At 39.2% G+C, this 61,455-nt stretch overlaps 3 protein-coding genes across 5 annotated transcripts; 1 reads left to right on the top strand and 2 right to left on the bottom strand.

The window, feature by feature from the left end:
• Positions 1 to 7,923: 7,923 nt before the first annotated feature.
• LOC105046573 (nudix hydrolase 20, chloroplastic) lies at positions 7,924 to 17,785 on the bottom strand. 3 transcript variants are annotated; one of them, XM_073251033.1, is made up of 9 exons: positions 17,406 to 17,785; positions 17,113 to 17,180; positions 15,536 to 15,716; positions 14,998 to 15,078; positions 14,289 to 14,414; positions 13,271 to 13,350; positions 10,979 to 11,094; positions 8,487 to 8,578; positions 7,924 to 8,226 (listed from the first exon to the last, which is right to left on the bottom strand). In XM_073251033.1, exons 1-9 carry the CDS (start codon positions 17,634 to 17,636, stop codon positions 8,212 to 8,214), a joined length of 990 nt encoding a protein of 329 aa, XP_073107134.1. In that variant the 5' UTR covers positions 17,637 to 17,785; the 3' UTR covers positions 7,924 to 8,211. The 3 variants fall into 3 exon arrangements, with proteins under 3 accessions (XP_073107134.1, XP_073107131.1, XP_073107132.1); XM_073251030.1 differs by having other exon boundaries at positions 8,458 to 8,578; positions 17,406 to 17,784; XM_073251031.1 differs by having other exon boundaries at positions 8,458 to 8,578; positions 17,113 to 17,177; positions 17,406 to 17,781.
• Positions 17,786 to 25,093: 7,308 nt separating this feature from the next.
• Positions 25,094 to 44,166, top strand: LOC105038079 (uncharacterized). The gene is made up of 15 exons (XM_010913798.4): positions 25,094 to 25,486; positions 25,580 to 25,657; positions 26,294 to 26,343; positions 26,455 to 26,508; positions 26,924 to 26,976; positions 27,340 to 27,412; positions 28,361 to 28,422; positions 35,818 to 35,886; positions 37,986 to 38,091; positions 38,450 to 38,520; positions 39,667 to 39,767; positions 41,274 to 41,369; positions 42,410 to 42,477; positions 43,789 to 43,834; positions 43,999 to 44,166. The coding sequence occupies exons 1-15, from the start codon at positions 25,298 to 25,300 to the stop codon at positions 44,077 to 44,079; spliced, it is 1,197 nt and encodes a 398-aa protein (XP_010912100.1). The 5' UTR covers positions 25,094 to 25,297; the 3' UTR covers positions 44,080 to 44,166.
• Positions 44,167 to 53,224: 9,058 nt separating this feature from the next.
• LOC105038000 (myricetin 3-O-glucosyl 1,2-rhamnoside 6'-O-caffeoyltransferase AT2) lies at positions 53,225 to 55,806 on the bottom strand. Its single transcript, XM_010913697.2, has 2 exons — positions 55,391 to 55,806; positions 53,225 to 54,419 (listed from the first exon to the last, which is right to left on the bottom strand). Exons 1-2 carry the CDS (start codon positions 55,796 to 55,798, stop codon positions 53,577 to 53,579), a joined length of 1,251 nt encoding a protein of 416 aa, XP_010911999.1. The 5' UTR covers positions 55,799 to 55,806; the 3' UTR covers positions 53,225 to 53,576.
• Positions 55,807 to 61,455: the final 5,649 nt, after the last annotated feature.

The raw sequence follows: 61,455 nt of genomic DNA, 5'->3' as shown, positions 1-61,455 counted from the left end.
ACGTCCGACTTAAGCCCTCGACCGTCGGGGGGCTGATCCAAAGTCAGGATTTGCTCTGCCTTCGTGGAGGCACGCATTACCGAACGTCCTAACTAATTTATCAGACTAGCGACTTATGTGTTCAAAAGCATTCCATGACACATGAAAGAAAAGAGATATACAAAGGAGAAAAGTTCAAGTCCAAAAGACTTTGACTTTGATTTCATTGAAGTTCGGGTCAAGTTTACAAAACTGGGCCGAAGCCCGAATACAAGTATGATAAGCAAAAGTAAAGGAAAAATGAAAAACCGACTAGTCCTCAGAGTCGGCCTCTTCCACCGGATGACGGCTGGGGACGGTCGGTGGACCCGCTCGGGCTTCGGGGGTCGGAGCCGCTCGACCTTCGGTGGGCTGCTCCGCATCTGCTTCGGCTTCCGCTATGGTGGTGCGACCTCCCGGCGATGGGTCGGCCATCTCCTCCGCTGCTAGGGCCTCCGACTCTGGCAGAACGATACTGTTAAGGTCGAGCTCCGGGTACAAGCTTCGGACGGCTTCCCGAGCATCTTCGTACCCCACTTGGTACGAGAGGAAGCCGCTCGCCAGAAGTTTCTCCCGGTACTCTTCCGAGTCACGGAAGTCTTCTATAGCCCGACCCATAGCTTCCTTCGCCGACTCCGCTTCCGCCCTCGCGACATCTGCGTCGGTCTGAGCGATGGACAGACTTTCCTCGGCCTTAGCGAGGTTCCCGAGACTTACTCGGAGCTGCTCGCATTCGGCCCTGAGCTCCTTATCGAAGCTGTCCCTCTCGTGATGCAGCCGACGGATGGTTTGGGACTTCTTCTTGGCGTCGTCCCGGGTCGACTGCAGTTCGGACTCCGAAGTCGCCAAGGTGCCCTTGAGTCGGGAGACCTCCTCTGTGAGTCAGGAGACCTCCCCCTCAAGCTGGCCCTCCCGGTCGACCGACTGCTGCAGCTGGTCGACCAGAATGACCCTGTCAGCTTCAGTGGCCGCGACCTTGTCTCTCCAAGCCGCGCGCAGATCACCGAATTTTCGATATCCAACCTCTAGCTCGGATATGTTGTAAACCAGCTGCACAAAACAAGACCGACCGTCATAAGACCGAACTCACAGAAACAATAATGAAAACAAAGAAGAGAGAGGCTCACCCGGATCATCATCGGGTAGAATGAAGACAGCATATCAGAGATCCGCTGATTCTTCATGACCTCAATGTCGGCCGGAAGAAGGAGCGCCTGGCACAGCTTTCTGGCCAAGTCATGGTTGGCCAGGTCCGACGCACCTTCGGGAAGTGGGAAGTCGATCGACCCCCCACCATCGGCCGACCTTCCTTCATCGTCGGATGCCATCGAGGCCTTCCCTCGACCGGACACCCAGGCCCTGATGTCGGAGAAGGACGGCAAGCTTGAGCCCGACCGAGTATCCCCCGAAGGCGCGGCAGCAGCAGGCGCGGGTTGCTCGGGCTCGCATGCCTCCTCCCGATCCTCCTCTGCCGGCTGAGCAGCCGGCGCACCATCGACCGATTCCTCGGCCGCCCTTCTCTCGGGCGAGGCTGCACCCTCGCCCGACGATCCCTCAGACGGGACTTCGACGAGCACCGTCGGCGCCGACAGTGCGATGACGGGCTCCACCTCCGACTAGTCGGCTCGCTTGGCGGAGCTACTTGGGGCCTCTTGGGAGGCCGCGACGGCCCGGCCCCTTGTGCCGGCCTCTTCCGTACGACGTACTGCCGTACATCGGCTGCCGTCAATCTCGACCTCGGTGGCATATCTGCAAACGATGACAGATGGTCAGCACCATGAAAGAAAGAAAAGAAGAAAAGAGAAGGAAGACGGAAAACTGACCTAAGCGTGGGATCGGGCTGAGACCGACGTCGTACAGGGCCTGCTCGGTGACGAGCTCCCTCTGCTTCGGCACCGAAATGTCTTTCAGACGGTGGAAGTCTTCCCGATCCTCGGCTTCCACCCGACTATTCTCGTTTGGTTGGGTTTGGGGGTCCCTCCAACGGGCAGGGAACCCCCAAGGAATAGAAGAAGATACAAAAAAGAACTGGTTCTTCCATCCATGAATAGACGACGGAAGATCGGTGATAAAAGAAAGCCCCTTCCGAGGATTAAAGTACCACCACCCTCGGGCTTTGGGGTGGGGTCGGAGGACGAAGAAGGCTCGAAAGAGAGAAATTCGAGGGTCAGTCGGCAAAAGCCGACACAGCAGAGCAAAACTGACTATTAGCCGAACCGAGTTCGGTGCGAGTTGCACCGGGCATAGCCCGTAATAGTCAAGTACGTTTCGGACGAACTCCGAGACCGAAAAGCGAAGACCGGCCCGGAGGTCCTCAACGTAGAAAGCCACCTGGCCCTCAGGCGGGCTATTGACCCGACCATTGGCACTAGGGGTGAACAGCCGAAATTGCTCCGGGATGCAATATTGCTCCCGGAGCCGATCGACGTTCAGCCCTGAAAGTGAAGAGGCCTCCACCTCCGGGGTCGACCGAGGGTCGTCGGTTGGATCTCCCGACCGACCTCCTCTTGAAGATGTTCTAGCCATGAACCAAAACAGAAGATAAGAAGAGCAAGAGGAGCAGAAAGTGTACTGTGAGAAGGCAAGGAAGAAGACGATGAAGACGATGAAGGCCCTCAGAAGAAAAAGAGAGAACTCCTAAGAAGAAGAAAAATGGAGATGAGTACCTGGAACAGGGGACTATGCGGGCAGAGTCTCGACGGCAAAATGGGGGGGGGGGGGTAGAAACCTGGATGCAGGCGACTTTGTATATATAGTACCCCCCGACGGTCGAGATGGAGGCACGACCAACGAGGGATTTTCAGATCGCGCCACGTGGCGTCATCCGGGCCGTCTGTCGGCCCGACGGTTCGACGCACCCATCCTCAGATCGAGCCACGTCACCTCCATCCGCTCGAGCAGACCCGGCCCAATAGCCACCTGCCACATGGCGAAGAGGCTGTGACATTTCGTATCCCCGAAGGGGCGACGAAAATGACGGTTTCTCTTCCCAACGAGACGGGACGTCTGGCGCCGATGGGACGGGACATCTGACACCGACAGGATATCTGACACCGACGGGACACTGACGGGATATTTAATAAAGGACGTCTGACGCCAGCGAATCGTCCGGCATTCATCAGATGTCTGACGCCATATCAGCCCATGGTACGATCGTCAGAATCGAAACTTAATACGGTGAGAATCCACTCCTTTCGCCCGACGCTACCGCCCAAACAAAGACATTGGCTAGCGCACCACCCGACTCAGGAGTGGAAGGGGGGCAACTGTTGGGGAATACCGACCGACCCCACTCACGCCGACTTATCGCCGGGCCTATATGACCAACGCCCGACTCTGCCGACCGATCGACGGCTGCCGTTACCAACCGATCGAGGATACGTCGGTCGGATAGACCTTCTCCTCTCTCCCGACCGGCTGCACTATGAAGTCTGACGCCCGACTCTGGCAACGCGCCCGACTGGCTGTCGGAGGGGCCCCGAGTTTCCACCCGACGTCCCTCAACCAGCCACCGACCTATAGTCGGTCGGCTCCTCCGGATGCCGTACGACTGTCGAAAACTGTCAGTCCTGACAACGGCATGCGGCACTGCCTCCTAGGGGCATTATCCCACCTAAGGCGTGGGTCAATCCTAGCGATTTGACAGCCCCACGGTGATTTGACACCCTTACGGCGACTTTGACAGTCCTCAGTGAGTTGATAATTTTTCAATTGTCCGCGCCATTAATGACGGCGCCATACCATGCTCCATTATATATATCGAAGAAGGCAACAGTGCTAGAGGTCCCTTCGAAACTTTTGGGCTTACTCCCTCTCTCTCTCTCTCTCTCACCCTCTCTCGTTGAGCTCCTTGTTTTCTTTTCACTGTTGCCTAGTCTCCTCTCTGACTTGACCGTCGGAGGGTCCCCACCGGAGCCACCTTCGATCAGTGCGGACTTTCTTTTGCAGGCGCTCGTTTCCGGCGACCAGGCGACGAGGGGATTGGCCGCAACAACAAAGATCTTGCCAACCTTGTTCTAGCCTCCACACATTATCGGTGGTCCTGAACAGTCCATATGATTAAAAAAAAAATCTTTAACCTATCGACGATCAGTTCAGTCGACTACTAAAGAAAAATTATCAAGTTGTACTTTCCATTGCTGTCATCATTAATCAATGCTAATCACTTCTATGCTCTAGCTTCCAAAAGGGTGCATTTTTCCCCAGGGGACAAATGTAATCTTCTGAAGTTTGCCATCAACTTCGCCCTATTTCCTAAGTGAGGAGTCTAAAGCCTGTGGATATATTGGCGAGGCTTCTAAAATAAGTAGGCTTGCATGGATTGCTTGAGGTATTGGATCTCATGTTGAATTAGGACATCAAATGTTTACAATTTGCAGATGATACCTTACTATTTTTTGTCGGTAAGGAGAGTATTACAATAGTCAAAGTAATTTTCCTTTTGAAGGAGCATCAGATTTGAAAGTTAATTTTCACAAAAGCTCTATTTTGTGTACGAATATGGATGATAATGAAGTATCAATGTTCGTATGCATGATGAACTGCAAAAGAGGTGATCTACTATTTATATATCTGAGACTTCTTGTTCACTGTAAGAAGCTTTCAAAGCAATGTTAGCTAAGAAAGTGAATGCTATATTGATATCTTGAAAAGAAAAACTCTTATTTAGGAGGGAGGAGATTGACCTTTATTAATGCAATTTTGAGTGCTTTGCCCACTTATTTCATGTCCATATTCTAACTTTCAAGATGAGTGATCAAGAGGATTGATAGATTATGAAGATCTTTTTTATGAAAAGGAAATAATTATATTTCACTATCTTGTGATTTGGGATTTAGAATGAAAGAATAGAGAGGGCTAGGAATCAAAAATATCGATCACATAAATCAAGCTTTATTAACAATGTGGGCATGGAAGTACCTTTATGGCACTAAAAATCTGTGGTGGAAGCAAATCCAATGTGCATACTACTGCAAGAAAGAAAATGGGAATGCGAATTAGGAAGTATTTGAAGGGCTTGTCTCTGGTTTGGAAGGATATAAGTTTAATGAAGGCTGCGTTTTAGAATTGTGTCCTTCAAAATGGGCACATGTGATAAAATCTAATTTTAGAAAGATGCTTGAGCAAATTCCACTCCTTTTTATTATCTCTTTGAGGATTTTTATGTGAAAGTTTCAAAAACTAATATTTCGATTGCTTCGCAATGAAGTTCCTATCACCTTGCTTAGAATATCAAGTGCAAGGCTTTTTGAATATCTAGGAAATGAATTATTTAGAGATGCTTAATGCTTTTTTTATCAATGTTAGTCCTTCAAAAATTTCTGATGTTCTAGTTTGGTGAAAATTTTAATGTGGACTTATTTTACAATTTCATAAACTTTGGGGGCTTTCGATGTTTATACTACAAAATTATTTGAAAATTAATAATTTCAGAGAATATGAAGGTGTTCTTGTGGTCGGCTTTATGGAATAAATTTTATAGTGATAATATGCTTACAAAGAAAGACTGATTTAAAAATTTTGATGGATTTTTTTATGGTGCTAGTAATAAGATCGTGAATTACTTATTTGTAAGATGCTCATTTTAGTACTTTGGCAAATTTTCTGGATGCGCAGAGAGGCCAAGGTGTCTCGAAGAACAGAACTCTCAGGCTTCATCCGCGAAGTTCACCATGGGCCATCGGTTCTATGCTAGGAACAGGAAGAGCACTCCCGAGAATTCCCAGTTGGAACAAGAAGCTTATTGTCCCCGCCATCCTCATCGTCCTCACCGCACACTTACTTCTAAACTTTGCCGAATGATTGATTATGCGCAAGTTTATAAATTTCTCGTTGCCAGTTGACTGGCTTGCCATGGTCCATCCCTCAGTTAACCACTGTAATCAGACCATCAGGCCAAACTCCCAAACAAGAGAATGTAAGCGTGTTTTTGAGGGCATTCAGTCTTCCCAATTGCCTCGTATGTTTGCATGCTGTTGTCTATGACCGCAACAATCTATGTGTCGATCATGAATTCCTCAGCTGAAGATGTGGCTCTCGGAGGCTTGTTTTCATGGAAGAGGAGAAAGCTCTCTCGGGCGCCTGGTGATATATCTGTTGTCGAAGGCCACAATGGACTGAGGGAGGAGGATAGACACACCAACGGCCACGAGCTGATTGGAACCATCCTCCTTGCCACGGAGCGGCGAGAACATGGAGCACGTCAGCATTCATCGATGATCTGCTTCAACCACCTTGTGGGAGGTGGAGAGATGGGAACTAGTCACCTGGAAGGCCCACTGGGATCCCACTTATCCCAGGAAGATACGTAATCTCAGAAAAAATCCTCATAAAATTGTACCATAAAACTTGGCGGCTACCCCAATTCTGAAATTTATAAATACTAACAAGTCGTAAAACTATCTTAATCCTTAGTTTAGCTCCTCTCCGTCTCCCCAACCTAATCCAGCACCATTTAGCCGCAACATGAAATTAGGATATTATTATAATAAACGAAAAATCTATGGATTTGCCATCTAATTTTGTTCTTTATGTCAAATCTCATTAGAGTTACAATAAAATAAATTTATGGTCATTATACACGAAAATAAAATTTGGATCTTAACATTATTAATGAGCTGTAAACGGAACTGTTAAGAAACTTTGTTTCCACTTTACTCTTTTGAAGCCAGAATAACATTTTGATTATTATATATGACACAACTTAGAAAAAAAAAATCTTATCTTCAATGTTTCGTATGGTAAAACCTAGAATGGTCTGTGATCATTACATGAAAACGTGGAATTTTGGTTTTTGGTAATCAACAGACTACCAAGCAACCTATTATCAACTTTCACTTCCATGTCAATATAGTGAGGACATAATAGCCATATAGAAACAATGCACAAAAAAAAAAAAAAAAAAAAAAAAAAATCAAATAGTATAACTATAATTTTGCTAAATTTTCATAAATAAAAATTATTATTTATATACATGTATATTTCCTGTAAATATTTTGATTATATTTCTCCTTCCTACAATGTAAGATGCTTCATTATCACATGTTTGAAATATCAAAACCGTCTCTCCAAATCCAAAAATAAAGATATGCACATTTAAACCTCTCAAAATCCAGCGGTCTTCATATTCCTCCCTGCATGATACGAATAATGGGTCTAACCATAATTTGCATCTAGCAGCCTTCCCACAGCCTTGTACAAGAACGGACTGAAGATGTGATGACACCATGCTACGAGCTACACATACAACCAACCACACTGCTAAGTTTTTTATATGGCTGCATGATACAACATGTGCTGCTTATGCCGTCCATATAGAACTCGGCCACCTATAATAATTAATTGCATATGGCGAGCACAAAACAGTTCGTCCATATATGGCTACATGCATGCAATAGCAGATGCAAATTTTGCACCCGCTTCTTCTGTCCTGTTTGTGATTTTAAAAAGAAGAAACTATCTGATGCGGACAAACCCAAAACAGTATGAAAGAACCACCAAGATTCACTAAAATGACCTGCTTTCTTTAGAGAATCCTTTCACCAGTCCATCCGGACCACAAGCCTGGTCGGTTGATTGTTCAATTGATTCAACCGGCCAGCCCAATCCAATTCTAAAAATGAAGGTTCATTCTTCCCTCTTCCAGTACAGGCATTGATGATACACTAGTAGATGAATCTTCATCTTGAAAAAGAAAATAGCAGGAAAGACATGCAAGCAATCCAAACTGTGGAGGGCCTCAGAAAGATTTTGCTAAACTTTCCGAGAAACTTCAACTTAAACTGGATGCACTACAAAACCAAATATAGAATGGGTGCTGCAACAAAGCCAAACACGTTCTTTGAATCCCTTTTGCAGCAATGGCAGTAAGCTTCAGATCTTGGCAATCATTCAAACAAAAGAATACAAGCAATCTAAAAATTAGCAACCACATATGCCCAAGGTAGTTATTCAAATATTTATGGTATAACTCTATTGTTTGCTGGTGGTCCAGGACTACAGATTCCCCGATGACTAATTTATGATTGTGCGTGCACAATCTTTTTTGAATGAAATGTATACATAATCAAACAAACACCACTAAGTGATAGACTCAAACATGGTAAATTCTAACTCATCTTGACAACAAAACAATTGGATCAGGACCAATCACCACTCCTTAAACTCTGCAGCAGCTCCAAATAACCATGATCATCAGGAGAAATGTACCTGAAGGAAGGGAACTTCAGAGGTTAAGAGATGAAATATTAAGCCAAGGACTGTTGGTTAAATTCTACAATGTGCATTTACAAAAGCTTATCTCGTCTACATGCATTATTTTTTGTGATAAAGAATCATATTTTACTTCTTTTGATAAGTCGATGTATTATAGCTTGAAAACATGAAATACAGACTGGAATTGCCCAGAAAAAAGTTAAGAAGAAAGAATAGTTCAAGTACCCATGACGAAAGAGAAAATCAATAATTACAATGGAGCAATTCGGCTTGAAGAATTCAGTCCTCCGAATAATATTTGCGACGTGACCTACAGGAACTAATCTGAAGCTATCTACTTCTCCATCTGCAAAGTAATTTTAAGATAAAGAGTGATTAAATCCACATAAGCATATGCATGATAATTAATAAGGTAATTAACCAGACACAGATAACATGTGAAGAAACAAAGCACAAAGCAGAAGTCATGAATTCTGCTGCAATGTAGCGTGGGTGGATGCATTGTCAATAAAAGAAGGCTCAGTTGAAAACTGGTAGAATCAATGGAGATTGGAAAGATAGGGTTTGCTTACTAGGAAATTATTGGATTAGATACCTGTGAAGCGAAGGACACTAATGTATTAACAAGATGGTCTGAAAATAAGTTGTGCCTAACTTTGATCCTGACCTGATATCAAGTAGTTTAGGAAGTAGACTTTTTAGTGTAAACTTTTCAGTTGAGGTCGAGGTTTGGCACAACAATAACGTTACTCCATTGTGACTTGGAGATTATGGATTCGAAACATGGAAATAGTCTCTCTGCATGCAGGTAAGACTGCATACATTTGACCCTACCCACACCCCACAATGGTGGGAGCCTCATGCACTAGGCCACCCTTTTCCTTAGATTTTTTAGTTAAGAAAACATGCTTCTCTCTCTCTCTCTCTCTCTCTCTCTCTCTCTCTCTCTCTCTCAACCTATCAAAGGGTAAAGTTTGTCATGAACTTCTACTCAATCCTTCAGGAGTATAAAGAAACAAAATTTTAGGGAAAAGTTGTCTCCCTCTCCATGATGGTTTTATCATCATAAATGGAATGCATATGGCACCAACCGAGTATGAAGTCTTCTTAGCCAATGAGGAGAAAGTTGATTAGCGAAAAATCTTCTTTTCTAATGTTTGGCAATAAAAAGAACATTGTGGCCAAAATACGAAAAAAAAATTGGCTATGTTTTTCTTTCAAAATGACTACATTATTTCACTCCATGTAGAATAACAAAACATAAGGAGGAGAGTACACTCATATCACAACTATTTTCATATATTATTCTCCATTTTTCTTTTGAAAGAAAGGAGGGGAACTCTTATGTTATTCTCAATTCAACCAATCAACGGAAAACATCTCATATTCTCATGTTTTTTCCTTTCATAATTTACATTTAATTGTTTTCCCTAATTTCATCCTCTTGGCAACAAAGAGATTTTTAGGCTGTGTTTGGATGGTGGTTAGTGGGTAAGGGAGAGATATTTGTTGAACTAGCCAAAAATTAACCAAAATGTGGTAGATAACTTTATTCAGTCAAAGACTTAAAATGGTATTTAACCTACGTAACTTTATTTTGGGTGAAGGGGGAGGGTTAAATAAAGTTAACCATCCAGAGTTCTCTCTCTTTATTTTTTAAAATTTTCCACAACTTTATCCCACTATCCTACTAGATATGGTAGCACCAACCAAATAGCAAATACCTTTATCCGCTGGTTAGCAGTTTAGAGGGCTGGGTGCACATGGTTAAATCTATTTAAGGGGTGGTTAGCAGTTCGGCATGCAAACACGGTCTTACAGTCGTTATGTGTCATGCAACTTTGATCGAAAAGACCATGCAAGGATAACTACCACCCAATCAAGAATTATTCTATAGGATAGCTTTATCAATACAGACTTTGGAACATGCACCATGCTTAAATGTTGCACTGAAATATTGGTTCGTGCATGTTTATACACAATAATGCCAATTCCTTGAGGTTTTTATAATCTGTAGAACCATTTTCCCACATTCCAGAAATATGTGATGACCCAAGGTTTGCAAACAGTCTGATAAATTGAACCCAAACCGAAATTGACATGAAACTTATCTAATTAAACAGTACCAGTCAGGTCATGTTTGAATACAAATTTAATCTTCATACTGTTATGCCATGGTTTTGCAATGGGAAACTGGAAAAAAAGCTTAACCTGAATCAAATAAAAACACCTCACCTAATTTGGAGAAAGAAAAGTTACAACAAACATTAAAAAAAAAAAAAAAAACAAAGTCTTCAGATGAAGTCACTCAAGCCCCAAAGTTCTTGATTCTCTATCCTGGCATAGGACATGTAGATCATGTCTAAATCCCAGTCAATTCATTTGTGATCATAAATAAAGCAAAGAAATTTATTGAAAAAAATTGCAGATTATGAGAGAATAGTCAAGACTCAACTGATAAATCCTTTTTGAATTTAGTCATGTAGAAAAGCTTTATAAATTACAAGTTCACCCATCAATCATATAATAATAAATTGGTAACTATATCTTTCAGGTGTCCAATAATTTCAAAGAACCTAATTCATCAATAGAAGTTTAGAATTTTGTACTAGCTACCCAAAATGGAGGCCACCCCAATACAGGTTTAATCTAAACTACAATAAAAGCTACCAACATCCAATTTGGGGAATAACTAGCACATGGGGAAAATTCCCATCGGCAAAACTTGTGCATTCAAAACACACACCTTCATTCTTGGGAATGAATCCTGCAGGGAGTTTTAGATCATAGCAGAAAAGAACATCCCTTTTGTACTTGTACTTGTCAATGTCTATGTAAGAGATTGCTCCAACTGAGATGGCACTGCATTAGCATTACATTTCTGCATAAGTAGCGTTAAAAATTCAGATATTCCTAATAATGACAACAAAAAAATACAGAAAAAAAAGGCTAAATTTGCTTTGAAAAACAAAAAGGAACTAAGCTTGACATAGTCAACGCCTTTCTCTTGAATGCAAATGGTTAACTAGGCAATGTAACAATTTTCTGATTCCAGCATTTGAGAAGTATATCATGCATAAGCAATCACACATTGGCAACACTAGAGATAAAAAAATCCAGCCGGTAATCTTCCAATTCTAGGGTAGATGCATCCATGTGGGCATAAAATGAGAGCAGCTTTTGTAGAACTACCACTCAGCAGATATCCATGTAAAAAGTTTGCAAATCCAGGTTTAGGCATTAGATTTCAAGTGACAGCCGAGAAACAACCTGATTAAAAGCTTCCCAGTGAACCCAGATTTAATTGTCTAGGAGTTTAGTAAGACAATTTTAGTTTGGAGTGCCGAATGTCTGGCAATGACATGACAGAGGACAACATAGATGAACCAGGTGCATGTCAGAACAATTAGAATGATGACAAATTACAGGAGTTATAGATATATAGTAACCAATAGTGCACAACACAACTGAGAAATTTTTTTAAAAAAAATGCAATGGAACAAACCATTCAAGTAGACAACCCAATTCCTATCAAAGATCATGGATGAATTTTTTGTAGAGTTAAAATGAAAGAAATAATTATTTCAAGGACTTGCTAAGAAGTTAGGACAAAGAGTATAGAACCAAAAAGGTAAAGAGGAATACCCTAGGAAGGCAGCGTTTACCACAATAATGACAATCAATCTTAGTGAGCTTATCCAGGTTGTGGAACTAAGGTTAATTGGGCAACTCGATATGCTCCTACTATCAGAACCATAGGGGGCCAGCCCCAGTAGTGGATATGCAAATAGTAGCATGGTTGACATGACTCCGGTCAAGAAAAGACAGAGAAGCATTAGGCACCTCAAGCAAAGGGAAATGACAAAAATCAGGAATAATGAGATTGCCAATGGTGGAAGAAGGGGGCAGGCAATGATTAAAGAATGTTGCAGAGAAGGTGCCCAGAAAACCATATAAAGCATAAGTGGTCATCAGTAAATTAATTAGAAATCTATAAAAACTCGACAAGGTACAGGAAAGGTCCATACCATATAGTGGAATAAGTGATGAAATGAGTTAGATATTGTATCATTCATAACAAAAAGGCTAACTCTTTCACAGGTGCGAAAGCATTCAAATTGCTAAAGCAAACAGATCTGCACAGCCAAGGTTTCACTACATACTAAATGACTAAGCCGACAACCGGACAACTCATTGAGCCTTGAGTTTCACAGATCAAAAGAGAAGGAATACTTACCAAAGAGATGGATCAAGGAGTACATCTCAATGAAGCAACATCTGCTGAAGTCTACATAAGCAGCCTCTTTATAATATGAAGAATAAAAATAATTGTGCATTGGCAATCTATAAATCGATGGATAGAAGTTTGTTCTTGGAAAGCCTAAAGGCTCCAAATATGAGAGATGGAAAAAAAATGCCGAAAGCATTAAAATAGGAAAAATGGTGCAAGAAACCATCCCAAGTAAATTCTTAACAAACAACTAAGCAGCAAGCTGAGACATGACAGGCACATAAAGAGTTACATGATGAAATGTGGTTGTATCAAATAGAGGCAGGAAGAGCTGGGGAAGATGTAGAGTTTGATGGTGATTGGAAGAATTTGATGAATTTAACTGAGAAACTTAGTTTCCAACAACGAATCAAAACAAAAAAAATAGTAACAAATGAACATGATTAGATGAGCAACTTCTCCAAGGTGAAATCATGGTTAGATAAGAATGCTGACAATGATTTTTCTGATACGTTATTTCCACCATTAGCAACTGCATGTGTAGATTTGTTCTTGTTCGCATAACTAATACTTTGGAACACAAAACATGGTTAACAGGAAGCCTATAGGAGGTATCAGAAGAGAAGCACCTTAGTCTGGATGACTTGGAAGAGAGGAAAACAAAACTGAATCCACTGTCATTGAGCAGATTTGCAGCAGCTTGTGCAATTAAGAAGAATAAATAAGCAGCAAAAGTAAAGAAAAACTAACATGTTTCTTTAAAACAAAATGTAATATATATTTGCAACTCATGGAAGGTCACCATACTTATTGGAAATAGATCTCGGAATCCCTGCTTCCTCTTCACATTCCTTCATAAGATTCTCTTTACACGTGATCCCATGCGGCTGAATTTTGAAAAAAAAAAGTTGAAAAGGATAACACTTGTCAAATCAAATTTATCCTAATTAAACTAAAATACAGTCACTCAAAATACAGACAGATTTGACTGCTGACCAGCATTATGATATAGTGGCACAGGGCACAAAATTCTCATTCCAGAATTTCATATCTTAGCACTATGACTAAATGAACCCGTTAATAACAGACATCCTATACAGGCTACAAAAACTCAGCATAAGTGCATGCATAAATACAATGTACATGCATAACTACAATAACTTTCCTGGCTCATGTATGGACAAACCTTTGACATGCAAATAGTGCAAATTATCATGGCAAGTTATAGATTAAAGCCCACTATCACAATTGCCAATACCAAGCAAAAATTCAATAACACAGAAAGAAATAATGCAATGATATCAATTACAAGAACACATAACATAAAGGTAGCTCTATACCAACGATGCCATGTCCAGAACAATAATCAATACCATATAGAAACCATTACAACTGAAACTATTCATTCCATTATATCAACATTCTAATAAGAGCGATGCAGAAATCATGACAACTGAAAGTCTTCATTCTATTATATCATGATTCATTCTGATAAGAGTGATGCACAAAAATAGTCTTCAAAAAATCTTCAAGAGTAATACAAATAATGGAGAGAAGTCATCAATAGATATTATAAAATAGTTGCTAGACAGCGTATCAACATCTAAGGCCTCAGGACTTTGATATCCAAAAGCACCTAAAAACAGCAAAAACAGAACAAAGCTGAAACTAGATGGCAATAAAAACCCTGACTTCCCCTCTAGTTGGATGAAATTGACAAACATAATAAAACCCAGCAAAAATTGAAAAGTCAGATCTATTGAATGCTTCAAAGAAGTATGTGTGTATGTATATATGTACTCGTGTTTGAGTATTAATTGCTTACCAGACCCCCGGCAACCAGATGATCAAGCATCCCAGGGAAGGTTGGCTTCATATTACTTCTCTTCCCTAACCAGAGAAATTGCTGCCCATCCCTCTCAACATAGCCATTCATGTGAACACCATAAGCCTGTCAACCACAGAAAACCAAAGACAACAGATACATGAATTAATTTTTCATTAAAAGGTTTTTTTTTTTCAAAAAAAAAAAAGGACAGCAAGACAAGCTCATCAGACATGAAAAACAAGAACCCCATAGTATGGGAATTTAAAAAGGAAAGAAAAAAGAAATAAGACCCTATTTATCCATGAAATTAAGTTGTGAAAGCGTGAGAAAGGCCAACAGGCACTGATATCAACCAGACTATTAATAAAGAACAAATTAATTAATTAATAATGTAGACTATCTACTCACAGATATGTAGCCTCACACTAAATTACCTGAACTGCTAATCCAAAAGGACAATCAAAACTTATTAACCATGTTATGAGAACTTTTACTTTGGAAGTTTGGGACAGTCCGACTCCTGGCATGTTTTTATTACTTACGAGACATGAATCACTCTGAAAATTACAACATACGAATCCCATTCATAAGGTTCTCTCATACAGAAATGTATCAACATATGCATTTGTTCTTTTGAGGAACTTTATAAATGCAATAACAAGACAATAAATTAGTGTGAATTCATATATCAGTTAAAATAACTAACCTTTATACCAAAATAAGGAGCAGCTGCACGCTCTAGAGAGAAGAATATAGGCATCCCAAATGATGATGTCACAGGGTACAGCTGGTTGGGATCAACACAGAGAAACGTCATTGAAGAAAGGCAACAACAAATAAGTAGCATAATAGATTTAAGCATCTTTTGGTATAGGAAGGAATCATCATCATGAAAAGCCAACATATGGCCAAACAAAAAGGCAGAGAATGGCCATTAAATGTTTTTGGACATCCATTTACACTTCATTTTGGCACACAGATGATGACCACAAGTCCCACTCTCCAGTGGATGCAACATCTTACACTATAATTCAGCTTGAAAAAAAATAAAATTTGCCATGACACAGGCTATGCCCTTCCTGAACCAGCATGAAATTTGGAGGTTGATTTAAGGTAGATTATCAAAAAACCAACAGTCCAGGTGAATGTATGGTCCTAAAATATAATAAAATATGACATGAAGTAACTGCTTCAACATGAGAATATACCAAATTACATAAAGCACCAAGATAACAAATAAGTACCTCATTGCGTATACCTGGAATCAGTTTCCCTATACATTTGATGACATGTCCAACTGCTCTTGTTCTGTCGTCTGGCTTCTTAAGTGATGAATGAAGACTGACACAGTCACCAATACCGCAGCCATTTTTGCCCGACACAACAGTGAAAACATCTTGAAACTTTCTTAGATGCTCAATGAAACTGAACCATGTTAAAATCCAAGTCAGTAGAAGATAGTTATATTTCTTTGGCTAGTAAGGACCGGTCAAGATGCCAGATTATTTTATCCACCGATAAGATCTGCTCCCAGCCCCTTGAAGAATTTTAGAGTGACAGACAACCACATGGAGGAAGTTATGATGATCGTCAATGGCCAACACAAAGTCCCAATCTCATTATTTTTGGATAAGTAATTCCCTTGAAAAGGTGCTTTATCTTATCACTAAATTTTAGGGACAAGGGATTTAGCAGAGTTCTGGGAATCTTAAAAAGATTCTAAACCAATTGTTTCTCCAGCTCCTGCAGGGTATGCAATATCGCCAGACAGTAGAATCCAGCATCGAAAGAGGCCCAAAGTTAATGTAATATAGAGTGTTTGTTATAAAAAGTAGTGTCGTCAACTACTTTTAGAGGAAAAATGAAATACATGATTAGGTCAAACAATCACCATCGCCTGGGCGGGATATTACATGGCATATATGTTTACATGAAAAACAAGTTGCATGATTCAATTAAAAATAGTGCACCACCGTAAATTTGGTTTCACAGTTCTACCGACTAATAATTCATTAAGCATTTTCACAGGATACTCATTTATTTAAAGAGATATGCTTAGCTGTGATCTGAGTGATCAAAGTTGCACAAATATGCTTGAAAACCAATATAATCAGCATTAATTACAGCATGAATGTAGTTGCAGCTGCAGGTCATGAATGATTTAACATGTAGACAATGGTTCAATCATCAAAAGCTATTCATGGAGATATATCATTCTGCATTTCTAAAAAATAAGAAGCTTTCAATATCTTTCATAAAGCGAATATCGTTCTGTACAATTTGAATTATGTCCTGTCACAGAGTGCAGTATCTAAGAATGCCACCATATGCCAAGACGATGATACCATAGCGGTCCTTAAAAAAATACAAAACAATTGTTTTGATCCTCTTTTAAAGCTGGAGTCACCTTTAAAGTGATGAACTAGAGTTACTTGTTTACTTCAAGCAAATTTACATCCATTGCTGTCTGGTTGTAGATAAGTCAAGAAATGTATCCGCACAAACAATTATTGCACAATGATCCCATCAAATGAAAAAAAGCAAAAGCTACAGAAGGCCATTTCTTGGGGAACGAACATCATAAATTCTAGAAGCTTCATAATTTAAGGTGTACCACTTAAGAAGATACAAAAGCTTGCTACAAAATCTTAGAATGCCTCACAAATTATAGACAACTATCCTAAAATAATCCTAAAATGCCTTCAAGAACTTCTTTGTATTCGCATCCAACAATCCAAAATTATAAACTTCGATCATTTTATGAAAAAAAATGAAAGGTGGAAAAAGAAAAGAAGAATCACCCAGAATCTTGAATTCTTACCCCTTATGTATGTATCCAACAATCTGATCCTCGACCAAGAAGGGGACAAACTCCGATTGCTTTTCCTGCTTAAATTTCCAGCAGAAAAAAAAAAGAACCATATCAACGTGAATTCTTTTCTTTTCTTGATATAACTTGAATTCAAATACATTAACGCGGAACTTTTTGAAGCTCAAAGGAAAACCAAATCAGATTCTTCCAGGTAGTGATCCCTAAACCCTGAATCCCAAGAAACCGACCAGATATCACCCAATGGAAGAAACAACCCCATGCATGAGAGATGGAGGGCCTACGGATCCACGATTGCATGCCCAAACTTTCTCGAAGTAGCCTCGGAGATCCGAAGGGTCGTCGTCTTCTTGATTGCCCTCGCCGACTCGAAGAACGTCGTCCCAGCCGAATCTTGCGCTCGACGCTGCCGAGAAGAGTCGCTTCGGGTGGGAGATCGAGGGTTTCTGAGCTCGGATTCGGTGGCGAGAGGCCCGGGGAGCGACGATGGTCGCCGGGAAGCGATAGCACGCCATGAAAGGCAAGAGAAAGCACGGAGACCGTCTTCTTGGGGATAGAGGGGATGGGAAAGAAAGGTGTCGGAGAAGGGAGAGCGACGGCGGGCGGGGAGAGGGGAGGCGAAATGCGGCCGTTATATACACAAGGAAACAGACGCATTAGAGCTGTTATGCGGGTTCCCGACTGTCTTAACCGCAAGAAGTCTACAGTATTAGAGGAACTTTTGCCGACTTCACGCTTGAGGCTTGCTCCTGTGCGAGAAAACACGCACATACAAGAATTATGCGGTTCCCGAATGGAGGCCAAGCGCATTGTTTTTTTTCTTTTAAATCAAAGCGAGGTTCCATCAATTTACATTTTGACCATAAATATTTAAAAAATTATAAATAAATTTTAATATTTTAAAATTATTATATAGAGATCCACCCATTTGTCCCCATTATACTGCTCCCATTGTAACAATTTTAAAGTTTTCAAATCTATTTATAATTTTTAAAAATTTTTAGAATCAAAATGTAAATAAATCAAACTTCAAAGACCATCCTCCCCCTCTCTCTCTCTCTCTCTCTCTATATATATATATATATATGATATAGTAAAAGAAGCACATCTTGAATAGGTTCCACATATCTATAAGTCAAAGATGACTATGCTATCAAGCCTCGTCTAGTTATCCATCTTATATGGAGAATATTCTGTCTGACCTTAATTCGTATCAATAAGAACTCAGATCGAAACAGCTAACCTAATTACTTCAGTTACTAACAATCTGAAGTTATGATCATGCCTGCCTATGATATTTAGCGAGAGTTATGTCCAAAATCTCTATCCATCCACTCCCTAGCTGATAAGGTGTTTGAAACTGACAAGTGGCCTAGACTGATTGTTGTTGCTTATTTCAGCCCCTTGCTAACCACATGCACGATCTTTGCGGGAACTGCCATTAGCCTCTTCTTATAAATGGAGAGAGGCAGAAGACCCTCAGATAAGTCTTAAGCTCCTCTCACTTTTTCTTTCTATATTCTCTGATCCTCAACTGACTCGAGTATTGGAGGGTCTCATTGGAAAAACTTTCAGTAAAAGACTTCTTTTATATGCATGTCCTTTTTTTCGAGGATCCTCAACCATTCTATCGACTTCAATTCACCTCGGTTGCACTAATCTCAGCTTCGATCTAAAGATCAATGACAACACCATCCAGTCATCATTGCCAAGCTGCCTTCCAAGAGGATATGGTCAACTTTTGAAATTAGCATTGCATATCGGAGTCCTTTCCAAACTCTTTTTAGTTCAGCTCATAAAATAGTGGTACCAAATAGATGTGTGCAACTAGCAACCACTAACTTAGAATATGGTCCTCTAATAAAAAAAGACACCCTTCCTTTAGTATCACAATTAGATATACTGCTATCAAAATTAAGCTTGAGGAAACTCAAGGATGGAGGCTTCCGGATGATATACACTATCTAGTGAACCGCAACTATTGACATAGAGTCCCAAGTGTTTTTAGATGTCGAGGATTCTCTAACATTAGGCAATTTTGTGACTTCATTAGCTTGCATAAGGGTTTTTTCCAACACAAATCTTGGCAACAAAGTATAATTTTCGAATATATGACAATTTCTAGCAATCCAAATATTATAAGTATTAGCATAAAGACCTTCCATTAACACTATTTTTATTAACTTTCAGTAGAGCAGAAAAGGCCTTAGCAGGAGATGGATCCATAATAAAAGCAATTGGCTTACCTTTCTAAGTCCAAACTCCCCTGGCTTTAATGCAATGGAATAGAACATGAGAAGACGTTTCCTCCTCATCCGGGCAATTGTCACATTCAGAAAATATATTCAACCCCTTTTCATGCAACACTCGTCAACATTAAAGCTGATTCTAAAGTGCCCAAATTCATGCAAATAAAATAAAATTGGGTGAAAGTGCAAACACCAAAATTTACATGGAAAATCCTCTCCATGTGGAGGGAAGATCTGCGGGGTGACTCCAAACAAAATTTACTATAAATAAAATAGTGATTACAATGGGATCCTCTTAAGTATTTTGTCCCAGATAAACTTGAGACATACGTTGATGGAAGACGAATATAGAAGTTACCTCACTAGATATCTTAATAGATGTCTCTCAAAATCAACTATATCTGCTCCCTAGGGCAATCAACAACGGTGAAATCAAGTAAGGATGAAGACTGAATTCCTCTCGGTGCGATTGCTAAGAAGACAACGGCCAAAGACAAGGTAGATTTAGAGAAATCCAGATAAATGTAGTGCTCTTAGGGTATAAGCTAAGCTCTAGAACCATGAAGGAAAAAGGAAGAAGAACCCCAAAAGAATAGGATGGCTCTTTTACAGCCGAAAATGGTTTCCTTCCTAACTGAGCTAATTCTCTTCTTTTCCTCCCTCTTTTTTAGACTGCACAGGTCCCACATGGGAATTGGGATGCACCTAATATGCCGCGGACACCAAGAGACCCCACACCAATTTCCACAAGAAGAGTGCCACTCTCAGGTGGCCTGCATATTTCCAAGCCCACACTGTGTCCATCCTTCTATCTGCTGCATCTTTCATTTGTTTATGGACATTCCAAGCTTTCATTTTCGAACCACATAACCCCCACATCATCCTATCCAGCATATCATGACGAGGAATAGCGATCGATAGAATTGTGTTGCCAGACAATCATTAAATTGGTGAGAAATGAGAGAAGAACTCCAGCATTTTTCACCTGGGATAGGGAGGTTACAACTTAACCTTCGTATTCTATAATGGTTCCTCGTTCACCATCAACAGCATAATGTAAGTGGGATATCTGACATCCAAGTATCATTCAAAATATTTATTGTTTGTTCACCATCATTGACTTCATGTAATATTTTCCTCAAAAAAGGGCGGCTTCACATTACTGTGCAATCCTTCCTCAATCCCCAAAAATATATTATGCGCAAACAATTTTATGCGCCCGCTTGGCCCATTTAATCCATGTAAATTAAGTTGGGGAATTCCTTCAATAATTAGCACTCGGTCCAGAAACTTATCGAGCTGGGTCAGACCAGGTCCAAAAATTATTTTTAGACTTCTGGCCAATATTAAGTCTAGAAAAAAATCACACATGACCCGACTTGAAGCTAACTCTAGCTTAGAGCAAGCCTGACTTACAACCTGTATAGGCTGGACCCAAGTCAGACTCGGGGTCTAATCACCCTAATGGCAAAGCAACGATGAGTAAATAGTAAATCAAATTAATAGTATGTTAATATGATTATATATTTTTCTCAAAAAATAATAAATATTATATAAAATTAAATAAAATTATAAATAAAATTAAATATTTATATACGGACCAGATGGTTGCCTATTTAGATCGATATCTATCTTCTTTAATAAATATAAATATAAATATAGATATTAATTCGATATTTAAACTTCAATCTAATTTAATTAGACTTGATATACGTAGATCTTCAATTATGAACTGATTAAAGCATTATGATCAACATTTAAATTTTAAATTTTAGATCATTTAAATTATTTACTTTAAAATATTATACTTCTATATTACAAATTTTTTAATTTAAAAATTTATTTAAAATTTCTATATTTATTTATTTTTTTGTCAAGTATACATTTTTCAATTTATAGATTCTTTTATTTAGGTGGTGTTTGGTATCATTGTGGTTTTTGGTTTTCTTTTTTTTTCTAAAAAAATAATAAACATGTTTGGTTGGGAGTAGCATTTTCCAATTAATGTAACATTAAAAAGAAAAAAAAACATGCTAGCTCTTTTCCTAAATGCTAAAAAGTGATTTTAGGTTTTTTTTTTTTACGCTTAAGGGCATCCTTTCTTCTTCCTCTCAAATACTTCTTTTTTTCCTTCCTCCCCGTACTCTCTCTCTCGCTCACACTCTTCTCGGAGAACACAGATTGGATTGGAATAGGATCAGGAGGAACATAGATATATTCTCTCTCTCTCTCTCGTTCTTTGTTTTTGCTTGAGTTATAGTGGCTGTTCATCTTTTTTTTATCTGCCACTCTTCTCATTATCTCTATTACTTTGTATCTATCTTATTACTATCAAAAATTGTTGCCGGTGCCAATTACCGCTAGTCCATAGTCATTAACAGTGTTGCCTGCGCTAATTGCCGATAGTCCATTCTCATGAAACTTCTATGTTTCTTATTCTTGCATCACTGTGGTTGTGGGTAGGATTAGTCACAAAGCACCCACGTTGTCTTCATCCACAAAAGAAAGGAGAAAGGAAACATGTAATACATAAACATATTAAAAAGGCAATAGAGAACCCCTTAGTCCAAATATTTATATTTATGTTAATTTGTGATAGAGTGCTACTATATTATATTTACTAGGTCCAAAAATTTTGTGATATTGAATATTGATTGTTTAAACTTTTTGGGTTTTGCAACTCCTTACTGCCTTCTTAGTTCTTACAAATCACCTGTGGCTCTCCTTCATTTTCTTATCAATAGGTTGATTTTATTTTTATATATAATTTGGATAGATGGCAATGGTAAGTCAAGAAGTTGATGTTAATGATGATGAAGTCCTTGAAGTTGATGAAGCTGGGGGAGTTTGGCCTAAACCATTGAATCATTTTTCATATGTTTGATGGAAGAGGAAGTTAAGAAACAAAATAGACAAACAACCACTTTTTCTAAAAATGCATAGAAAACTATTAAAGAGGAGTTAAAAAAGAAATTTAGAAAAGACTATACACATAACCAATTGAAGAATAAGTTTAATTCACTTTGGAGTAGATGGAAGGATTTTAATAAGCTATTGAGTGAAATGGAAATTGGATACAATCCAACAACTTTTCAAGTTACAGCTACCAAAGAAGTGTGGAAAAAGTTGTCTGAGGTATGCATTAACTTAATACTATATTCACTATATGTAATCTATTAGGTTTAGCTAGTTTACTATCTAAATTATTTTTTGTTATATTGTAGGTGCATAAGCAAGCAAGAAGATTTAGGAAGAAAGGATGCAAATATTATGATAAGTTGTGCACCATTTATGGTGATACTATTGCAACTGGAGCTAATACTCATACTTCTATCAAAAATTCTTCCATTACTGAGGAATTAGATAATAATGATGAAGAATTTAAGAATTCAAATGAAGATGAAGTAGATACCCATGCAAGTAAGAAAGCTAAGACATCAAATAGTTCCGGAACTACTCGTCAAAAATGAGAGATCAAGTTTAATTTGCAATGGCTAATGCTTTGACTCTAATAGGGGAGAACTCTTAGAAAAAATTGGAGTTATTGAAAAAAAGATGAATAGTTCTACATCTTTTACTTCAAATAATGAAAGTGGAGATATTTTTGGATCTAGGCAAAATCAAGAGAATATTGTTGTTTGCATGAATGCACTTAATGCACTCGAAGAAATAGATGGAGTGTCTTATGCAAAAGTAACCAAATATATACATGATGATCCTTTATGGAGAAGTATGTTCCTTCACATCCTAGAAGAAAGAAAGAAGGATTGGGTGCTCAATATTTGAGAATGCAAACTTTTTAGTTTGAGAATGTCTTTTTTATTATCTTTTATTGTGTAATTTTTAGAGTCTTTGTCTAATTGATCTTATATCTAATATCTTGAACGCATTTATTGGGATCTTATGTATTGGATATTTTTGTTATAATCTTTTATGAGAATATGAATTTTTGTTATTCTCATTATGCTTATTTTTATGATTATAAATTATTTTTTCTATTATATTTGTTTATAGGTTTAGTTTGAAGAGATTGAGATATGGATCTAGAAGAATTTTTATCAGATTTTGATGATAAAATTAAGCAATTGGTCACTATTTATGCTAGTGAAGAGTATAGCAGACTATGTAAGAAAACACTCCGACCACAAAGAATTTCTAAGTTAATGGGACGTGAGTGGATAGTTGAAGTATTAAATGGTCATCCTATGACATACAATCAATTATTTCGAATGGAACCACCATGTTTTATCCAAGTTTGTAAGGAGTTAAAGTGAAAAGGTAAGATAAAAGCTTCAAAATTTATTTCAACTCAAGAATAAGTGACAATTTTTCTATTCATTATCGCTCAAAATGAGCTATATCGAGTTGTTGGAGATCAATTTTAACATTATATTGAAACAACCTCCAAATATTTTAAGAGAGTTCTGTATGCCATCTGCTCACTTGCCAAGGATATCATTGTCTCTCTCTTATTTGATTAAACTCTTCCAAAAATAAGAAACAATCCAAAATACTATCCATTCTTCAAGGTATTTTTTTTTACTCACTCATTTAGATTATATCAAATTACTATTCTATAATAAAACTCAACTAATATTGTTATAATTTTTTTCAAATGATATAAATATATAGAGACTAGTGATGGCACTCATATTCCTGCACGTGTTCCGACTAATAAGCAAATTTCATATAGAGGAAAGAAGATTGCAACCACTCAAAACATAATGTGTACATGTTCATTTGATATGCGATTTATATTTGTTATGACTGGTTGGGAAGGAACTGCAAATGATTCTAAAATTTTTTTAGAAAACTATAACTAATCCAGAAAATAATTTTTCGATGCTTCCTCAAGAAAAATATTATGTGGTTGATTCTGGCTACACTAACATGCCTGGATTTTTTATACCATATCATGGAGAGCGCAATCACATACGTGATCACCCAGAAGGACAGAATCTACAAAATCTAGAGAAGATATTTAACTATAGATATTCATCATTGCATAATGTCATTGAACGGTATTTCGATGTGTTGAAAGCTCGTTTTGCTATTCTTGAAGCAATGCCTACATATGACTTAAAGAAACAAAAATATACAGCTCTTGCTTGTTGTGCTATTCATGACTTTATTAGGATGTATTAACGAAGAGATCCTTTGTTCATAGAGTATGCAAATAAAAATGTTGAGCTAGAAGGCAATCATGGGAATGATGGAGCAAGCACTTTTGACCAAGTTAGTGTTAATGTTAATCCAAGCCAACTTCGTCAAATGGCTAATGTTCGAGATCGCATCACAAAACAATTATGAGATAATTACAAGAGGCATTAATTTCATAGTTGTGCTCATACATTCATATTTTTTTGTATTTTTCTTGAATTCGATCGTACTCATGTTTTCTAGAATTTCATGGTTGAATTTAAATTCTAAACTAATATATTTTAAATTTTTTACATATTTATATTATGAACTTTATAATTCAAGATACATGTATTTTTATTTTATTCATTTTTAAAAAATAATAGTATTTGGTGTAGTTAGTTTTTAAATAGATTTTAAAAAATATGATGAAAAAAAAAAAAAAAAAAAAAAGAAGAAGGGAGGAACAGTTTTTATTTTTTTAAAAATTAAAAAATTAAAAATAGAAAATGATACCAAACGTCATCTCAATAATTCGTTTTATCCATTGCCGTTTTTGAACACTGCACGGAATCAGCGTCTTCGCAATCCGGCTAATACGGGTCTTTCTTTCTTTGCGGCGTTCCGCTGCCATACCAGGAAATCTTTAAAGCGTTGGTCTTTCCATCCCGGTTTGGACGGAACCCAGAACTCAATTCGCCGAAGCCGCTGCTCTCCGTTTTATATTCGCCTTTCCAACACGCTACCGCCAAAAGGAAAAGAAGGATCCGATAACGAGAGAGGGAGGGATGGTTCCCCTCTTCACACAGAGCCATCATCACTTCCTCGGGCGCTCCTTCCTTTCCCCAAGATCCCCCGGTGGGTCGCCGTCCCCTCGCCTTTTGCCTCGCCGCGTCTCGTGCCGGACGATGGCGTGCGAGCCCGCGGACGCGTTTCGAACGGTGAGGCCGGTCACCATCTCCTACCCCGAGCTGCAGGTCAGTCCGAACTCCGAGTCAATCGCCCTCTCAGACGAGGTTTTCTTGAGAGTTGAATGATGTGATTTTCTTGATGGGTTTTGATGCGATCAGGACAAGAAAAGGGATTTGTCGACCAAGATCGAACAAGGATTAGGACCCAATGGACTTGGAATCCTTGCAGTCTCTGATGTATGTAGTCGGTTCTTTCCTTTCTTTCTTTTCTTTTTAACTTTTGTTCTTCATTTGTCCTTCAAGAATAGTTTTTATTGATCGTTAATATCAGGCAGAAGCAATCCGGAAACGTCTCTAACGGTTTCCAAGATCGAATCTTGTTTTGGACTCGGAGCTGTATCGCATCTTTTTCTTGTTTTAATGATAAGATGTCTTGATTCTTAAAAGAATCATAGTTTTTATAATTTAGGATGGCCACAAGAAATGGTTGAAGCGAAAAACTTTGCTCATAGATGAGTAGATGAGTTTTTAATGTTCTTTGTCGTCTGTGGAATGAACATGAGCTTCACGTTAAGGAAAAAAGTTTGAATGCGAGGCATAACGGCGAGCAGAAAAACAAAATTTAATAAAGAATGAAGAAAATATTTGAGTGGAAGAATGTTTGCAAGCACGGATGACTCTTTATAGTAATGTTGTAAGGAGGACATTTGATAATTTTGACACAAATTGCATATGTTATTCTTTATGTGTATGTGTATAGTAGTGATTGTTTGCTGATGCAAGATTATTTCGTTGTAGATGGATTTGAACTCTGCAGTGTTTCTCCTTTCATTGGCTAATATATGCTGTTTAAACGTATTTATTTTATTATAGGTGCCCGGCTTTCCTCTGTTACGTCAAAATCTCCTACATCTTGCACCCAGGCATGCACTTTCAAATTGCACTATTAAATAGTTCGATTTCTAATGTTTTCCGGTTTAGAATTCTTGTGAGAAGAAGACTAGACTGCTTGCTCTATTGTTTTCTTTTGGCAGAGTCGCAAACCTACCTGATGATGTAAAGAAAGAGCTTGAAGACCCAGACAGCAGGTATGGTGTGTTAATATGGTCTCATCTAGAAACATGCTTTCAATTGTAAAGGTGTATGCATGCTGGGCATATCGAAAGGGACAAGCATTTTGTCTCAGAGCAACTGCATCACTTCGTTGTGATGAATAAGATAACTAAACAAGAGGGAAAGAAAATAAAAGGCATGATAGATTGACTTTATTAGTTAATCTACATGAACAGAAGGGCTTTATATCAACCTATGATGTGCATAGTTTGACAAAGGTGTACCGCCATAATATTTGAGCAATTACTTTCATTATCTTTCCCCTTCTGCACTTTTGTTTTCTTATCAACTTATAGATTGTGATGTTTTTATCATTGCCAGATCTTATTTTAATTTTAAAGTGCTGCTCAGGATAAATTATGCATGCACTATCTGTCTCTTGTCATATAGGTATAGTTTTGGATGGAGTCATGGGACAGAGAAGCTAGAATCTGGTAAATTTGGTACGTTTTTGCTTCTCTTTTAACTGCACCACTTTTTGGTGCATTCACTATTCGATGTGAGGTTTATGAGAGTAGTGTAGAAAGTGAATGATTTTTATCTTCCTAGATCTCCCAAAAATTTCCGTTGCATCTAAATTTTCTTTAGCTTTGCTGTTAAGGAAATTGCATGCCATAGCTTGATATTTTGTTCTAGAAACCTTATGTATAGAGAGATATGCTATCATGCAAGCAAGAAGGAAAGATTTGGAAGCTTTTCTATTACAATTCTGTCATGTAATATATCTATTTGGATGTTAGCCTGCCTATTAATCAAGATTTTTCCTTAAAGTCCCAGTTGACTCTTGTCCACTCCATTCCTTGCAGATACGTTTAAAGGATCATATTATGCCAATCCAATCTTAGACATACCTACGACGGATGGTGCTGTTTTATGCAGGTATAATAATTGGTAACAGTTGGTAACACATTTTGATCTTAGTTTATTATTTCTTACTACTGCTTAATTGCCGCAAAAAAACTCCATGTTAAAGTATGATAATATACTTTCATGTTAAAAGATGGTGATGCGCTTTCAGATTTGTGCTTGTGAAAGGACAGGGATAGTTCAGATCTCAACTTTCAATGTGTGGCTGTCAATGTTTTCCAGCCCCATGGATCACTTCCCACACTTCTATACTTGTACGCTGCTGAAAACTATGTATGATCATTTGGGACATAGTGGCTCCATACATACATAAAGGTGTGGAAACTTGGTGGGGCATTATGATGAGAAACAAAATACGAAATTGATATAAGAAACAAATGACCTAATAATTGTGCGTAACTTAATTCATCATACGGTATAAACAAATATGATAGTTTTGGGAGGGAAAAATTACAATGTAGCCATAGCCATGCTTCAGAAGAAGGAAAAGAAAAAGGCTTGTCAACTATGGATAACTAGATAATGGCCTTAAATTCGTAGTCAAGTAGAATATATACCAAGTCTTTATTGTGAACATTACAATTGGAAGTTACCAGCAATTCCTGATGAGAGCTGAACATCTACAACGATGTCGTTAATGTTATCTTGAATAATACTACTATAAGCTGTTTTCAGAGTGTTGTTATTGCAATCCTTAATAATATAGTAATACTCTATAGCCAAAAATTTTCAGCTTGTGTTTTGCTTCATATCATCTCCAACATGGCAATCATGATTATCATGAAGAACAGCTTTTCAAGCTGATTCATTACATTCGATGCTGCTGTGCCTTTTCCTTGATTGTTTTTTTTTTCAAGGAAATTCCTTTTTAGTACCATGACTTTATCTATAATCATCTGTTTATATGTGCTCTCTTATGTTTATTAATCACTTTAATTGGACTCTTACTCTATCATCTAGGTACCCATCATTTTGTCGACCCAATGTATGGCCTACCATTTCTTTGCCTAAGCTGGAACAAGGTATATTGGCATCTCTCCTCTGAATCCATATCTGTGAATAATACTGGAGAAGGTTCTTCACCTTGTTGTGCAAATTGTATATTAGCATCTTCACAAGATATTTAAGAGAAAGTTATATAGCACTGTGAAATATTTACTTTCTAATAGAGCCTTTTTTTTAACACCTCGCATATACTGTTTCCAATGTATTGTAGGGGCATGATCTATTTGCATCTTATAGTTCTAAATAATTCAATGTGGTTCTGAATTCGTTTTAGTGCTTCACAAGGAAATAATTATGAAGTTCTGGCATATAGCTAGAATTTTGGGAGCACTAACAAATTCACAAGTCCTGATAATATTCTTTAGAAAAGTTGATGTTCTCTCATTTTTTTCTAAACTTTCTCGTCACATCAGAGAGCATCTTTCAAATTGATGGAGAACCCTATAAAATTTCAGCTCTCTTCACATGAACTCTTATGGGTAATCATCATGCAGACTATTGTGTTACCATTTTCTTCAAAACAATTTGTATTGCTGAACATATCAGATGAATTTTTGGTTATTGTAGATTAACTGATTTTTGGTTAGGTATGTATCTTTTTTCACTTGCTATAGTTGAACTAAAATAAGATGTTAGTAAAAGCTCCACTGTTCCATCAAAAAAATTTGGAAGCTCTAATCTATATGCTATTTTATGAGTGATGTGATACAATTACCACGTGGCAAACATTCTGAAGGATATGGGTGCAAAATCATTTGAAAGATAATGCCAGTGAAATTTAATTTGGATGGAAGCAAATGTTATATAAGATTTGTGTCAACAAGAGATATAAAAAGTGATCTCTTTTTCATTATCTCAAGACCTTTCATTTTGAAGAAATGCCAGATGCAAGATATTGAAGTCTCTAGATTGTGGACCTTTGGTGAAACTTTCGAACAAAATTTACTAATTAAAATGCTGCATAGTTCAAAATTTTGGGCAATATCAGGGTGCAAATGTAAAGATGCACATAGATATGTCGATTGATGAGATAGATATGTAGTATAAAATTTAGGCTGATGATGCCTTGTGGATCTGAATGTTGAGTGATCCAAGGTCACATTTATACAGATGCATCAAGCATTGAATTATTAAGGTGGATATATGATAGAACTAGGAAAGAAAATGTTAGATAGAAGTACAATCAAAGTCTGTATTTTCATTAGGGTATTAGGTTGATGGATACGCAGCAATTTGTATGATGTGGTCATGTGCAGTCTAGACTATTGTTTAGGCCAGGGGCAGGGACTTGGATGGATATAGGGGTATAAACAAGTGGAACTCAAGCAAGTTGAGGCCAGGTTGAGCTTGCCTCAGTTTTCCATCAACCTATCTCAATCTTGGCTTAAGCTTGTAGCCTGATAGGCAACCTTAGCTCAAGCTCCTCTCGTTAGAATTCAAGCCAGCTCGAGATCGGTTCGCTTAGTTTGTCCGAGGGGTTCCCGTACCGATCTGAACCGGTCGGTATGGGGCGTACTGAATCGATTCGGGGGGGGGGGATCGGAGCGGTTCATTTCTCTTTTTTGGTAAATTACAAAAACCACATTGATCCGAGCCGGTTCGATGGGGTTTGCCTGCAAATCAAGAGAGATCGATCGGTTTCTCGATTCGGTATGACTCGAAATCGAGCCGTACCAACAAGCCATGTGGGGGGGGGGGGTGGGGGGGTTGCCTTTGTCTCCTTTGATTTTGACAGTCCGAGACTCTTAGAAATCCGAGAGCCTCTCAAAATTTGTGATTTTGATATGATTTCATTATATGTTGTAGATCATTAGATGATCTACATGATGACACTAAAATCATTAATTTTCGTTAAGTATTTTTTTTAAATATATATTTATATATTTTAAAAAAATATTAAAAAATAAATTCAAAAAAAAATAATATCAAAAAATTATTAAACTGTTGTATTTTGTTAAATTTGTAGAAATGAGTAAGAAGAAGGATGCAGAGTGTGACATTGGCTGGGAGCATGGTGAGATGCTCTCAGCTTGGCACCATTGGAGATGCAAATGGTGCGGCACAGGTTCAAAGGAGGGGTGACTATGTTGAAGCAGCATTTGGCTGGTGGTTATCAGGATGTGATCATGTGTCGAAAATACCTACATGTGGTCCGACAGCTTATGAAGAAACATTTTGCTGAGCAGAAAGTAGCGAAGGAGAGGGCGGGTGGACCGTCGAGTTGGACATCCACCTTCTTATTATTTCGAAGAGTCAGAGGAGGCTTCTGCTCCATATGACGAGGAGACAGAGATTGAGGCTGCCATTTAGACAAGTCTGGATGAGCAGTACAGGTTGGAGGAGATGGCTAGATATAGAGAGTGATTTGGACCGTTATTCTATGAGTCGGGATTCGACTCTGTGATTACTAGAGGAGAGTCTGAGTTCAGGAGGATCACCTCTATCAGGGAGTCAGTCAGTAGAGGGAGAAGGGGTATTTTATCGATGTTGGGGGCTTTTGGCAGTACGAGAAGATCCGACAGAGATATTCTAGCAGGAGCCACCATCCATGATTTGGATCTACATGCTTTTTCTAGCAAGAATTCAAAATAGTAAAGGATTGACACTATACTGAAGAAGGAGAAGAAGAAGGATATGTGGCGAACTATTGGATTATGATTTCATTTTAGCCATATTTTAGTAAATGCAGTGGGCAATACTTACTATCGGTCTATCATTTCAGCAATACAAGCTGCTGGTTCTAGTGTAGATCCTCCAGCACCCAGGGATATCATGGTCAGCTTCTTGACAGTAATAAAGAAGAGTTTGAGAGATGGATCGCTTCTTATAAGAGTAAATGACCCACATACGGACTGACGGTGATGTGTGATGATTGGATCGGTCCTACTAGATGGAGTATCATAAATTTTTTGACATATTATGATAAAAAAATATTTTTTTATAAATCAATTGATGCTTCAGATAGGGTACACGATGCCACATACATCATTGGATTGATGGAGGAGGTGCTTGATTCAGTTGGAGAGCAGAATATCGTCCAGATCGTCACGATAATAGACCATAATATAAGGCTGCTGACGAGTGGCTGATGGAGCGGCAATCGATGGAGCGGCAATCACATATTTACTGGACACCATGTGCTACACATTGCATTGACCTGATGTTGATGGATATTGAAAAGCTTCGTAGAGTGTAGTAGGTAGTGGATACGGTCCAGTCTATTACTAAATTTATCTACAATCATACATAAGTGCTGTCATTGATGCGAAAATATACTGAGGGAGAGATCTTGAGACCAGATGTCACACAGTTTACTACAAACTACATAGCACTTGATAGCCTTCTGCAGAAAAAAGCAGTCTTGCATCAGATGTTTATTAGTGCTGAATGACAGGAGAGTAGATATGCAAGGGCCGGCACTGTGGGAAGTCATGTGGAGAACTTAGTGACCAGTCAGTCATTTTAGCAATGGGTTGATAAAATAGTAAAGATTATCCAGCCATTATATGAGGTACTTCGCACCGTGGACAGCGAGAGATACCCCCAGATGGGCTTCATGTATCATATGATAGAGAGGGTAAAGTAACAGATCAATGAGATAGATCTAAAACATGTCCGAGAATACATCAACATCATCGATCATCGTTGGGACTATCAGATGGGTAGAGATTTGCATCTAGTGGGTAGCATGAATTCAAGAATGATCTGAATTTTTTTTAAATATTTTCTTTTTTTGACACTAAAAGTTTATTTAATCACTGTGGAATTTATTTTCAGTTTACTATTTGAATTCGAGTTTTCAGTACAGCATATCCGGGATTGATATGGATAATGAGCTTCTCACTGCTCTCCGTAATATTATATATAAGATGGTGTCCAATCCCAAAATCGCATCTGTGTCTGCAAGAGGTACGTTAGGTCAATTAATATGCGACTATTTAGCTTGATAATATATTTGTTACTAAAATGAATATATTTTTCATAAATGAAACAGTTTAGAGAGGAGACAGATAACTTTAGAGTCTCATTGGCTGTCGTAAGCAAAAAGAAAAAGAATCCAGATAAATTATATATAAAAAATGAGAACTTTATTCAAATTATATGCCTATTAATATCATAAAATCTGGTATATAATTTTGTTTAATTTTCTGACAGCTAAATGATGGATTTATTTTGGACAGTCCGCACCAAATTTGAAAAGTGTGGCCATCCGCATTCTTTCCCAAACAGTCTTCGTTAGTGGGTGTGAGCGCAATTGGTCGACTTTCACTCTTATCCACAGCAAATAGAGAAATCATCTGACACAGAAGCACCTTAACGATCTTGTTTATATGCACTATAATTTGAGATTGAGGCTAAAATGTGTGCATAATGAAGTACAGCTGAAGTATATGGATCCGAGGATATATAATTATGTCATTGATGATGAGGATTCGATGATTGGATGGCTTGCAGACCTGCAACAGGAGCCGAAATTTTATGAGCCGAGATTCTCTCCACGACCAGCCAGTGTGATAGTTAGAAAGATCAGGATGGATCCAGGGCAGTGGACAGAAAAAAATATTCTGCATAGAGTTTCAGTTGATCAGCCACAGCCTGAGGGATCACAGGAGAGTCATTCATCACGTGACTCCACGTTCGAAACACAGGGTCAGATGTTTGAGTGAGAAATACTGAGACGAGATTGGTTACAGAGGGGCACTGAGGGAGCTCGAAAAGACAAAGAAAAAGAAATGACAGTTGTAGCATCCTCGAGAGTACAGGAGTTAGTTGACTCAGATTCAGAGACTAGCGGCAGTAAGAGTGATGGTAGTAGTCATGGATCTGATGATCAGGAAGGGATTGGAGGATCTGATGATTATGGAGGGACTGGAGGATACAAGATCATTTTTCATGAGACAGCCGTAGGGTGCTAGTCGATTCACCGATGAGTCCTAATTTACATATGCCACACAAGATAGGGACCACGGACGACCTGATAGACCCTGTGAGGAGACGATCTCATACAGGCAACGGCCTTCGAGAGGTTGTTCAGCGCATGATACAGCTGCATATGATCTTGCACGTGGAGTAAGATCTATGGATGTATCTGGATCATCCTCGTACTATAGATCCTATCATCCACAGGCAGCTTATGATCCATATGGATATGGTGTATCCCAGACATCGACTTCTAGTGGCTACTATCCTATGCAGTCTGGAGCATCTTATGGTTCGCATTTTGCTACTGACATATTTGGATGGGCTCCTCCACAGCCATACCATCATCTTGAGGATACCTCTCAGAGTTAGATGAGCGAGAGATCTGATATGTCTTACAATTCAGAGAGGATACCTTATGGGATAAATATTCAGGATTACAGTGACACTTGATTAGAGAGATGGATTGATGTTCCTCAGGAGTATGCGGATGATCCGGATGTTTACGAGCGACACAGACATTCGACAAGATATTAGATCGGCAGAGATCCTGAGATTAGTATATTATTCTTTGTAATTTGTACTTTAGATATATTTATTGCATTGTTTTAAACTTTTAGTGTTTTAGCTTCTTTTATTTTTTTTTGGATGGTAGAATTGTTATATGACTTAAATAAATGGTGGCGTACCAATATGCCATGGCGTATCGATACTAGTACCGAACCGATATGCCATATTGTACCGACACATGGTACGGTATGGTATGCGGTACCATACTGTACCGCATCAGAACTAGTACGGGGCTCGATATTGGTTCCGGAAACCTTGGTTTGTTCAGTGGCAGATGGAGATAACAGTGAGGGAGCATGTAGGGATGTTGAGTGCCTGAGTGAAAATATTGAGAGTAAGGGTAGGGAGGTCGAGTGGTTGGTGCATTCAATGGTGGTCACGTCATAGTGAGGAGAAGCACGAGAAGTGGGAAAAAAAAGGTGGAGGTGGAGCAGGCGCAGGCGGTAGCTCTGGGGCTGAGAGATATGGCTGATATTTAGGTCAATAGCTAAACAGCAGCAAAATAAAGATAATCACTGATCTCTTCTATCACATGGGGGAAGAGAAGAATGGAAGAGAAGAGAAGAGAATATAGGGGAATGTTGCGGAGAAATGGGATCGTGATGAGGAGTAAAGTAATGGCCAGCAGGTGTTATTGCCCCTCTCCCATTAGTTTACATGCCCATTTCAGCCATTCAGATCTTAATCTGATGGCTGAATGAATAAGATAATCTATCTAGCAAATATACTCATAATAATCCATGTTTATCTATTATTTAATATATATGAAATATATATATGTGGTTTTGAGCTGAACATGAGCTGCTCAGAAACAGCTCGTTCATTTGACAGCCCTTATGGATATGTTCCAAAGGATCTGTGGAAGTGATTTTGGCTTATTTTTAAGACTAACATCACATGACCTCATATCTTTGATGTTGTGGATTCAACTTTGATGCTTTTCATATTCCTTTTCATCTTTAATTTGGAATTCTTCTTTCCTTCTCCAACGTTCTGTGATTAGAGTGCCATAAAGATTTCTAAGATCCAATTTTTACTAGAATACAAAATATTTAATCAATTACCACTTGACTCTTCTATCCTTGTGCTAAATGTTACTTCTGTAGATATGGCAAAATGAGCAAGTTGTGGACTTCACAAAGACTAATGCATCCTCATGCTCTATTATGTACTCAGCAACATCAAAGTCTTCATTTTGCTATGAACTCAAACATTATGGGTGTTGGAGATGTAGATGAGACATAACATTGATATTACTTATTATATATGTATGTACCTTTTTTATGTCCTGGATGCATATGCTATGGCCAGACTCTAGCCGGCATAGTTGCTTTAGAAGTTTGACAAGGATCCAAGAAATTAGTTCAAATTCTTATCAGTTGTTTCTTATAAACAAATACCTGTGTGTCTAGGGTGATAAGAAATAAAGTATTTCATGTCTAGGCTAACTCTATTTTGTTAGCTATGACCAAAAGCCTTTTCTTTGCCTTCTGTTTCCATAGCACCTAAGCAGCTTTCTACTTCTCATAAGTTCTTATAGATTTGTATATTCTTTAAAGTTCACATCAGATATGGCTACTTTATATCTAAATGCATTCTGAATTGTCATCATTAGATAATTAAAATAGCAGTTGGTATATTCGTCTAATTTTTTTGATTACTATGACTATTAAAGATCCTAGGAGGATTCTTAGGTATCTTTTCCCTTTAACTTCAGTATGGTGCATGTATGTCCTGCCTTTAGTTTCTGTTTCAATGTTATCTCCTGAACTGACAGTGGTGGTTAATATTTCTTTCTTATTTAAATCTAATTTCGAGTTCTTTTGTTAAATGACTTTGCATGACAGAGTAGTTGTATTTTTCTTTTCAATGAATAAATACTAAATTTTGTAAAATGACTCTTGATGTGTTCAATTTTGTAGCATTCAAAAATCTTGGACAGCTGATGTTGGAAGTTGGGCTCATGTTGGCATATCATTGTGATCAATATGGTATGTTTAGCATGTCCAGAATTTGCAGACCTTATTAATTATATTACACCCTTACTGCATTTTCTTTTATAGACCACATGATATGATAAACAATATGGCTCGATTTATTATGTCAGAATCTACCCTTTTTCTAAACCAGAAAAATGGAGAAGTTTCCCATTTTTTACTCAGCGAAAATTCCTTGCTAAATCTGGACTACATTAATATTCCCTAATCATATGTTTCTCTTGACATGCTAAACCATTACATCCTTCATCAGTTCCCATTCTAAAGACTATAATCTATCCATAATTTATCATTTCATAATTGTCTAATGTAACTATTTCTGCATTTTTTTGAAAAATCTTCTAAGGTTTTCTGCTTCATTCTGTGACCTTCATTAAACCCTCCCATTTCTGTTCACATTTTACAAGCTTTGCCAAACTTTCTAGTATTTACAATATCCACACATCTATACATGATGTTTGATATGTGGAGACATCCTAATCTTATGCTATTCCTAAGGCTTTTTAGGTAGAGAACTATCACCTTTATATCAAGCAATATTTGGTTACAATGTGATTGAGTACCAAATCTAACAACATGTACTCCATTTGTTTAGGCTTTACCTTCAAACTTCATTGCAAGAATTTTATCTAAGGTTGTTTTTGTTGCCGCAATGACTCTTGGGATCATGGTTTGTTGTACTGTCCATCTGGCGTACTGTGTCATACCAGTATGGTGTTTCATACCATACTAATATTAGGTATGCTGTCTCGTATCATACCGAACCACATACCAATACTTTAATAGGATGGTACTGGAAATGGAATCCAGTATTGAGATGGCCAACCTTGGTTGGAATAAACTTATCCTATGGCTAAGGTAATTAGAAAGGCTTAAATATAGTTTTGGTGCATATGATCAAGGATCTGTTTGTGCACGTATGCATGAATCTGTGCATGTGCATGCACATCTGAGTGTGTAATTTCGTGTTGGTGATAGTATTATTTGACCTTTCATCTAAATAAAGTAGTGGTAACTGGAGTTCTAATCTCCATTTCAGCTGGAAGGATATATGTATGTATGTATAATACTGCCATTAATTTCCTGTTGTATGTTCTTTCCTGTTACATGGGCTATCTCAAATGGCTGTTATAACAGCCATTATGTTGTTCCCAAACTGAACCGATCCCAGGGCTGAACTGGGAAAAACATCCTATTGTATGTTCATTCCTGTTTATATGGGTTGGCTCAAATGGCTATTATAACCAAGGTTTTACATCCCGGTGGAATGGGGGTATCCCGATTGTTTTGTTCCTATGAGAAAATGGGACCGGGACAGGGTTAGAACTCTGAAACCCATCTATACAAAGAAAAAGAAAGATGAAAGAAAGAAAGTAAGATGAAAAAAGGAAAAGGTGAAAGGAAAGAAGAAGAAAAATGAAAGGGATGGAGAAGAAATAGAAAGGAAGGAAAGAAGAAAGAAGGAAGAAGGAAAGAGAAAGAAGGAAGAAGGAAAAAAAAAAGAAAGAAAGGGATGACAAAAAGAAAGAAAAAAGGAAAGAAAAGAAGGTAGAAGAAAAAGAAAGAAAAGAAGGAAGAAAAGAGAAAAAACAAAGAAAGGAAAAAAGAAAGGAGAGAGATGGAGGATATCTATTGGGATGCATGACCAGAACGGCTATGGGAGGGGACGGATAGTGGGGCATCCCATTCTATGGAGATATCGGGACATCTCTGCCCCACGGGATTTAAAACCTTGGTTATAACAGCCATTATGTTGTTCCCAAAGTGAACTGATCCCAGGGCTGAACTAGGAAAAACATCCTTTTATTTCCGTTATAATGGAAAATAACTGTTCTGGAGGGAGTACTTACTCTGAAATACCGGTATCATCAGAACCTTGTATGAACTTCCCAGATCTGAGATTATAGATTAATTGTTTGTATATCCTTTTAAAAATATGCCTCTTTCTCTGTCCAGGCGCACGTGATTAGTTCCTAACCTTTTTTTAGTTCTGTTTTTATTATTTGCAAACTCTGCTTAGTGGCATGCATAAAGCTAATATCTGTTCTCCTTTAAGTATTAAGGTACACTGATGTGTTTCATTCACTGGTTAGTGACAAAGGAGATGACAAAGTATGACATTGAAGGACTTGAGCAGATACTTAGGCGCTCCAGGTGCCACAAAGGTCGTTTATTATATTACTTTCCGAGGCAACTGAGGTAATTGTTATTCTTGTTGAAAGTGCAATTCTATTACAATGAGGTTTGCGTTGCTATTTGAAATATACTTTTGCATAACATGATTCCAGCTCCTTTTGTGTGTGTGTTGTTTTGGGGGGTTGGGGGGCACAATGGACCATATTTCTGCTTCCATATTTGAACTAGTATGTGTTAATTTGATGTTGATTGAACATGTGTTGGCAGCAAGAGCTTTGCCATATATTTGATGCTACTGGACAATGAATTCTTAAGTGTATTATCTATTAAATATTAGATGCATGTCTTTTGGTAGAATAATATAGCTGTCTTTTGATAAATATTTCTTGTTTTGATGGATGTAGCAATTATTTTCTTGCAGTGAATGCACCGGAGATATTCGTTCCATGTCCTCGTGGTGTGGGTGGCATACTGACCATGGGTCACTCACAGGTCAAATTTAACGTCTGGGCTGCTGTTTGTTATTAAAGTTATAAATAAACTTTTGTATCAACAAGTTTTTCTACTGCCTCATCACGTAGTGAACTACATTTTATTATTATCCTATTATCTTCTCATTACTTTGTTGATGAATTCCTTTTTTAAGCCTATACATGGTAAATAGAATATTAATATCTAATTTCATGGGTCTACATTTGGACCCATACCCAACCCACAGACTTGTGGCTTCAGATCAGTTCCAGGTAGGATATGGGCCTGTGGATATCAGCGGTAGCCCTAATATCCAGAATGGAGCCTGTACAGATTTAAATTTTTCTTCATCTTTTACCTTGAATTAGAATACATCAAGTATTTAGCACATTTTTCTACTGTTAGCAAACATAATGAAGATTCAAAATCTTGATTCTCTTTGTAGTGGTTCTAAGAATGATGATGCACACATTGACGACACCCCAATGCTGGGTGCTATTTATGACTTGAACTTATTACAAGAAGGATGAACTCTGCATGTGTCAGACATTTTGAACCTAGTGCTCTTGGTTAAGTGGATGGTGAATTTCTGATGATTCTGGGGAAATCTTTGAAAGAAATTGTAGAAAGAAGATAAATATTAGCCAGCTCTTAATGATGTTAAACTTCAACCAATCATCCAAGTCTACAGTATACTTCTCGAGTGGCGTTATATATAAAGGTACTCTGGCATTATACCTGTGTATGCAAAAGATCATTTTAAAAGCGAAGCAGCACTATCAGTCAGTTCACAATCATGTGATCCATATAAGCCATCTCTCTCTCTCTCTCTCTCTCCATGCGTGCATGTATTTGTACATGCATGCATGTGTGCATGGTAAGACTCATTTTCCAGGTTTAGTATGGAAAAGAGCTTCCCATGATGGAACTTGTTTACTCCTGCTAATACATCTCATCTGCTATTTTTTTTCCCCACAAATAATAGCAGAAGTTTCTAGATTCTGTTGTGGGCTACTGTGCAAGCACAATATATAGCACATTAATGCATGGTTTTGTTTGCAATAAGTTCTTAATATTACAGAAATGGAACTTGTATGTCTTTGAGAATGAGAAGCTTTATACTAAAACATGTATTCATGACCTAATTATCTGAAATCATATTTGTAGGTCTTACTTGTGGCATGTTCAAGAGCAATGGTGTAGAGATCCCGTGTCCTGACACAGGTGCTGGCCTTTATATTAAAACACGAAATGATCAAATTGTCAAAGTAATTTCTATTTCCTTACTTTTTCTTGTTGAGATTGAAGCAAGATAACATCTTAGTTGTTTCTTCCAGCTGATTCCTACCTATCAATCATTGTGAATGCAGTAATTTTTCAACATAAAGAGGTGGATCACTGATGTATTTTATTTGTTTATGTTTTGGTGTTGATCAATCAGACTAGGAATGGCTAGAGAATAGATGAGGTGGATCACTGATGCATCTTTCTTGTTCATGTTTTAGTGTTGCTCAATGAGAGTAGAAGTGACTAGAGAATAGACCTATTTTAAACTTGTCAATGGGTTTTTGAGCCTGAACTGTACAGATGCAAATTACATAATGGGCTATTTGAACTGAGTGTCCACATGTTGGTCATGAAATATTTTTTCCTTTTTTTTTTTTTGCTTTTTTACTTGTTGTAAGGAGGGAGATCTACCTGCACTATAATTACCCAGATTTAAATCTTTGAGGATGCATCGCCCAATAATTGAAACTAGAATATTTAGTTGCTATAGCCCTAGTTCACATGGTTCATGACATTTAAGATGCTTGAAATTTGAACTGCGAATGTTATGGATGATCTTACTTATTCATTTGTCAAGCAGTTATAAACTAGATAAGTTTTAATGGCCCGTGATTTCACGTGATTTGTGGTTTAGGGATCAAATCTTATTAAACTAGGTCTACAATTTTATGAATTTGTAAATTTAGGGCACTTTAGTTGTTGTGTATCATGACTAATTATGTGACTTCAATTGTTATGGCCCATCATGAAATTTGCCAACAAGATTTAAGTTCAAATTTCTTGGTAGGATTTTTAGCTCATCTCATGACTTTAATGTTCCAAAGACGTATGTAGTTATGCCTTGTCTGAATTGCATGCTTGGTGACTACGGGTAATGGCCACAACATTCAGTACATCCTACATATCATAAAGCACATGTAGATCAAAATTCAGGTGATTGTTTCTATGGACATGAAAGGGATAAGGTTTGCATCATAACATGACCTTTTCATAGTTATTAACAAGTTTCTATGATATGCCGTCAACCTAATATCAACCCTCCACTTTTCTTATTCGGGCTTGGGACTGGCCACAGAGATGTTTCATCGTAACATGACTAGAGTGTTTAACATGTCATTGTTAGTCCATGTTGTTGACATTCTAGGATGCTTCACATACCTTAATTAAGTTATGAATGTTATTCCTCTTTGAAGTGACATGACAGAAAAAAGAACATTTATGTAATTTGGATGGTATGTCGACCTCTCCTGTCCATCCTGTTTATATTGTAACCTGGCCCAGATACATATAGATGTGCGTGTATATGTTTGCATTCATATGTCTGAATGCTTGCAAAATGCAGATATTCCCTGTCTATTACTCAAATTAAATCCTTGTGTGTTCCGAAATGTAACTCAAGAAACTGTATTTTGATGTCAGTGTTTCTCTTCCGCTCTAAAAAACATTCCTGTTATGTACATAATTGCATCTTCATTTGGAGGCATTAGGTTGTGTTTGGAGAAGATGAATTAGCATATCAAATTGGTGAAACAACTGATATATTATCAAAAGGCCGTCTTTGTGCTACTCCACATTGTGTACAGGTATGTTATCAATGAAACATGTTTTTATTTGTTTTTGAAGAAAAGGATCACTCATGACATTCTCTATATTACTTGTAAGAATCCAGGTTTACCTTTCTTTTGTTATTATTCTCTTACATACATCCAGAATTTGCCTTTTTATAGACAAGCTACTGTTTAGATTTTTTATTTAAACATTAGCCATTGGAAACCTTGTCCAATCCTAGTGTCCTTTTTATTCTAAATAATAGATCTTAGAAAATCCCATTATATTATAAAGCTTATAGACATCTGATCTTGGCTTTTAATCTATTTAGTTTGTTCATATTCTTGATGATTTTTTTTCATGTAGAGAAAGTGCTTGTGATGGATTTATTTTTTAGTTGCCTATTTGCTAATCAATGTTCCATTGTCCCAAATATTTTGCATGTTCCATTACCTGTGCTGTTTTTTGTATGTAATTTTCCCCTTTTCTTATGCATCCACTCAGAAGGGGCTGAACATGAAAAGGATACATTGATTTGACAAGAGAAATGCCATACAAGGAAGGAATTTATGTTCTAGAATTTGTCAATTTGGTTATTTTTTTTTTGTTATTTGTTTTTTTATACAGTGACAATGTTGCACATGTTTTATTTATGACTGTAAAACAGCTAATCTTTCATATTGTGTTGTTTACTAAATCTCATCATGCTTCCATTCTTCCCTACATATCTGTCTTATTCAGTCGCTGCTATGGCTCTATTTTGCGAACTATTAGCTGTCATCAACTCTTCATCCTTCTACTTATCTGCTAGTCTTTTTGCCATATTCTGGTTTCAAGTGGATAATGTTACAAAAATGCTAGTATCTGCAATTCACTTGATTGATTGGAATATGTGCAACATCTACAATGTGAGATCTACTTCAACTTATATGCAGAATATGAAGGCAATTTTTATCTCTGGTTTTTGCTTACCAAATCCTTATCAAACAGGAACAGGAATCTGTTTGTGCACTTCTTTGTCATGGATCTTCTGTGTTGCAGTATTCTTAATATTTTTTTATTTACTGTTGGATAGGCACCTAATGGTGAAAAAGCTTTTGGTGTGGAACGTTCGACTTTTGCTCTGTTCATGCAACCTGACTGGTACTTTCAGAAATATCTTAGTTATAACCATATGAAGTTCAAGAAATCTTATGTTGTGAATCAATATGTATCTGTTGTATAATTTTCTGGTATGGATTATCTATGGTCACTCTAGGCTTTGTTTTTTTTATCTCTTTCACTTGGATGAAAACAATGCACGACTGATGCCTAGAAAAAAAAAACTGAAAATCTGAATCATTTGCTGTAGTTTTTCTTCCAATTTATTAAAAATGTTGTGAAGAACAGGCAAGACAATCTATGCATGTATCCTTATTCGCTTCTATCCAAATGTGCTGACTTTTGAACAAAATATGATCCCTATCTGCATGAAATTAAAAAAAAAAAAAAGAAAAGGAATATTTTGGTTCGTCTCATTGGGTGGTAAGTGGTGTCCTGCCTGGCTAAACAATGCTTATAGTTGGAATCTTGCATTGGTGGAATTGCTAACATAATTGAGCCGTTAAGGTCATTGAACTGTTGGGTGTGGTTGCTGAATCCATGCATCATGGTCATTCCATGTTTTCTTCTAACCGGTAACTTCTTATTGTGTAAGATTTGGACATTTTTCCAGAAATCTTATCACATTCAGTGATTCGAAATTGTTTTGAAACTAAATTATGTTAATGAATGGCTCATATATATCTGATTGATATAACCTTGCATGTGTGTGCAAGCTGGAATATCGGCCATTGTGATGCTAAACATGTCCATCTAGTTTCTGTGCTCTTTGGCTTTGTGAAATTGGCACCATATAATTAGCAACTCTGGTTTGCAGCAGTTTTGGTCTCTTGTCCTTTTTAAGTTTGTTCAAATATTAAAATAAATTTCTTTGGTTTCTTTGGTTTGCCACCTTATCTGTGACCTAGTTTGTGTCGCCTTACCACTATCATCACAAACCCACAGAATTTTAAGGCCTGATTCATTGTGCTTTTGTTTTCTGTTTTTGTCTTTAGAAACCCAATAGCAAAAAATGAACCAAACTGAACACCATGTATGATCAAATGGTTTGTGAAAGCTCTAGAGCTTTTGGGAGCAGAGATTTATTGCTTTCAGAAAAAAGTGAAATTGGAAGCAAGGAGTAGCAGAAGTTTTGTGCAGATGCTCCCTTCGACATCAATCTCCTCTATTTCATTAATTTGTAGAGAAATAAAAACACAAAAACAATAATGATGCCAAACAGGCCCTTAGTTGGCACCTGATTTCTGCAACTTAATAACAGGCAAAGTCAAATGTTGGGTAGTGCTGGTCAGTTATTATAAGCCTTTTATTTAAGAACAATTCAATTTTCTTACTATGTTCCATTCTTGATAGGGATGAATGTCTTAGATTTCCTGGAGAGATTCATCATCATCGAGAGGTATGTTCTTGATGCTTCTATGGATTAATATTGACTGTAATGCCTGCAGTTTACAATGAACAGAGACGAGAATACTGTGCCATTTTTTAAGGAGCATGGTTAATGTATAGATATAGTGCTTCCATGATGACCTCACATGCATGATACTTCATGTTATTCTGCAGTTGATTCCGCCAAATGGGACTCTTACTTTTGGAGATTATTCTGAAATGCTCCTTAACAAGTATTACCACCAAAGGTTGTAAGGGAATATCACAATATTTATATGTATCTTTACATTTCTTGTACATAAGTGAATTTAATAATTTATACTATAGAAATATTTGATCTTATTTTTGATTCTAATGGTAGGTTCAATCAAGGTTTTAAATCCTGTGAGACGAGACTGCCCCGATTTTTTCATGAAACGAGATGCATTGCCATCCCGCCTCGTCCCGATACTTGGGACAGAGGATGTCCCAAGACATGCTGATTGGGACACTGGGATGCTAGCAAAACGGCTTGTCCCAATATATGGGATAGTATCTCGTCTCGATGTCCCACGGGACGTCTTGGGATGTCCCGCTGGGACCTGAATCCCTGGATTCAATTAAAATTTATATCTTGCCAGCACCTCCACTTTTACAAAACTAATAATATGAACAGTTCTCTCTTTTACATGATAATATGAAATTTTGAACCTCATGACTGCATCTGTGCCCACAAAACTTTGTAAATGTGGCAAATGTTTTCAAGCAGTCATTCACAGATTTTGGCTACCCAACCAAATTTGCTCATCTCATATATAAATATATATATATATTGACCTCAATTCTCTGGGTGAACTTAGACACGATATGATCTGAATGATAGTGATTAGATCAATTAATGGATAGTGAAACTGCTATGCTTTATGATATCTGGTGCTACCAGGCTAGAACATTGTTTCATTGTTGAGATATAACATTGAAACTGAGTAGAAGAATAGCAGTTATTTCTTGAATTTGTTTTTTTCCCTTTCCCCTTCTTTTCCTTCAAAGTGTGCTGTAATGCAGCTTGATGTATCAGGTTGATGGTTTATCATCATTGATTCATTATGGATTTTAGACAATGCTTTGTTGCCAGGACAATGTGAAGCAAATGCAATTGGCATTTCCTGACATTTTATTTCTTCCTTTCGGGTTATATATATATATATATATATATATATATATATATATATATATATATATATATATATATATATATATATCTGTTGGATAGACTACCGCTGTGTTTATAATTGATAATGGGGACAAGGTGATGGTGGGGAGGTGTGAGTTTAGTTATGAAGTTTATGTGTTGCCTGTCATGAATGATTACCGGTCAGAATTCAGAAAGGAGAGGGTTAGGTGATAATACAATTGGGGGGCATGGATGGTGATGTACTACTGTAGTATGCAGTTTGAAGTTAGTGGTTTGTTTGATACAGATTCTAGAAAGATTTTGTGATGGTTGAAGCTGGTACAGAATGCATCACTAAATGGAACTGATATTTTGGGAATGAAAGCACCCACTCACAGCCACTTCACGAGTGATCCAAAGCTTAGAAAGGTGACAGGGCACCAAACAAACATTACAAGCCATCATGGGATCTACCACATTCCGCCGTGCTGAGGATAGCGCAGGGGGCACGTGAACTCTCCTTCACGTGGACGCGCGAAGAGGATGCCTGGTGGTTGCTGGGTTCCACGGACCATCTCTCTCTCCTCCGCATGGGCCGGTTGGTGGCTGAGTGTGGGGATTATGGGACACGGTGTCTGCCAATCATTCTGATTGGTCATGTCTGCCATTCATTCTGATTGGTCGGCATCAGATATTAATTTACACTGGATCTGATGAGGGGAACCATGTGGGCTGGGCTTGGCTGTGTGGCGGGGATCTGGTAGGGACTCCCCCCTTCACGAGGATAGGGACAGATGCCCGAAGCCCTGAACCGGGACATACTTCTGATAACCAAAAATCACTCAGGTGTTGCAGCTTTCCTTTAACGCGCCCTTGTTTGGTCGGCGAATGATGGTATTTTCTTTGTTGCTGATAGCCCTTGTTGGAGCTGGGCCCTTTATTTTTAATTAGCTCACACTGATGTTTGACATGAACTTCTTCTCAAGATAAGTTTAAGATTTCTCCTCTCGGATATTATATATAATATGGGCATCACGGATATCATATATAATGTAGAGAGAGAGAAGGAGACAGAAAGAGAGATTGATTTTGGTGTGATGAGAGTGGATTTTTATTTAATTAGATAATGGGGATCCAAGTTATTGGATATGATTTGCTGTCTTCAAAATACTTACATACTAAAAGCATGTGATTCAGAGACTCTTAATCCATGCATTCAATACTCTCTCTCTCTCTCTCTCTCTCTCTCTCTCTATATATATATATATATATATATATATTGTTGCATGTTTTTGAAGTTGTTCAATTTTTAACTATTTAATGTGTAAACTAGAAGTCTCTCTAAATAATTTAGAAGTAATTGATGATATTTAATAGCTCGGATCATCAATATAGGATTTTATATCTACTCAGATTTGAATAGAGATTTGCTCAACTGTTACCTTCGATCCAAAATTTGTGAGTCAAAGGTCATGGCAACCGTCATATATTCATGGAGAATTCTCTGTACAAATATGCAAAACATTCTAAAATTAGTATCAATGCATCACAGCAGAATTTATAATAAATTAAATCTAAAATTTAATTAACTAAAATCAATCTTAATCTTTTATCGAATTTCAATAATATTCAAAAGATCTTGCATTAAGTACATCTCAAATAGTAATTCTATAAAAATATAATAATAAATTTATATCATCGACTCTTGCTTCGAACTCACTTTCAAAGCAGTATCCATGTTCACAATTAAGAATTTGAATCTGAAACAAAAGGAGCGATATGAGCTCGATAGTCCATTAAGTAATGAACCATCTTTTCAAAATATTTTATAATTTATTTTGAAAGTAAATAATTAATTTTTAATTTATACTTGATTCATGAAATTATATTTCGAATAGAAATTCATATAAAGAAATTATTTTATGTCTATTATTAAATTCAGTGTTGATGGTCAAACATGTCAGGCCTAATTATGTGAAAAATCTTAACCTTTTTGATAGATTTTCAATTCATCTTGAATTTTTATTGAGTACAATTGATCATTGAATTTTTTGATTATTTCAATTCGGATCTTGAGTCCAATTTCTGTTATCCTATCATAACAGATTTATTATATGGCTTGCTTATGTGGCGTCAGATTGCTTATGTGACAAAAGACATTGATATAAAAGCATCCAATTTAAATAATTAAAATCCTATGGCAAACGAACCATGAGAGAAGATATCAATAGAAAAAAGAAGGTAAGGATTAACAAATCCTAATATCTCTTGCAAGCTCTCCATTCATTTGGAAAATCCCAAATCAGCAACACTGTTCACTTTCTCTACCAAACAAACATGAAACAACATAAATGGTGGGATAATGTATGGAGAAGAGACCAACAAAAAATTATCAAAAACTAAATTAAACACAAAGAAAAGAAAAAAAAAAGGATTCAAAATTTGAAGAAATGAATGGATTGGATTGGAAGTTTGTAAGGCTAGCCTCGAGGAGGACATAGAAGATACAGTATCTATAAATCCAAAGCACTAGATTTTCAATTAGGGAGGAGGTGACCTTCCCATTTTGGCCATGGAGAAATGATGTAAATGAGATACCTTTAAGAAGGAAGGGATTGCTAACTTAAAAGGAGAGGAAGAGGATCTTAGGCGAGTGAAGGAGAGGATTTCTCCCATTGATGATAGGCAAGTGGAATGGTGAAGTTGGGATGAAAGAGGGTTAAAGGAGATAAGAGTTGCATTAGCTTTGATATTTGCTAATCTAAAAACAGAATTTCTTCCTTTTATTCTAAGAAGATGGAAAGAAGAAATGATAGAGATCCAGAGGAAGAGGAATTTTTTAATCTTTACATTCATAGAAATTTTAGATGGAAGAAGATAAGAGAAAAGAGAAAAGAAAGATTTCTAAAATTTTTTTTAGATCAAGCAAAAGGAGGCCACATAAGCTGGTCACATATATTATATGACAATTCAGTCAAGACAAATAGATAAAAATTAGAGTCAGGATCTGAACTGAAAGAATTTAAAAGTTTGATGACTTAATTGCACTAAATAAAAGTTTAGGATGAAATTAAAAACCTCTACAACGTTTAAAATTTTTTACATAATAAAATCAAAGTAAAATTATGAGCTATTGACTGTGATCAGGAAGGTCTAAAATATCTATGTACAAAGTTCGTGTATTTTATTCACTCATGGGCCATGCGTCAAGACGTTCCCAAATCAACATACTATCACATTTTTTTGCAACTATATGTTTGGAGTGGTTTGATGCATAAATCAAGGACATCCAAATTATATATTTTATTGTATATAGATATTTTAGACCAGTTACATATTCAATAGCTTGCAATTTATAATTTTTGATTTTGTAAGTATTTATGGTAAATTTATACTATTTAGATAGCAGATATCAACTTTTATTGGTTGCTCCGGCACGAATAAAGCTTGAATGCAAATTAAGCCCAGAGGACTTAAGATTCATTTGTTCTGTATCATATTGTAAATTCCGAAGTATGAGTCCAAACTCCAGAGTATATCATAATGTAAATTCCGAAGAAAGATTTTTTTTTTTTTGGGTTAAATCGGATCATTCAAACATCTTATATGAATATATCCAAAAAAATCAAAAAGCAAAATATTTTAGAGGCCATCCTCATAGTCATCCACAAAGAGGTCCCTAATATGCTCCACAATATAAACTGTTACTCAGTTGGCTGCAGTATTCATCTCTAGGATACCATCATAGCTAAGTTGCCCTCGATAGCAATGCGTCCGTTTTCAAGATTCGCCGAGCATGTATGATCTCTGTCCAAGCTGCATGAAGTTCTATCCTAAGAATCATGGGTTCAAATAAGTGGCAAATTTCTGCCACAACTAATCTAGAGTCAAGCTCTTGAATCACAAACTCAGCGCCACTGCTTCTATCTCTGATGCTCTCATTAAAGTTGCTCTTAAGATACCTCGAAGGATGGGACTCCCAAATGATGAACATCCGTCAAGTGCTACACGAATAGGATGGGAGTCCCAGATCTTTGGAGGCCTAGAGATCATCTCAATCAGCTTCGATATTAAAATCAGGGTTTTCTTCAAGATAAACCTCGTCGGGTACCTCCTGGACTCGAAAATATTATTCCTGACTAGCTAGATATGCTGGACAATGTATGCTACCTTGATAGCGGCATTCCTGGATGCATCACCCTCGATGGGGTTATTGGTTGATTTATTTATTTATTTTTATCTCTGAGAAGCGAACACAAAGAGGTATCCGTTAAGGTTGTCTTGAGCCCCTCTGACCGCTCCAAAATGTCATGGTGGAGTTGGTGATTTTATTTTAACCCTGATAATTTTTTTTTTACTTTGAAAGGTTGACGCGCTGAACAACCATTAGCCCAATCTACAGCTGACGCTGGTCAATCTGATCAAAGTAATAATTTTCCCTCCCTTTCGTGCAATGACATGCATCATGCATGCAATTTTATAATCTAGTCATTATATAATCATGTTAAGTACCCACTCACCTTATTAATGACTAGGCTAAGGGTTAATGAACTAGTGCTAAACCATGGGTGCGGGCTGATTCAGGAGACTTTAAAAGGGCATTGATAGGCCTTCAAACGGGCGTCACCTACTTCAACGGCACTTGCAAGGCTAATAATGACAGCATCAGATTGTAACAACATACAGCTTCATCAGGAAAGGCCAATTAAAAGATAGTATTTAAATTTTTTAATCATATATGAGTATCTTTACAATAGATTTTAATATATTTTTTTTATTAAAATTTTAATATCTTTGTCGAATTAAAAATTCAAATCTATTAACAAGTATTATTAGTCCAATCATAAAGACTGTAATCGGCCTGTGGTAAGTTTCAATAGACTAGTACTGCTATTTCATCTAATCTACACGGGCCATAGGTTATATCTGTTTTGATATCATTTATAGCAACAAAGATCTAATTTAAAAAGAATTAGTTGGAAGATATTTTTTTTTTTGAGGTAAAATGCATGAATAAGGTACTCTCAATATTATTTTATTGATTTGAGTCAGCACATACAAATAGTATAATAGAAAGGGAAACAATAACTTAAGTGACCGGATGAAGTTTTATTTTTGTTTATTTTTGTTTTGTTTTTGTTTTTGTTTATTTATTTATTTTTTTTATGGAGGATACGTGAAGCTTGGAGGCTCATGTTCCCATCCCGTCAACTACAGTAAGATGGACCATGTGTCATAGAGTTGGGTGGTCTTGATTTCAGTCACTCCAAAGGAGACTTCAGTACAAATAACTGAGTGATGGCTGCGAGGAAAAACAGACTTCTACTCCCACGAACGCTCTCCGAGCCTTGGGAGTTGACGGTTCGAAGATCTTCTCATTTGCATTTCGATGAGTGGGAGACTCGGTAAATGAGGCTCGCCCAAGTTCAGGTGCTATGAGGAAGGCTTTTTTCGGATTCCGGAGCGTGAAGATATTTACCAATTGGACAGGCGCTCCCACCTATTACACCGTCGCCTGAGAAAGCTGGGAGATCAGGAGTCTGACATTTGAGTGGGAGATGACTGGCGCCCGGCTAACAAAAGTATTAATTGCTTTCTTTACCGACAAGGGAGGCATGTTGGCTTGGAAATGGAAGACATGGAGGTTGCGCTCTTTTCAGATACATCAAATAGCAGTTATAAGAAGACATTCAAGAGCAGGAAACTTGATTTTGACTAAATGGGAATGTCTCCATCTGTTCCAAATTTCGGCGAGACACATATCTGTTCTTGTTCTCACATAGATGATTATGTAGTTAACATGATGGGGACAGTATAGGTTTGTGATTATGATACAATTTATTAAAATCCAACCTAAAAGCTCAAGCTAATAGGTGGATGCACTTGTGAGTCTATAAGCAACACTAGTGTATTTTTCAATACCTACTCTCGTATGTAGAGTCCGATGGATGAAATTCTTAATGGATGGAACTTAGAATAAGGAGCGATATATGGGCTCTAGGCTCTGCTACCATATTAAAATCCAACCCAAAAATGTAAGCTAGTAGGTAGATGGGCTAATGAGTATATAAGCACCATTAGGATTTTTAACCTATCTGATTTTAGACTATTCCTCAACACAATTGAAGTTCCATTTGTCAACTTCTTGGAAGAATTATCAAATTTCTTATCCTATATGATGTTGTTGGCTAAGGCCGTCTAAGACTAAAGATTAACTAGGATAATGATAGAAGTTAAGATCATCAGCAAGTCCTACATACCCTTAAAGGGGAAAAACAATGCAGTGCTAATGATGAAAATCACACACGGGAACAGGGGACCATGGATGGGAAAAAAAATACAAAGAAGGTCCATGTGTACCTCATGTGTAGGTGAGGGGCGACATAGAGTAAACAATCCTGAGATCAGATGGACCCTGTTGATTGTCTTCGCCAGATTCTGTTCCCATGGTTCTCTCAGTGATAAATTGGCAACTTATCATCGAAATATAGCAACTCCTTTAGTAACATAAATAAACGATAGCCCAACCTGCAGGAGGGTTGGCAAACGGGGGAGGCAATATATAGAACAAGGACAGGGGTTGCATCGCTCGCGCAAATCATCCTTCGCACGTATCCACCACGAGTGGAACGTCGTTTCTCGGGAAGCGAGAAAATGATTGAGATGGAGTGGAGTGGGCGAGACGTTGAAGAAGGTCGGGTGGCACAGGAAACGTGGGGAAGAGGATAAGGGGGACACACATCGCGAGGCCTAAGGAGTTGGAGAGCGTGCAAGGCCTCCCCCCTCTCTTCTCTCGTCCCATTGTCTGTGGTTGCAGCCTACCACAACCCCACAATTGACCGCCACCAGCCTCTCCCACAAAATCATTGAGCTGCCCCTAAATTGCTACCCCTACATTCCTTTTATTATTGTTGCTTATACGTCATGATTGGATAATAATAAAAAAAATTCTTTCTCAATTATCTTGATCTCAACATACTCAATTGGATAGAAAATTTAATCCATCGAATATTGATTCTTTCATACCGAATGGATGGCTGCAAATCATATGACAATTATATTATAAAATTTTTCGATAGATCTTTCTATTCAATTCTATAATATCTTATTTTTTAATTTTTATGAATATATTTATTCTTAATCAATTTAAATTTATCTGATTTGTCAGAAAACATATTGCTCTTTTCATCGAAGGGTTTGTAGAATGTATTTAGCACTTTAAGAAATCAAACTATCAAATAGTAAATTATCATTCCACCAAAATAAGGTAGATATTTAATAGAGCAGGTTCTTATTATTCCAAAACACATAAAGCCATACAATCTCTTCAATTTTTTTTTTTTTTTTTTAATTTTTGATTGATTGGCTTGATACATCTTGACCGGGAAAGGGTTGAGAAATGGCAATTCGGTCATTCAGCACGGACAAGCCAAATGTCGGTTACCGTTATCTCGCTATCAAGTGGACCGCCCTGCCCGACCACGATGGCCTATTTAACCACTTGAGGCCACCTCCAAGAGCCCATCCGTCCCCCCTTCTCTCTTTTTCTTGCTTCGCTTGCTAAAATCCTTTGCCCATGCCAACTTCTTCCTGCCATCCCTGGAGCTCCCAATCCGGACGCATGGTTCACCAGAAATCTGGCTTCCGGAGGAGGTTCCTGACGATGGTGAAGCAGCAAAAGACCCGCTTCTATATCCTCGGCCGCTGCATCTCCATGCTTCTCTGCTGGCATTTCCATGACATGTCCGATTGATTGATGGCCAGTTAAGTACTTGTTAGCCAATTGCATGTTAATTCAAATGGCTAAAGAGTTGAAGAAGGGAGAACTAGGAAAAGAAGAAATTGCATGCCATCCACAGGGTCCGATGCGTCCGTGAATTAGGGGTCCCTAGCTGCTGATGCCATCAGCGCCGACTCCTATTGTTCCACTCGTAAAGGGTTTGTTAACAAAATTTTGTACAGGCTGTAGACAAGTAGATGTAGTATAAAAGTATCCACGAGTGATAGTCTAGTGAAATCTTGCAGAGAATGAATATTTTATTATGTGTTTAGTCTTCAGATGAAAGAGTTGAATGGTTCAGTGGCCTATGATTTGGTGTTTTCATGTGTTCGGGTTCTGATTAATGTGGCTAAAGCTCGTATGCACGATACCTTTTCTTTTAACTGAAATGGAAAAATTATGTAGAGAGACATGGACAGCCATGCTGCGGGAGAAGAAAAAGCAGTACACTGATCAGATCTGTTGGCCAGCCGAGTTGGATACTCACTGGGATTTTGGATTCATGTGTGTAGCATGATACAAACCGTTAATCAAACATCATCTTAACCTTAAGTCTGACAAACTCACAGCTCTTAAAAATTACATTTCCTTTTGTTGAAAATAATTACATCTCTTTTTGTTGAAAAAAAATTACATCTTGTATAGATTTTAGAGTCACAGCTCACTGGAATTTTGCATAACATTTATCAATCTAACTGTAATGATCAATCAGATTGAATACATCCATTCATCAAATGCAAATTTTCTGTCCCATGTGCTTGACGATCGTAACTTATCGTAGAATCATCAACTTATTTGCATCAAGACAGTGTTTGATTGCTAGACCAAGTTCACCATCTGATCCTGGAAGGCTCTTAACTGTTCTTCGACAACACAGCGTGTGATCAACCTCACTCCTTGCTTGGGTGCAGGTGGCTTGAGAAAGATGCTGGAGGCTATAAAATTGTTATCATCCAATGGGCCAACATGGATTGGCTGACCCCACCCATAATCCACCTCATTGAACCCCACCCGGCTCCAATCCGAGACACACAGCAAGCCATAGTCCACTGGCACTTTAAATGGGTCCTCCTCGGGGTTTCCCATCAACCATTTTGAGAACTTGGTCGAGAGACTCTCTTTAGCCTTTCTGATCAAATTTATAACTTCAAAAAGTGATGAATCCGTGATCTTTTCACTTGGTGCAGCGATGGTCATAGGGTAGGCACAGTTTCCATAGTAGCCACCTTCTTGGGGCAGCAACTGATGCAACAAGTGACGAGCATTGGCAGCGAAGCCAAGCCGGAGATCAACGCCGGGCTTGAGACTTATTGCTCGTGCTCTGGATTGCCAGACCTTTGCAGTTAGGATGTCGAATGTGGAGCAGTATTTACCTGTCTTTTTTGTGAATTTGCTCTTAGTCTCGTTGATGTGGTCGAGGGAGATATCTAACAAGAAAGTCACAAAGGGGTGGGTGGTGAGGGATGGAGGAGGACGTAGCGACGGGAGCTTGGGTGGGCTGGGGATGGCTTCCCTGCACCAGATGGGTTTGATCATGGGTTGTGCAAGACCTTTGGCTACGTCTGCAATAGCTTGCACAAATTGGGCTGCTCCAAGGCCATCAAACATTGCATGGCTTGATCTCATGCCGACAACGAATCCGCCGCATGTGAATTGTGTCACCTATATTTGCAAGAAAAGAAAACTGATAAATTAGAGCATGAATAAGGAATCAAATGCCTTTTCATCATAAAATTCTGTGAAACATGAAACATTCCTATCACTAATAATATCCCCTCCAGTGATAGAATAGTATGCGAGCTCAATATGGCTGCCATGGAGGCATGCCTCATTGTCAAAACCCAGAATGAAGAAGATTGGGTTGGCACAAACTTTGGGTCTCAGGAAATGTCAACCAAGAGCGGCATGACCCAGAAAGGCATCAACTCGGCCCAGGACTTGTGGCCAGGTTCGGCCCATCTCAAGCTTATGTGGCGTTTTGTCGGCCCAGGGCCTTTGTTAGCCCACTATGGAAACTTGGAAAAAAAAACCACTCAGGTGCGTTGCTCTCGGGAACAGCAATTTTAGCCGACTTGCTGCGTATTCGATCCGATTCGATCTGAATAGAACTAGTGACGGATATGAATTTTTAAAAAAGTATTCAAAATAAGTTTGGATCAGAAATGAATAATAGTATGTCCCATCTTGAATCCGATCTGATATAAGTTTAACGTATATCATCATTTTAAAATTATAATAATTTTATATTATTTATATATATTCGATCTGTTTCCATCCACATCCCTATTTGGTGTGATTCAATTTGATTTGAGATAGATACGGAATGAATATGAATATAAATATAAATATGAATATGAAGTTGTCACTCATGGAAGGGATACGAATATGAGCCGACTTGGCCCATACCCGAGCCATTGCCATCCTCGGTTGCCCTCGTAGCCGAGCGTGAAACTTTGCATAAGAAATGGATATATATGTTCCACACGCTAACAGAACTGAGCGTGTGTCGTGACCTTTCACCCGTAACTGCTTATAGAGCATAACGTTCTCGTCTTCTATGATGATTAACAAACCACTTGATTTATCTGGAAAAGAAGTTTGTGATTCTGTGCAAATAGTTTGGAGAAGCAGACCTGCATCATCACAATGAGATCCTTCTCAACTTGAGGAGACAGGTAAGGAAGAAGCTCCTCCTTAGGGACTGCTAGAGGCAATTCAAGGTGGTTAAGATCTTCGAGGCTGCGGTCGGCCGATGCCTCGACGAACCATACACCATCCCCGGTGCAAGCGACCTCTAGCTCTCCTTGGTTGGACATTACAAGCCTGCCGGCAACAGGATAGTAGGAGACCAGGGCCTTGGACAATGCGTCCCTTATCACCATTGCAGGCTGCTGGCCATTCCTGAATACATGTATTGAGTCGACCAAGAACCTAGAGGCCGGAAGTCGGTCCATGAAGGAGAGGGGGAGATTGCCGGATGGCGTTGGCTCATAGGGGGCAACCAGTGTTGAAGCCAACTTGGTCACAGAAAAGAAGCTCATGGTTGGAAATTTGCTTGGTTCTTCTGATGCTGGGGGTTTCAGGTATCGTGTTTATAAAGATGGAAGATGGTACATCCACTACTTGTAAAGTAACAGTACCAGAGTGCGGTTTGGTTTCCTTAGCGGAGTGAGACGTAATACAGGCAAAACTTTGTTGGTAAGCATAGCCTAGATAAAATTTATACAGTAGAGTGCACTGGGAGCATCATAAAGTTTTTCGCCGGTTTGAGAAGGAGACAGCTGAATCATTTCTTTAACGTCACCAAACCCTTATGTCAGGCTGTTGCCACAAAATTTCGGCACGACGTTTCAGTTCTCTAGTTTGCAAGGTACGTAAAATACATTTGTTGCGGTCAATTTTTTCATCGTTTGACCGTCGGGAACGAGCGTCTGCAAAAAAAATCTGCACTGATCGGAGATGACTTCGACAGAGACCCTTCGACGGTCAAGTCAGAGAATGAAAACGTCCATACTACTGGGCACATAACCTCAACATTGACGTCGTTTGTGGGAACCCGTCTCCTACCTGCAGCAGTACACTCCCTTATTGGGGGGGCTGTTGTGGGGTGGGCATCGGGAGCATCGAGCTCAAAAGTTCTATACCGGATACAATCAAGAAAATCTACTGCTTATGTAGTGCGGGCATCCCTTTGCCCACGTGAGGCGCCTTTTGCGGAGCAAAATCGTGAGGGGTGGGGTTGTCATCGGATCAAAGGCCTGGGCCCCGCTCCAGAGCGGATAATATCTCACGTGTTTGGTAGAGGGCGGAAACATCCGTACTACTGGGCACGTAACCCCAACAACATCTATCATCTGTTGGTTAAAATTTCTGATTTAAGCTTTTTTCTTCGGTGTTTTGTGTTTGAAATAGGGTTGATATCTGGCTCAGCTTGCGCACAGTCCATGGAGACGGGGACATGATATTTCAAGGACTTAATAGAGATAAACTATAGCTTTAGACGTTGATTTTGCTATATCTCAAAATGGCGCATTTCGTTTTAACGTCGAGGATGAATAGCCTCTTTTCAATACACACACAACAAAAAAATATATATATATATATATATCAGCCCCTATAGAAAGGCCACAAATTGGGGGCATAATCCCAAGTTTGTTGTTTGGATCTTCACTCTGTAATTTATCTATCTAGATTGTATTCCATGCTCTGGATTGCTACGGACCAATCCAACTCAATTATGATCACCAAAAAAGATGTATTAGAGACAGACTTGTCTTTTCAAAATGGATTAACAATAATAATAATAATAGTTAACTTTGTATAGTATGATGGTAGCATGAATGTACCAATAAATGATAAGACTTATATGTGAGGTAAAGTAGAAGATAATAGGTGATATCTATGCTTTTGTAAACTTAAATGAACCAACAAATTCCATTAGGAACATCTTTGTAATAACAGTTTTCAATGGGGCATTTTATGTAACACATAATTTGTTGCTTACCTTGACTTAATCATGGCATTTCAATTCTGATTTAAAAGGAACATCATTTTGATGAAAAGAACGCTGAAAATCAGTGACCTGGCTTCTATTGATAGGAAGATAAGTACAAAGGAAAAAACTTGTAAGGAAAAATTCAGCTTATTTTAGCTTGGATTACAAGTTTTAAAGAAAACAAAGAGATCAGAACAGGGGAAGATAGAAGTTTGATGTTAAGACAGCTTTTGAATTTCAACAACTATGTATATCCCAAATGCAATTCTGAAGAAAACCTTATGTTCCTTGTCAGATCAACTGTAAACTCTGACAACTTTGAAGAATAGACTGCTTTGAGAGAGACCAGATATTGGCTGAAATATTGTTACACAATCTGAACTATGCTGAACCCTTGAATCATTATGAAACTTCCTTTGAAATCAGATAGTTTCCATACCTTTTTCCAAGACATTTAAAACTTTCGGTGCCATCAGTCGCCTGATGTTTGGCTTAGAATCCTCATTCTAAGTAGACCCATTAATCGAGGAAGGTGCTCTCTCAATTTTACGTCAGATTTTTGTGTTCTCGTTAAGTAACCTTGTGTTACAAAGATTAGACCTATTGCGGCCGATTCCCTCGTCGCCTGCTCGCCGGGAGCGAGTGCCTGCAAAGAAAAGTCCACACTGACCGGAGATGCCTCCGGCGGTAACCCTCCGACGATCAAGTCAGAGAGGAGACTAGGCAACAGTAGAGAAGAATCAGGGGACTCAGCGATGGAGAGGGCAAGAGAGAGAAAGGAACCCCCCTCAAGTTGCTGCCTTACCTCGTTTTATAGTAGGAGGTGGTATGGTCCCGCCGTCGGTGATGTAGACAACTGAAGAGTTGTTAAATCGCCGGGGGTCGTCATGTCGTTGACGAGCTGACAGGTCCTAGGAATTAATTCGCGTCCTTGGCAGGACGGCGCCCCAGGTTCCTGGCAACGCCCCCTGACGATTGCACGGCATGTCCTTGACAGGACTACAGTCCATGCCGCCCATTCGGCGCCTAGAAGGGCCTGTAGAGATCGGACGTCGGTTGTCCAAACCGACAGGGAGTCGGTGATACGAGATCGGCTTTCAAGTGATCGGAGGCAGTGTTGGCCTGTTAGGCCGACACGCTCCGATCGGACGTGATCGGTAGCTACCATTGGTGTTGTCCGTCGTCAGACGGGCAAGGTCGGTTGGTCCATCCTCAAGGATGGGTCAACTCGGGACCCGTCGGTGAGTCGGCGTCGAGGATGGGTCGGTATCGTGACCCGTTGGTGAGTCGGCGTCGATGGGTCGGCATCAGGGATGGGTCGGTATATCCCAACAGTTGCCCCCCCACTCCTAAGCCTGATGTCGCATCAGCCAGCGTTTCACCGACGTCGGCAGGTGGGGCGTCGGGCGAAAGGAGTGGATCTTCATTGCGTCATTTCCTGATTCTGCTGATCTCACCAGCGGACGATCCGGACAAGTCGGTGTCAGATGACTTGATGTTCGATGATTCGATGTCAGACGATCCGGTGTCAGACGATTCGATGTCAGACGATCCGGTGTCAGACGATTCTTGGGGGAACGCAAACCACCATCTGGCGCTCCCTTGGGAACGCGGACCGCCGTCAAGCATCCCTTCGGAAATGCGGATCGCCGTCAGCGAATTAATTCTGAGGCACGATTTTTTCACCACGTGTCGGGAGGTCGTTGGGCCGGAGTCGTTCAAGCAAATGAAGGTGACGTGGCCTGATCTGGGATGGGTGCATCGAACCGTCGGGCCGGAGGAGGGCCCGGATGCTGCCACGTATCGATCATCCGAGAGGTCCTCATCGGCGTGCCCCCATCCCGACCGTCGAGGGGCCCTATAAATATGGGGTCACTCGTATCCAGAACCTCACTTTTCAAGGTTTTGCTGTAGAGACTTTGCCCGAGCGGTCCCCCCCAGTCCCAGGTAGCTGCTTCTGCCTTCATTCCTTGGAAGGTCCGTCTGAGACTTTTGTTTCCTTTCGCCTTCTTCTTGTTTCTTTTGAAATCCTCTCCCCTTCTTCTTCTCTGTCTTTTCCTTCTTCCTGGTTCTGGCATCATGGCCAGGACTTCTCCTCGGGGAGCTCAGTCGGAGAATCCGACTGATGATCTTCGGTCGACCCCGGAAGTGGAGGTCTCTTCACTTTCGGGGTCGAATGTCGATCGACTTCGGGATCAGTATTGTATCCCGGAGCAGTTCCGACTCTTCGCCCCTGGGGTCGGGGGACGGGTCAATAACCCGCCTGCAGGCCAGGTGGCTCTATATGTCGAGGACCTCCGGGCTGGTCTTCATCTTTCGATTTCGAAGTTTGTTCGAAATCTTCTAGATTATTACGGACTTTGTCCGGCGCAATTGGCGCCGAACTCAGTTCGGTTAATAATCAGCTTTGCTCTGTTATGTCAGCTTTTGCCGACCAACCCTCGCATCTCTCTCTTCCGGGCGTTCTTCGTCCTCCGACCCCACCCTAAAGCTCGAGAGTGGTGGCTCTTCAATCCCCGGAAGGATCTTTCTTTCATCACTGATCTTCCGTCGTCCATTCATGAGTGGAAGAATCAGTTCTTCTTTGTTTCCTCTTCTTCTCCTTGGGGTTTTCCTTCCCGCTGGGGCGAGCCTCGGACTAGGGCAAACGAGAACAGCTGAGTGGAGGCGAACGACCGGGAGGATTTCTACCAACTTAAGGACATGTCGGTACCGAAGCAGAGGGAGCTTGTTACCGAGCAAGCCCTCTATGACGTTGGTCTGAGCCTGGTCCCCCGTCTCGGTACTGCCCGATTCATCGGTTGTCTTTTCACTTCTCGTTTGTCCCCGAACATGTACTGATCCTCGTATTGAAAATGTAGATACGCCGTCGAGGATGAGACCGACCGACGTCGAGATCAGACAATATGCAGCGAGGAAGAGGCCGGCGTTCGGGGTCGGGCCCTCACGCCCGTCGAAGAGGCCCCCGTCGTTGGCGCCGACCGCTGCCGTATCGGTGGCCGATCAGTCAGAGCCGGTCATCGCGCTTTCGACGTCGGCGGCACCACCAGAGGAGCAGCCGGTGGAGGGAATGGCCGAAGGAGCGTCGGCGGTTTCACCGATGGAGGAGGCGCAAGATGTCATTCGGGAGCCCGAACGTCCTTCATCGGCTCCTGTTGCTGCCTCGAGGGGAGCTCAATCAAGTTCGAGCTTCCCCTCCTTCTCCGATCTACGGGCCTGGGCGGTCGGTCGAGGGAAGGCCCCAATGGCCCCCACAGACGACTCAAGGTCGGGGGGCCGTGCCACGTCGTCTGGCGCCCGGGTCCCCGAGGGAGCGTCAGCCTTGGCCGACCATAACTTGGCCAGGAGATTATGCCAGGGGACCCTCCTTCCGGCCGACGTGGAGGTTCTGAAGGCTCGGCAGGTGATCGAGATGTTGTCTTCCTTTTATCCGACCATGATCGGGGTAAGTTCTGCCTCACCTCTTTCCTTTATTGCTGTCTTTATTATTTTATCTTTCTGACGGTCGGCTTCTGTTTGCAGTTGATATACACTATGTCCGAATTAGAGGTCGGATACCGGAGGTTCGGGGATGCCCGGGCGGCCTGGAAGGACAAGACGACGATCGTCGAAGCCGAGAAGGCAGTACTGGTCGACCAGTTGAAGCTGTCGACCGATTGGGAGGCGAGACTTGAGGACGAGATCTCTCGTCTCACAGATGCCTTGGCTGCCTCGGGGGCCGAACTCAAGTCGGCCCGCAGGGAAGCCAAGCGCAAGGGTCGAACCGCTCACCGATTGCGGTGCGAGCGGGATGGCGTCATCGCCGAACTCGAGGCCGAACGCGAGCAGCTCCGGATTAGCCTGGAGAATCTTGCCAAGGCCGAGGAGGACTTGTCAATCGCCCAAGCCGACGCTGACATAGCGAAGGCGGAGGCGGAGTTGGCGAAGGAGTCATTCGGTCAGGTGGAGGCGGAGGCGAGGTCGGCGAAGGAGTTATTAGGTCGAGCGGTGGAGGACTTCCATGGCTCTGACAAATATCGGGAGGAACTCCTGGAAAGCGGCTTTGCGTCGTACCGGGTGGGGTACGAAGACGCTCGGGATGCAGTCCAGGCTTTGTACCCGAAGCTCGACCTTAGCGGCATTGTCCCCCCAAGACCAGAGGACCAAGCCACAGAAGAGGTGGCCGACCCATCGTCGGGGGACGCTACTGCGGTGGAGGAAACC

The sequence above is a fragment of the Elaeis guineensis genome, chromosome 2, assembly GCF_000442705.2.
Source record: "Elaeis guineensis isolate ETL-2024a chromosome 2, EG11, whole genome shotgun sequence".
NCBI classification, from domain to species: Eukaryota; Viridiplantae; Streptophyta; class Magnoliopsida; order Arecales; family Arecaceae; genus Elaeis; species Elaeis guineensis.
The sequence above is the reverse complement of the archived record's forward strand: the minus strand, read 5'-3'. Positions and strand labels throughout refer to the sequence as shown.

What these genes read in the sequence shown, in the direction of transcription:
- LOC105046573 (XM_073251030.1), bottom strand. Translation starts at nt 17,636, where the DNA reads ATGGCGTGCTATCGCTTCCCGGCGACCATCGTCGCTCCCCGGGCCTCT. An exon ending in TTCCAGGTATACGCAATGAG is followed by an intron (nt 15,079 to 15,535) that starts GTACTTATTTGT and finishes GATCCCAACCAG; the next exon opens with CTGTACCCTGTGACATCATC. An exon ending in ATCTGGTTGCCGGGGGTCTG is followed by an intron (nt 13,351 to 14,288) that starts GTAAGCAATTAA and finishes TTCAAAATTCAG; the next exon opens with CCGCATGGGATCACGTGTAA.
- LOC105038079 (XM_010913798.4), top strand. Translation starts at nt 25,298, where the DNA reads ATGGTTCCCCTCTTCACACAGAGCCATCATCACTTCCTCGGGCGCTCC. An exon ending in TCTCCTACCCCGAGCTGCAG is followed by an intron (nt 25,487 to 25,579) that starts GTCAGTCCGAAC and finishes TGATGCGATCAG; the next exon opens with GACAAGAAAAGGGATTTGTC. An exon ending in CTACTCCACATTGTGTACAG is followed by an intron (nt 41,370 to 42,409) that starts GTATGTTATCAA and finishes ACTGTTGGATAG; the next exon opens with GCACCTAATGGTGAAAAAGC.
- LOC105038000 (XM_010913697.2), bottom strand. Translation starts at nt 55,798, where the DNA reads ATGAGCTTCTTTTCTGTGACCAAGTTGGCTTCAACACTGGTTGCCCCC. An exon ending in ATCTCATTGTGATGATGCAG is followed by an intron (nt 54,420 to 55,390) that starts GTCTGCTTCTCC and finishes TTGCAAATATAG; the next exon opens with GTGACACAATTCACATGCGG.